The sequence below is a fragment of the Carassius carassius genome, chromosome 28 (genome assembly GCF_963082965.1).
Source record: "Carassius carassius chromosome 28, fCarCar2.1, whole genome shotgun sequence".
NCBI lineage: Eukaryota > Metazoa > Chordata > Actinopteri > Cypriniformes > Cyprinidae > Carassius > Carassius carassius.
This window is the reverse complement of record NC_081782.1, coordinates 8,624,976-8,697,064: the sequence shown is the minus strand read 5'-3', so window position 1 is coordinate 8,697,064 and position 72,089 is coordinate 8,624,976. Positions and strand designations below refer to the sequence as shown.

Sequence of the window (72,089 nt, the reverse complement as noted above, 5' to 3'; positions counted from 1 at the left end):
CCAAAGGCAACTTCCTGGATGCCTATGTTGCGGCACGGTGGGGTATTCCTACCATTCCAATTCCTTCTCCTATTTCTGTCCGCTCCCTAAATGGTCTCCTCATCTCTTCCATTAACCATTCCACTACTTCTGTAAGTTTAACTGTATCTGGCAATCACCATGAGGTAATTGAGCTGTACCTAAGTGCTGTATGGTATACCTGAAAGTCCAATGAAGAAAAAGTATTCAGGATAAACAATGGAGTTATTCTCAGAAAAACTTTGACTTACAGAACTCATGCCAGCTTTGCGTTTGGTGTTTTGTTCAAGCTGAATATAGAAATGACGACAAAAACATAAGCAACACATTTGTATAAATGCAAGGAATACACAACATTGTCTATTACCTATGGCATAAATTCGTAACAGCAAATAAACCTACAAAGTCAGAGTAAAAAGTGACTGTGACTTCATTGTCTGTGACCTACTTTGAATTAAACTGTAAATACAAAGACCTATTATGCTGTCCTACTGCACATTTACTCTATACACTGGATATTCGTGTCATTGAATTCAAATATATATATATATATATATATTTTTTTTTTTTCAAAAATCTCCTGAGATTTTTCTGACTGACAGTTGTAACACTGACACTGATGTAACACTTGCAAGCTGTAATCCATTTTCTGGAATACAAATTAGTTTGGAGGGCCAATTGAAACTGTGTCTTCCTTTGGACATCCACTATATATATATTTTTTTACTAAATTTGACTGTTAAAAATGTTAGAATCCACTTTAGCAACAAGAAACAAATAAAAATAAATAAAAAACATTCAGGGACCACCATAATACATGTTTTGTCAGGTTAACATCATTTTTGATTTGAGTGGTACAATCTAAAGTCTTGCTCAAGTCCAAAATATTATTGGATATGACCGAATCATGGATATTTTAAGAAATGTTGATTAAACTTAGTTATTTTTTCATTTTTCCAAGTGAAAAAGACACAATTTTCATGGAATGACTCAAAGTCCAAATTATTATTTAATATGACTGAATAATATTAAGCACATCAGCAACACCAGGCTTAGATGGTTTGTACATAGAAGGTCCACTAGTCCAAGTCCCCTTTCAGTCGGTCACTATCAACGTCACGTCGATGACCAACGGAAATCGCTTCGATAGACCAATCTACTTTGAGTTTAAACTAAATGAGCCAATACACATTGGCAGTATAATATAAAAAGTATAATGAGGCAGCAGGTGCAATGCATACCAGCTTTTCGCTTTTCGCTAGAGTTGTTAGCAGTGTGCCTTGCCTTGAACTGTCTCAAAGGTCACTTACCAGGCAAGCATGTGCTGGTCCGAACGGACAACACAGCGACTGTGGCATACATAAACCAACAAGGAGGTATGCACTCCCGTAGCATGTCGCAACTCGCACACCACTCTTCCTTTGGAGTCAGAAGGTTCTGAGGTCACTTTGTGCTGTTCACATTCAGGGCCCGATTCCTCTGAGGAAGGATCTACTGACTCTGAGACGGTCTGTTAAAACATGTATAAATGACATATTCTTGACAAAAGGCAAAAGAGCTGTGTGTGTGTGCACATTTGAATAATGTCGGGCTGTAAACAGGTTTGGGCTATCAAAAAACTGTCAATCAAAATGTACTTGTCGGGCTCGGGTCCTGTCGGGCCTACCTTTATTGGCCCGATTACAGCTCTACTCTCTTGGGACCTGACTCTAGTGCTTAAATCACTAAGTTTTGGGCCCATTTGAGCCTTTGCATTCAGTTGAGCTAAAGTTTCTTTCATTGAAAACTCTGCTCCTGCTTGCACTGGCCTCCATCAAGAGGGTAGGGGGACCTGCATGCATTTGCGGTTGACGATTCATGCCTAGAGTTTGGGCCAGCTGACTCCCAGGTATTCCTGAGGCCCCGGCCTGGCTACGTGCCCAAGGTTCCCATTACACCCTTCAAAGACCAAGTGTTGAATTTGCGAGCGCTGCCCCTGGAGGAGGCAGACCCAGCCCTGGCTTTGCTCTGTCCCATCCGAACATAGAGATGCTACATAGACTGGACACAAAGCTTCAGGACCTCAGACCAGCTCTTTGTCTGTTACGGAGACCGGCAGAAGGGGAATGCCGTCTCTTAGCAGAGGATGGCCCACTTTATTGTAGATACCATAACCCTGGCTTACCAGGCACAGGGTGAGCCCTGCCCATTCAGGTTGGGAGCTCACTCAACTAGAAGTGTTGTATCCTCCTGGGCGTTGGCTCGTAGTGCCTAGCTGACAGATATTTGTTGAGCTGCGAGCTGGGTGACCCCTAACAAGTTGGGTAGGTTCTGTAGCCTTCGTGTAGAGCCGGTATCTTCCTGTGTTCTCACCTCAAACTGGTAGTGGCATTGAGAGGCACTGGTTAGTGTCAGCTTGCTTAAACTGCTCCAGAGTGTACGTACTGTAGACCCTGTTGAGATCCTCCATCACCCTAAGCAGCTGGACGCAGCTAAATGTCCCATATAGCCTTAGAGCCTGTGTTTCCCCGGCAAACTTCTGCCTTTCTAAGAGGGTTTTAATCACCTCAAATTAAACAGATGCTATATGTGTATTTGCTCCCGAAAACTCCTTCGGGAAGGATGGGGCTTCCGCAGCGTCCCTGTTACAAGCGGAACGGGTACGTTTTCCCAGTGTTATCCAATCTTACCTAGTGGGGTAGTTCTTTGACAATGGTGAGTGGAACTATTTGTTCCGAGCTCCAGCCAACACCTTATAGGGGCGCAGGTGGTACGCACAGGGCACTCGAAGGGGCAGCACCAATGGCGCTTTGGTAGGGATCCCAATTTCGTCGGTCATTGACGTGATGTCGAGAGTGACCGACTGAAAGGGAACATCTCGGTTACGTATGGTAGCCCTCGTTCCCTGAAAGAGGGAACAGAGACATCATGTCCCGTCGCCACGGTTGCTCTACCACCGCTGAGCCTCCGGGTCACTGGCTCGGCTCCTCAGTGAAAACCTGATATGCATTGCACCTGTTGCCTTATTATACTCACTCTGTGATCAGTGGCAGCTGGATGCAATACTTGCATTACTCACAAATTGAATTCTCAGCCTTTTAGGAGGCACTTAAAAACAATTAATATTCATTACAATACTGTTGTAATATTTCTCAGGACACTGTTACAATCCAGAGGGAATTAATTGGATGAATTAGTGCTGCTATTCACACAAACACAACCAAATACACATAGTTAAGTGATTAAAAAAGTGTCAGTTGCACTTTTCACAGGTTTGACACGAAGAAAAAAAAAATAGTCAATATGTAGTAGAATTAAAGACTCATCTCATGTATCAGCTGATATCATTTCCCCTTCCTAATTATTTGTCAGCCATTGTGAAAAGTAAGAAGGTTATAAAACTAATTTGGCTTACAAAATTTGAATATTGGAAAATAGTAATAAGAATAAATTAAGTGTATCCAAAATTTTTACTAGTACTGTAAATTATTTATTCATGGTTAATAACCCGTATAGGGATTAGAGATGGTCATTCATAAGAGTTTCCAAGAAATTTTTTCTGTGTCACCCTCTTCTGGTTATATTTGTGATGTACTGTACAACACAGTAACAAATGATCTGTAGCTAGGTTTACATCCAAAGATTTCTTTTAAGAAAAAATATTTAGCGCTTCAAAATGTTTACCGGCATAGCTGATGGAAATGCCATTTATTGTTACATTTTATCATGTGTTGACATTATCTTTTTGCATTTAACTTCAGCGCATACATTCTATATCGATACTTCAAATGTTGCAAAAAAAATTTGGTAGAGAAAAGGGGTTTTAACGCAAATAAATGTGGTCACGTGGCAGAATTCATGGTGTTGCTCACGTTAAATCACCCTTTCCCTGTAGTTCAAAATCACATAAAATCATGTTTATATTATTAAATCAAAAAATTATTTTATATTTGGTAAGAAAAAGATTAGTTACCTCTCAAACATACTCATCTTAATTTGATGTTCCTTTAGTAGCCTACATTAATGTTATTTTTTACTGTGCACTGCCCAGTTTAATTAGCCTTAAGTCCGTGGCGTTCAGCTTGACCTCCGTACCCCTGTGATATTACTATGCAAACTGCCAAGCACATTTTGTTTTACATGGATATTGGAACATGAAATACAAGATTTTAATTAATTTGTTTTAACTTGTTAGTAGCTTCTTATATTTTTTTGTTCTTGTTTTGTTCTGAGTTCTGTTCTACTATTACATTTAATGTATTTGTTGTGGAGTGAGGGGGGCTAAAATAGTATGATTTTCAATGTTTGGCTGATTGTACTTTATTATGACAATGAATAGACTCCATTGTCGAGTTAGTCACTCTTAACTGCGCGAGAAAGGTGCTGGCATGATCACTTGTGTTTTTTCTTTTTTTTTATATATATAAAGTGGGAACAACTTATACAATGTCTACACCGGACTCAAGCGGCACAGCAACGGACTAGTTTACAGGACTATAGGAGTTTATAGGACTAGTTTACGCAATAGGTGAAATTATATATGGAAACAGCTCAAAGGCAATTTACCAAAACTATGTGACGATTTGATTTCTAAGGATGACATCACATACACCATTTTATCAGTAAAAGGCCAGACGGATGGAAACAGGCTGTAGATAGTAATCTTTTCAAAGTGTTTTTTTTTTTTTTACACATATTCTCTTTGTCGATAATACAACAGCACAAAAACTGGAAGGAAACTTGGATTGTGTTACTAAGAAGCCTTATGTCACGTTCGGTGATACAGGAAACGAGGAGAGATCCAAATGCAGGTATGACATTTTATTAAAGGGCAAATCCAAAGGGGTAAACAGTCCAGACAGGGTCAAAACCAGAAAATCCAATAAACATGAACACAAAACAAGAACACACGGCAAGAGCAGACTATGAACTGTATCACACATAAGACAAGGACTCCATGACACAGAATCAGACAGACCGGGTATAAATACACAGAAGGATGATGAGGGAACAGGAACAATCAATTAACTCAAACAAGGAGGAAAGTGACCAAATAAGGGAACAGGAAGTGATAAGGTGACAGACACCGTGGAAAAGGAGGACACCTAGTGGCAACCCAGGGAACACAACCCAGACACTGTGACAGTACCCCCCCTCTACGGACTTTTGACTATATTATTAAACCTCTTACTCATATTCTCTCACTGTCTTTGAAAACTGGAATTGTCCCTCGGGATTTGAAAGTTGCTAGGGTTATACCAATTTTCAAGACCGGTGACTCCAAGGAATTTGGTAATTATAGGCCAATATCAATTCTCCCGTGTATATCGAAAATCTTGGAAAGACTTGTCTTTTCTAGATTATTTAATCACCTGGATGCCAATAATATTCTATATAAAAATCAATATGGTTTTCGGAAGTGACACTCTACTGAGCATGCCCTCATTCAAGTTGTGAACTATATTTATTCAGCTCTTGACAATAAAAAATTTGCTCTTGGAGTCTTCCTGGACCTGAGTAAGGCATTCGATACGATCAGTCACAATATTTTGATTGCTAATCTTAGTAGATACGGAGTGGAGGATGTTGCCTTGAAATGGTTTAGAAACTACTTAGCTAATAGAGAGCAATATGTATACCTGGAAGGCTATACCTCCATGAAGTTACAAATTATGATTGGGGTCCCTCAAGGATCAATTTTGGGGCCTCTTCTATTTTTAATTTATATTAATGATATGGCCAAGATTTGTACCAAACTCCTCCCAATATTGTTTGCAGATGATACAAATCTTGTAGCTTCTCATCAAGACTTTAATATTTTAATCAAAACGGTCAATGAGGAACTATCTTCCATTGTGAAATGGTTTCAATGGAATAAACTTACTCTCAATATAAAAAAATGCAACTTTATGATTTTTTGTAATACTAACAAACATTACCCTATAGAATTATCTAAAATCTTTATTAATAACACTCAAATCGAATTGGTTCAGCATACCAAATTTTTGGGAGTCATTATAGATAGTGGTCTTAAATGGTCTAACCATATCAACTTCGTATCTAAGAGGTCAGCTAAAATGTTGGGTATATTGAGGAGGGTTTGTCCTTTAGTTCATTCTTCAGCTTTTTTAACCTTATATTATAGCTTTTTGTTTCCATTCATTAATTATTGCAATATTGTCTGGGCAGCTACCTATCCTACCTATCTGAAGAAATTAATAATCATACAGAAGAAATATCTTAGATTTATTTCTCATTATGCAACCTCGGCACCCCTTTACAATAAACTCAAAGTTCTCCCTATTGATAAGGTAAATATTTATCAAACATGTTTATTTATGCATAAGTTTATATATAGGAAACAAGATCTACCAGACTCCTTTCAGAGTTTGTTTATCCCTATCTCACATGTACACTCATTTCAAACTAGACATTACTTACCTTACACACGAACTACAAGACATCAATTTAATATTTCTTTTAGAGGTCATAAGCTCTGGAGTGATTTAAGCCCATCGTTGCGATCAATGTCCTCTTATTCTGCTTTCAAAAAGCATTTGAAGAGACTACTACTGCTAGCCTGACGCCTTTATGTAGTCCTTTGTAGGTATTGCTTGCTCTTTTTGCATTTTCATCTAGATTGATCATCTTTTATGTTATTGAATTGTTGTTTTGTATTGTTTTTTGTTGTTGTTGTTTTTTCTGCTTATGCTCTTGTTTTGTTTCATTTGTCTTTTGTTTTTTTATTTTGTTTTTTTGAGTGTTTAGTCTGCATGTCTCATGAGTTAATATGAGCAGGAGTGGAACTCTGTACAAGCCTAGAGTGGCTTCGTTCCCTCCTTGCATAGTTTTGTACTTGTACTAAACATGCTAAACAAATAAACTAAACTAAACTACGGAGCGGCTCCCAGACGCTCCAAGACAGACACAAAACAGAGACCAGGAGGGAGGCGGACAGGTGGAGGCTCAGGGGGAGGGACGGAGGGCCAGAAAAGAAAGACATGGGGAACAGGCACCAGAGAGTAAACACAAAACAGGAAGACCAGGAGGGAGGAGGACCGGAGGAGGTTCAGGGGGAGGGACGGAGGGCCAGAATAACAGAGAGGAACAGGGACAGGAGTAAATACAAAAACAACAAACAAAAAACAACATGAAGCCCCCCAGGGCGGGGCAGAAGACCATCACGTCCTCGTGGTCGATGCCAGAGTCCTCCAGGGCGGGGCAGAAGACCACCACAACCGTGTAGGCAGGGCGAGACTATATTATTAAACCTCTCACTCATATTCTCTCACTGTCTTTGAAAACTGGAATTGTCCCTCGGGATTTGAAAGTTGCTAGGGTTATACCAATTTTCAAGACCGGTGACTCGGGCCAATATCAATTCTCCCGTGTATATCGAAATCTTGGAAAGACTTGTCTTTTCTAGATTATTTAATCACCTGGATGCCAATAATATTCTACAACCCGAATTCCGGAAAAGTTGGGACGTTTTTTAAATTTTAATTAAATGAAAACTAAAGGAATTTCAAATCACATGAGCCAATATTTTATTCACAATAGAACATAGATAACGTAGCAAATGTTTAAACTGAGAAATTTTACACTTTTATCCACTTAATTACCGCATTTAAAATTTAATGCCTGCTACAGGTCTCAAAAAAGTTGGCACGGGGGCAACAAATGGCTAAAAAAGCAAGCAGTTTTGAAAAGATTCAGCTGGGAGAACATCTAGTGATTAATTAAGTTAATTGATATCAGGTCTGTAACATGATTAGCTATAAAAGCTTTGTCTTAGAGAAGCAGAGTCTCTCAAAAGTAAAGATGGGCAGAGGCTCTCCAATCTGTGAAAGACTGCGTAAAAAAATTGTGGAAAACTTTAAAAACAATGTTCCTCAATGTCAAATTGCAAAGGCTTTGCAAATCTCATCATCTACAGTGCATAACATCATCAAAAGATTCAGAGAAACTGGAGAAATCTCTGTGCGTAAGGGACAAGGCCGGAGACCTTTATTGGATGCCCGTGGTCTTCGGGCTCTCAGACGACACTGCATCACTCATCGGCATGATTGTGTCAATGACATTACTAAATGGGCCCAGGAATACTTTCAGAAACCACTGTCGGTAAACACAATCCGCCGTGCCATCAGCAGATGCCAACTAAAGCTCTATCATGCAAAAAGGAAGCCATATGTGAACATGGTCCAGAAGCGCCGTCTTGTCCTGTGGGCCAAGGCTCATTTAAAATGGACTATTTCAAAGTGGAATAGTGTTTTATGGTCAGACGAGTCCAAATTTGACATTCTTGTTGGAAATCACGGACGCCGTGTCCTCCGGGCTAAAGAGGAGGGAGACCTTCCAGCATGTTATCAGCGTTCAGTTCAAAAGCCAGCATCTCTGGTGGTATGGGGGTGCATGGGTGCATACGGTATGGGCAGCTTGCATGTTTTGGAAGGCTCTGTGAATGCTGAAAGGTATATAAAGGTTTTAGAGCAACATATGCTTCCCTCCAAACAACGTCTATTTCAGGGAAGGCCTTGTTTATTTCAGCAGGACAATGCAAAACCACATACTGCAGCTATAACAACAGCATGGCTTCGTCGTAGAAGAGTCCGGGTGCTAACCTGGCCTGCCTGCAGTCCAGATCTTTCACCTATAGAGAACATTTGGCGCATCATTAAACGAAAAATACGTCAAAGACGACCACGAACTCTTCAGCAGCTGGAAATCTATATAAGGCAAGAATGGGACCAAATTCCAACAGCAAAACTCCAGCAACTCATAGCCTCAATGCCCAGACGTCTTCAAACTCTTTTGAAAAGAAAAGGAGATGCTACACCATGGTAAACATGCCCCGTCCCAACTATTTTGAGACCTGTAGCAGAAATTAAAATTGAAATGAGCTCATTTTGTGCATAAAATTGTAAACTTTCTCAGTTTAAACATTTGCTATGTTATCTATGTTCTATTGTGAATAAAATATTGGCTCATGTGATTTGAAAGTCTTTTAGTTTTCATTTTATTAAAATTTAAAAAACGTCCCAACTTTTCCGGAATTCGGGTTGTATATAAACATCAATATGGTTTTCGGAAGCGACACTCTACTGAGCATGCCCTCATTCAACTTGTGAACTATATTTCTTCAGCTCTTCAGGGCGGAGCAGAAGACCACCCCAATCGTTTGATCAAGGTGGGAGCCCTCCAGGGCGGAGCGGAAGACCACCACAATCGTGTGGTCAGGGCGGGAGCCCTCCAGGGTGGAGCAGAAGACCACCACGTCCATGTGGTGGAGACCGGAGTCCCCCAGGCCGGAGCAGAAGACCACCATAACCGTGTGGTCGGGTCAACAGGAGGACGAGTCTGGTTGGGCAAGTCTAAAACAACGAATCTGAACAAGTTAAGAGTATCCTCCGTGGCCATGACAGGATTAGTCGGGCGCTCTGGGAGTACCGCAGAGGCGAGTAAAGACTCTGGTCGGTCAGCCGAGACGTGACGAGGCTTTGGAAGTTCCCCAGAGGCCTGAAGAGACTCTGGTAATCCAGCTGAGACGAGGAGAGGCTCCAGTAGTTCCATGGTGTTAGGACTGGACTCCAGAAGATCAATGCTGACTTGACTCTGCTCCTGAAGATCATTGGTGGCCTGACTCTGCTCCTTAAGATCATTGGTGACTTGCACTTGTTCATCAAGATCATTGGTGACTTGTATTTGCTCATGTAGATCAATGGTGACTTGCCTTTGTTCATGAAGATCAACGGTGACTTGCCTTTGTTCATGAAGATCACCGGTGACTTGACTCAGTCCTAGAAGATCACCGGTGACTTGACTCTGTCCTAGAAGATCACCCGTGACTTGACTCTGTCCTTGAAGATCACCTGTGACTTGACTCTGTCCTTGAAGATCACCCGTGACTTGACTCAGTCCTTGAAGATCACCGGTGACTTGACACAGCCCTTGAAGATCACCGATGACTTGTCTTGACTCTGAAAGGTCAACGGTGACCAGCTTTGTCTCTGGAAAGTCCATGGTACCTAGCCCTGGCTCTGGAAGATCACCAGTGACTTGACTCTGTCCTTGAAGATCACCCGTGACTTGACTCAGTCCTTGAAGATCACCGGTGACTTGACACAGCCCTTGAAGATCACAGGTGACTTGTCTTGACTCTGAAAGGTCAACGGTGACCAGCTTTGTCTCTGGAAAGTCCATGGTACCTAGCCCTGGCTCTGGAAGATCACCAGTGACTTGACTCTGTCCTTGAAGATCACCAGTGACTTGACTCTGTCCTTGAAGATAACCAGTGACTTGACTCTGTCCTTGAATATCACCAGTGACTTGACTCTGTCCTTGAAGGTCAACGGTGACTAGTCCTGATTCCGGAAGGTCAACCGTGACTAGCCCTGACTCTGGAGAATTCACTGGAACCTGACTCAACTCTGGAGAATTCACTGGAACCTGACTCGACTCCGGAGAGTTCACTGGAACCTGACTCGACTCTGGAGAGTTCACTGGAACCTGACTCGACTCTGGAGGGTCAACTGGAACCTGACTCGACTCTGGAGGGTCAACTGGAACCTGACTCGACTCTGGAGGGTCAACTGGAACCTGACTCGACTCTGGAAAGTCAATGGGCACCTGACTTGACTTGGAAGGTCAACCAGAATCTGACTTGACTCCGGAATGGCCTCGACTACCGCCTCGGCCTCCGGAACAGCATCGGGCACCGCCTCGGCCTCCAGAACAGCAACGGACACTGCCTCGGCATCGGGAACCGCCTCGGCCTCCAGAACAGCAACAGACACTGCCTCAGCATCGGGCACCACCTCAGCCTCCGGAACAGCATCGGGAGCGGCATCGGGCACCGCCTCGGCCGCCGGAACGGCCTCGGGCACTGCCTCGAGAATGTCCTCCTGGACGGCAGCGGCTCGCTCGGGAACGTCCTCCTGGACGGCAGCGGCCCGCTCAGGAACGTTCTCCGGGCTTTGAGGAACGGTAGACGCCTGTCTCCTCCTCCTCCGCCCTCTATGATTGCGAGTCGGTGGCACCTTGTCTGGTGACTCAGGCGTTCAGTCGGCCATCTTGTGCTGTGGCGCTGGGCTGGCGGCCATCTTGTGCTGTGGTGCTGGGCTGGGGGCCATCTTGTGCTGTGGCGCTGGGCTGGCGGCCATCTTGTGCTGAGGCGCTGGCTCAGCAGCCATGACGTGAACCATCTTGGGAATCTCTAGGATCTTAGATAACATCTCGAAGTAATCGAGAAAGGAGTCAGCGGCCATCTTGTGCTGTGGCGCTGGGCTGGTGGCCATTTTGTGCTGTGGCTCTAGCTCAGCAGCCATGACGTGAACCATCTTGGGAACATCTAGGATCCTTGATAGCATCTCGAAGTAATCGAGGCCATCCTGGGCATTGGTGCTGAGCTGGCAGCCATCTTGCACTGTGGGGTGAGGCTGGCTTCCATCTTGCCTCGTAGTGCGAGGTTGGTGGTCATGCACCGCAGCAGCGCTGGGTTGGCGGCCATCTTGTGCTGTGGTGCTGGACCTGCGGCCATCATGGGCAGTGTCGCTGGCTTCTTTCTTCTGCCCTGGTGAAAAGGCGGCTCTGGTCCCTCCCACGTGAGCCCCGAGTCAAAGGGGGGCCATGGTGGAGAGCGATGCTGAGCTTCCTCCCGCCCACCTCCTCCTCGGTGACCTCCCCTGGTCCCGCGAAACACGACCAGGCGGGTTCCCTCAAACCGATTGCTTCTCTCCCGCTCGGTGGCTGGGGAAGAAGCGTTAATCGACATACCGCTGGATCTCAAGGGCACGGAGTCCTTCTGTCACGTTCGGTGATACAGGAAAAAAGGAGAGATCCAAATGCAGGTATGAGATTTTATTAAAGGGCAAATCCAAAGGGGTAAACAGTCCAGGCAGGGTCAAAACCAGAAAATCCAATAAACATGAACACAAAACAAGAACACACGGCAAGAGCAGACTATGAACTGTATCACACATAAGACAAGGACTCCGTGACACAGACTCAGACAGACGGGTATAAATACACAGAAGGATGATGAGGGAACAGGAGACAGGTGGGGAACAATAAATTAAATCAAACAAGGAGGAAAGTGACCAAATAAGGGAACAGGAAGTGATAAGGTGACAGACACCTTGGAAAAGGAGGACACCTAGTGGCAACCCAGGGAACACAACCCAGACACTCTGACACCTTAATGTCCAAATTAGTGGTGGGAATTTTTAGTTCCAGAAATTTGGAATGAATTATGAGAATTTATAATTTAAAATATAACCTGAAAACAATTTACATTGTTTTACAAAGATTTACATTTTACATTACAAAATAAATCTACACTACAAAAGTGTAAATCTGCTTAAAGAAACAAACAAATAAATAAAAATGCTGTTGTCATCAGAGCACAATGAATCTTATGATGGTAGGGGCCGGAAAGGACACATTTATTGTATTCTTTGTGGCCTGGTAAACAAAGGCCGCATTTCAAGACCTCATTTGAAGGAGCCGTTTACTCTTACAGCTAGATCAAAAATGTAAAAAACTTTGACAACTTTACTGAGCAATTCAATATACTGTAAGACTAATTATGCCTGACAGTATAGTACTGTTTAATACAATGATCACACAGATTTAGTCTCAAATCTGGACTCTCTCTGCTGTAGTCATTAAACACTTCAGAGTTAATTTCTTAATTTTAGAATATTACTAATAAATCTGATCATCTAATCGTTTCTGCTATAACACAACACACCATAAGAGTTCTTAATTATTCCCTCTATATTGTAATAATATTATCCTAAGAAATGTAATACAATAAAACATTCATTGTGTTTAATTCATTGAGCCAAGGTAAAAACTTTTTTAGTAAAAAATATGTATAAATGCATATTTATGTCAACTCTAATTGAGGATTAAAGAAAATGACTGTATAATTATGCTGACTTTTAAAACCCCTTAACTGTCACTCACATTTTTGAACATAGACTTTATAGTGCACGATTCAAACTAAAATTTTTATAATTTATGAATGAAAACATTTTGTAACATGATTTTGATGTACCATTTACATGGCAATGCAATGTCTGATTTTAAAATGGGTTTTAAGGATGAATCTTGAGATTTTAAGTTTTCAGATGATATATAATTTCTGATGATTTATAAAATGTGATAGAAAAAAAGGCAATGAAGAAGTCTTTTTTTTTAAACAAAGGTAAAAACTGCTGTTATAATGTAAATTTTTGAGGGTGCACTCTTGTCATAAATTAACCTATTACTTTTCCTACATAATTTTATAACAAAAAACATTGGTAAAATATATATTTGGGAGTCTTAGACCTTTTCCATGATATATAGTTTGTCAAGATTAGATTAGATTTAATTGTAATATAGTGAAGAAAATGTAGGCATCCCGTATACGGGACAGGGTGACAGTTTTAAATATGATTCAGTCATTAATGACTGATATATACTACAACAGTAAGACAGTTCTGTGTAACATTCAGAAAGAGTTGCAATACATCATCTACATCTCAGAATTTCTGTTTGTCAAACTTCAGTTGTTAATTAGCAGAACTCATAATGGATGACAAATTATGTGTTGATGCACAGGGGACCATGTACAAACCGCTCTGACACCTGGGAGAATCCAGTCTCCAGTCACCTTGAGTACTGTAGATCAAAACATCATTAAAAAGTTCTTTAGAAGGGCAATGGCTTTGTGACCTTACAAAACTACTTTTTCAAAACATAATATTTTCCGCTTATGTCTTTTGCTATAATGTATTGCAAAATAAAACTAGAGGAGCTCAACACCAATGCGTACAAACATGGGAGGTTACCCTGAAATGATTTTTTTATATATACAGTAAATCATCAAAATGTCACTTTTGTAATCTACTTTACTACTAATAAATATAACTCACGATTACTTTGTTTTCTTTAGATACAATTTTTATGTATGGAGTGAATGGTATGGTTTCAATCATTGTTTAGTCTTCTCAAAATACCCACACTTGCGGTCTTGGCTACTTGACAGAGAGTGAACACAACAGGAAGAGAGAGGAGGGTCAGAGTGTCCCCTGTTTATGTTCTTTATGTCTTGTTGATTTTTGCTCATAAAATGTAAGCCATGTTTTGGAGTCAATAAATCTTTTATATTGATTGCGAGCAGCATCTCCTGCCTTTTGATCTGGTCATGTCCCTACATGCACATTTTTTTGGTGCAAAGATCATTATGTGTATTTTGTACAACATTTGCAAACTGCTTTTTGTTACTTAATTAGAAGCACCACAATTACTAAATTGTGTCGTCTGTTATAGTGAACAGACATTTAGAAGTTTATTTTAAAATAAAAAGAACTGAAATTAAAAAAGCTCTTTAATAACATTGTAAATGTGCTCCATTAGGTAATCAAAGGTTCTACACACACTTGTAGTCATCACATCCACTGGAACACATGGGCCAAATATAGGAAATTCATTATCTGAGTAGTGGTCATATGCAAAGGCCACAAGTGTGGGTATTTGGACAGGTCCTTCGAATTTCTTTCTCTGGAACTGATCACTCACAGCAGCTGATTTGCTGCAGATCTATCAATCAATATGCATGCTCATAATTCTGTTTTCCGAAGACGAACCTCTGTAAACTTCTGCATTCTCTCTCTGTACCAAATCCAAATTAACAATGACTCACTGTAATAAATAAAACTTTCCTAATCATCGGGAAGAAGGAGGCGGGAACCGGCAGACAATCAAATGAAACTTTAATAATCAAAATAAACACAAAACAGCACACTGACGCGCACAAATAAAAATCAAAACACAAACTAAAATCCAGGCCTGGTCCTCTCTCGTCCGCACTGTCGTCGCTCCGGTTTTATATCCCGCCATCTCCTCCGTGGGACTCGAGACCGGCGAGTGTCGCAGGTGTCACTCATCTCCAATCACTCCACCGGCCTCACTCCTTTTCCACATCCCTTGGCCCCGCCCCACTCATCACACTCACATATACTCTTTTTAAAAAGGATTTATTGAACGAGTAATTAGCCTTTTTTCACACTTCTGTGTTTCTGGCTTCTGGATTGGAGCTTGCAGGGTTAAAGTTTTCCATAGACAACAGTAGTCATACTTAAAAGGGTCATATGACGTTGATAACAATAACAATATGTTGTGTACTTGGTTTAATGCAATGTGTTTATGCGGTTTTCCACATAATGTACATTATTATTGCTCTTCTATCCCCCGCCTTTCTGAAACGCAATGATTTTTACAAAGCTCATCATTCTGAAAAGCGAGGTGTACGCTGATTGACCAGCTATCCAATGCGTTGTGATTGGCCAAATAACCTCCAGCATGTTATAGAAATGGTACAGCCCTTACCATACTGTCATGCTGTCGGCGCAATCAGACAAAAACAATAAAACCCATTACAAACAATCCATTTGTTGCATCCAGTGGGGATATAATTGCTAATTATAATGACTTATATTTTCTTTTTAAAGTTGTGTTGCATATCACACTGTGTACACATAAAACCATCTCTGCATTTGTGATCAGAGAAATTACAAACAACAAGCGCTACTCTACACTGCTCAAAACTCGCCTTTGAAACATCAGTGGCAAATTCTTTAAATATAAAAAAATTAATTACAGGCTGTGAGTCAGAAGTGCCTGTTCTTGCAAAGTTGGAACTGCCCCACTTTATAGCAACAGCCTTTGTGTGAAGACACATTGTAGGATACTCTGCAGCAAGGCTGCCAACTCACACGCATTCAGCGTGAGACTCACACATTTGACCCAATTCTCACACCACACCCCCATATTCTCATGCAGACTCGTGCAGCAGTGAAAAAAAAATTGTGCCGCATGATCTTGCAAAGCAACTCGCAGAGAGACCAGACAGACAGTTTAGTTACTTTATCATAAAAAACAGTATCTGGACATGCCTAGTAACGTTATGGCTGTCAAGGAGGCTACTTTAAGGCCCTGCCCGGGTATACTTCACATTCCAAACTTTCCAAAGGCGGATGAGCTCGACACGCAGTACCACTTCTGTCTCATCATTCACCTTGTGTACGTCTCATAAATTGCCTGCACGCGGGCTGGGGTGTGCAGCTGTCTGCGAGCCCTCTTGATGATGAAAATGACATATTGCAGACGGTGCGTGGATGTGGACGGCCCAAGTGTATTTTGGCCCTTATCAGTGCAGCTCGAGATGCGATGACAATGTAAGTTTCATTGCATTCTAATTGTCTTGTTAGCCTTTCCAGTTAAAGCCACTAGATGCAGTGCTGCAGCGATGTTCTTTCATAATATTGCGGAAAAAAAGAACAACAATGTTGAGAAGACGTTGTTTACATCAGAACTTAAATCAAGCTGTTCACATAGAACGCATTTCGCACACTCGCGTCTCGCACAAGAGAGACGGATGTTTAGAAAGCCATTAAAATTAAAATTTATAAAAATAACTTTTTAAAAACTTATCTCGAGAATTTATGGTGGGTTTTTCCCATCCCACTGCATCTCATGTTTTTAAATGTAAAATGGACTCTGTGATTGGCTTTCCGCGCTCTGTATTAAACTATGCATGCATACATGATGCTGTTTTGTTTATAGTTGTTTAAGCAACTTAATTATAATTGGTTTATAATTTTTTTTAAAAATATTGTTCACTTAACAGTCATGTATTTAATGCATTTATTAAACGTGCATTAGTAATATTTTGCTCGATGCGCCCTTTTGCGGCTTCTCTTCACCCTAAAATTTGAATATAATTCGAATTTTGATAATATACAAGTAAAAAATTTTGTTTTTTCAGCCATTTTGACAGCCCTAATGCCTACAGTAGTAGTAAATGTTAATTATTGTTTTCTAAGAACAGAATGTCAAGTCAACGATATCAGAAAACAGTCCTCCATAAAATACGCTGCACCCATCTGAAAGGGTAAATTCACCCAAAAATGAAAATTATGTCATTAATGACTTGTGTCGTTCCAACAGGTCAATCTTTTGTTCGTTATCTGGCTCGGCTCGGTGTTCATCTTCAGTTCTCTCTTCACAGCAGTTCAGTCAGTGTACTGTTTGAGTATATGAATTACTCTGGGGTATTGGTTTGTTTTTAACTCAGAGGGAGTGTCAGCCACGTTATAAAAGTTAACAGCTTAAGTAATTTGTGGATTAATGCTTATTGGAGATGCAAACCGTTTCAAGCGATTCAGTAGAACTGGTTCAAGAAGATCCGGTTACATCGAGTGATTCATTCGTGAACCGGATATCACTACACTGCAGTGTTGTGAACGCGCTAACAACAGACCCGGAAGAAAAGACAATGCTAAATAAAGTTGTAGTTTTTGTTACTTTTGGACCAAAATGTATTTTCAATGATTCTACAAATTCTATCTGACCCTCTGATGTCACATTGACTACTTTGATGATGTTTTTATTACCGTTCATAGATTTTCAATGGAGGGACAGATAGCTCTTGGACTAAATCTAAAATATCTTAAACTGTGTTCTGAAGATGAACGGAGGTCTTACGGGTTTGGAACGACATGAGGGTGAGTCATTAATTACATAATTTTATTTTTTGGGTGAACTAACCCTTGAATATTTGGGTTGAACTGTTCTGGAACAGTGTTGTAAATACAACTTAACCACTGATTTATTGTTGTGTCCTCTTTTGGAAGGCCAAACAAAAAAGCTTGATATTAATAGTGAAAGTGATGTGACATACAGCCAAGTATGGTGACCCATACTCGGAATTCGTGCTCTGCGTTTACCCCATCCAAAGTGCACACACACAGCAGTGAACACAAACACACACACACACACATCCTTGTCTTTGTGGCATTCTGTGGCCACCTGACAGGATCATGCAATCTGGGAACCACCCTTTCTGAAGGTTTTACAGCAGCAAAAAAAATCAGGAAGCATACTGGAGTGGTCATAAACACAGATGTCACATCAAATGATGATTCAGACCAAGTAGAGTTCAGTGACTTGACTAGGAACCGCTTCCTGGGGACTTGTCAGGTATTTCGTTATTAATGGGGTCCACATATACACACTATCTGGTTTTTCAGTCTTCTGGGTACCACTTGACACACATTCAGGTTAAACTTACTTTGAGAGCCAATTACAACTGTCATGTGCCAAGATATTTGCTGGAGCATAATTTCTGGCAATATTGGTGTTATGTAATTGTACAACCTAATTATATTATATACTGGTAAGGTTGAAAAGGTTGGCCGGTAGAGTATTATTATTAGTCAACATGCTGTTATGTAGTTTCTAAGTGCAACCGAAGTAAACTGTTTCCATACTCCCTTTGTCAGAAAATAAGTCCCTTTCTTCAGCATGTCTGAGCTCGTTTGTGATTAGCAATAGTGCAATATGAAGCCTTGTAACACAAAGGTCACAATTAAGGTCAGCATTTTACAGGACACAAATCCAAACAAATAGTAACAACGAATAGTAACAACAATAGACTGACTGCAAAATTTTAATTTCAACTGCTGGAATATTGAGTCATCTTAACTCCATTAAACACACAGGCTCTTTTGCAAGCAACATCTTAAAGGGTTAGTTCACCCAAAAATGGAAATCCTGTCAGTAATTACTCTCCCTCATGTTGTTCCAACCCTGTAAGACCTTCGTTCATCTTCAGAACACAAATGAAGATATTTTTGATTAAATCTGAGAGCTGGATCACTCCTCCGTAGGCTTCTAAGGGATTGAAACTTGCCAGCCCATAAAAGTTATTAAAGACATTGTTAATATAGTCCAAGTGACTACAGTGGCCCAATCTTAAGTTTATCAAGCGACAAGAATACTTTTTGTGCACAAAAAACCCCAGACTTTATTCCACTATTCATTTCCTTCTCTCTGGGGCTCGAGTGAGTTCATGTAGTGTAACATCGTAGCGCTTCTGTGTTATACATCACACGTAGGCTCACTATTGGCCGACGCTGGTCATGTGTGTGATGTATAACACAGAAGCGCTACGATGTTACACTACATGAACTCACTCGAGCCCCAGAGAGAAGGAAATGAATAGTGGAATAAAGTCTGGGGTTTTTTGTGCACAAAAAGTATTCTTGTCGCTTGATAAACTTAAGATTGGGCCACTGTAGTCACTTGGACTATATTAACAATGTCTTTAATAACTTTTATGGGCTGGCAAGTTTCAATCCCTTAGAAGCCTACGGAGGATTGATCCAGCTCTCAGATTTAATCAAAAATATCTTCATTTGTGTTCTGAAGATGAACGAAGGTCTTACAGGGTTGGAACAACATGAGGGAGAGTAATTACTGACAGGATTTCCATTTTTGGGTGAACTAACCCTTTAACGTTTCTTAGTGCTGGGTACCACTTATCTAATTCCAACATTCAACAACGTCTTAAATGAACAACACGTTTCAATTTAAACGTGACATAAGCATAAGTGCCAACAGAAACATTTTAAACTTTGTTCTTGAGAGCTGTGATTCGATTCTTAATGTAGAACTTAATGGCCAGCCAATTTCTGTTTTTAAGTGCTAATTTCTCCAGTTCAAGGCACTTATCACAGTCACTTTTTCCCGGAACACGGCATGAAGTGATGAAGGACATCATGTGCTTCTCAACAGCAAGGATCTCCTCTTTCTCCCACATCTTTCTCTTGAAAGGCTGACGACCTGTACAGGTTGGTTATAACAAAGAATGTGGCACATAAACATTACAGTTTTCAGCAGTCTCTTTAAAATACAGTAACAAAGTTTGATATGAAACAGACATAGGGCATATTGATCAAAATGTAAATAATTGAGATATCTAAAAAGTTAACCTTTATCCCTCTTTTGGGACTTGCTCTCACTGACATCTGGCACTGCTGTGTCATTCTCTTCCCTCCGAGTAGTTGTAACCTGACTCTCTGAAAACCAGAAAAACACAAAATGCAGAAAATAACAATTAAGACGTATTAGTCATACAACAGTATATTAGAGATGGCCCATGCGGATCCTAAATATATAATCGGTATCAAAGCCAATCTGGGCATTTTTTAATGGAGATTTCAAACTCTGACACTTTCATAACTGTACTGTGTTTGTTGACTGAACTCTGTTTTGCCCACTACAGTCTGCTTGTGATGCAAAACTATTCTTTCTTTACAACAGCCACCACTGTACAGTAAAACATTTGTCTGCATATGAAAGTGAAAAATTCACATTCACAATATGGGCGCACCAGTGAGTGACACTCTGTGAGGAAGCTCCACTCTAAGACAACTGTACCATCTGAGTGTTTCTGTAGTTCCAACAAGGTGTGAGGTGTCTTCATTGTAGCTGAACAGGTATATTTCAGTAATGACATTCTCCAAGTTAATCATTCATATTACATCAGTAATTACAGTTTATCAAATTAAACATTTTGAACAAGGACCTTAAGTATTTGGATCAAGTAGCTAGAACAAAATAAGGTGTGACAGAGTCAATATCTACAGCTGTCAATCTTTAAAGACAATACAGTGACAAAGTTTGATATGAAACAGACATAGGGCATATTGATCAAAATGTAAATAATTGAGATCTAAAAAGTTAACCTTTATCCCTCTTTTGGGACTTGCTCTCACTGACATCTGGCACTGCTGTGTCATTCTCTTCCCTCCGAGTAGTTGTAACCTGACTCTCTGAAAACCAGAAAAACACAAAATGCAGAAAATAACAATTAAGACGTATTAGTCATACAACAGTATATTAGAGATGGCCCATGCGGATCCTAAATATATAATCGGTATCAAAGCCAATCTGGGCATTTTTTAATGGAGATTTCAAACTCTGACACTTTCATAACTGTACTGTGTTTGTTGACTGAACTCTGTTTTGTCCACTACAGTCTGCTTGTGATGCAAAAGTGAACAAATGTATGTGAAAAATTCACATTCACAATTTGGGCAAATGACATTCTCCAAGTTAATCATTCATATTACTTCAGTAATTACAGTTTATCAAATTAAGATTTTTGAACAAGGACCTTAAGTATAGGATCAAGTAGCTAGAAAAAAAAAGGTGTGTCAGAGTCAATATCTATAGCTGTTATTTACCATTGTTTCAGATACATATTTAATCAATATTTAGGTAAAAGTATCAGATTGGACTAGACATTAGCAGATAATATTTAAGAGAAAAAAAGCCTTTTTTGGGACATCCATATAGTAAATCAACATTTGTGGTTATCCATTAACACATAAACATGGTCAGAATTAGGATCATATGTAAAATACATACCTGACTCTGACTCGCGTTCGCTGTCCAAGAGGACATTTTCTGTGAAGGGAAAAGAATGACCGTTAGTGAAAGCCCAATGTAATTCATTCGATCCAGACACGCTCCCAATTACACCAAAAGAAAAACATGTATGAGACATGAAGTGTTCATGTTGAAATCTGTGAAGAAAAATTAAATAAGTAGGGCTTTCAAAGTTAACGTGATAACGAATTAACCCAAATTTCTTTTAAAGGCACAATTTTTTTGTATACATGTACATTTATTGTTCTCCGCCTGGTTGGGTGGTGAGTTTGTGTTGCTGTCAAGCAAAAGTATTTCTTATACGATTACTCGACAAATCGATGTAGTAATCTATAGAATACTCGATTACTAAAATTATTTTAGCTGCAGCCCCACACATGATTAATGCATGTGCGTTCAGTAATTATGACCGTCGAAGAGGTGCAGCAGTACCGCTGTGTATGGCGAGCAGAAACAAAACTCCTTAAGCAGAAATGGGCCAGTTCACACCAAAGATTCGTGACTTGCAACTCCCGTCAACGTACCAGTCTGCAACTTTCTAAAACCTACACTGCTGCAACAGTACCAGACAGCGTATCGTTTCCATAGCAACGACTCTGACCGTGGCCTTTTGTATAGAATCAGAAACAACTAGCAACTTGACAAGCAGAAACATAAAAACATGTCATGCTGAAAAAAATCCCTTTAAGGTACATTTAGAACAGATAAAAAAAATGCACTATTAATCTGCGAATAATCGTGAGTGAACTATGGACAATAAATATTTTAAGTAATTGACAGTCCTAATAATAAGTACCTTCGGGATCAATGTTAATGTCATCCAGTGTCTTGCCCTTGAATTCTGCCAGGCGTCCCTGATCCAGAGCCATGAGGACTTTGCTAATTTTTGCAAGTTGGAGGGTGCCTTCAGGAAGTCTGTAGAACTGCCGGTGCACTCTAACGTCATGCCCAAGAAAATCAGCTAACTGATCCAGCTCTGTATTACTGAGGTTGAGAACTTGAGACAGTGTTCCTGTTTGTTTGCGTAGTTTTGTAGAAGTGAGACTTTCAGGACTTTTTGCACCACAGACCTTGGCAAAGTGTCGAAGGCAATCAGACCCACGGTAACAGGTCAAAGCCGATGGTCTTGCAAATAGGTATACATTCTCTCGAGGAACCTCACATTCCTGCCGTGTGCCGACAAGCAGATCCAGTCCTTGCTTCATCACTGGGGTCAAAAGCACAGGAACTTTTCTTCCCCTTTTTCCTCTTATCTCAATCCTGCTGAAATGCTGACAGAGTTTCTTCTCTAGATCTGAGAGGGCTTCATTCACATCTTCATGTGGGTCGGATGGATTTTGACATACATATGCAGAAAGGGTCATTTTTGACACCTCCCCAGCTCTTCGTCGATTAAACAAAATGACTTGTGCCAAAATGACCTTTGCCAGTTTTGCCCACGTCTGGGGGGATACCTCTGTAGACAGTTTACTGTGAAGATCTTGTTGTTGCACATCCAAATACGAATGGAGAGTCTGGACATCTTTTGTGAATGGAAGCAACAGAGGAGTATTCCACTTAGATTCCTGAAGAGTTCTCAGTGATGCGGCTGATATCAGTTCATTCCATCTGGTTTCATACACTCTGCGGAATGTACGAGCATCTTTTGCAGCACTGTAGTCGTTCTGTAGATTTGCATGGCTTTCAAGAAGCATTGAAATCTTTGTCAAGTTGTGTCCAATTTTGAGAGCTAGACTTGGGCACCTGTATGCATGGGTTTTACTGTCATAGCCTGCTAAGAGTTTTACTGATTCCACAACTTGCATAAAATTGGCAGGTTTGATGTGATCTTTAATGGTCTTCAAGGAAGTGTTTTTTCTTGAGCATATCAGAAGCCTTCCTAGCTCTCTCAGTTTCTGACGGATGTATTCATGTTTGCCAACATCATATCCAAGCCTGTTATACAAATGCTCACCATACTCCATGATACAGAAATCCGATTTCAGTACAGAATAAACTTCATCTTGAACCATGTTGTTTAGCAGCTTCCAAAATTCCACCTTGACACCAGGTGGTGGAGGTACAGCAAATGCGCAGAGGGCCTGGACACGAGTTTTGCCAGGTTTTTGTGGAACACTCGGCTTGAACTTGCAGGTCATCATGTGCCGCCAAAGAACGTTCTTTGTGAAGAAACCATGACAATGTATACAATGCAGGAAATTCTGTGCTTGACAATCCTTCCTTGGTTGCTTGCGAGGAACAAGATTTCCAACACCAGCATTTAATACATCCACATTGTGTGCAAAGTTGCCCCTGTTTCTCAAATATTCCATATGCATTCGTCTTTCTTTGGAGCCTTTTGGAAAGGACAGAGCCTGTGCAACCTCTGGTTTATCTTTATGAGCACGCTCCAAATGCCTTGCCATTTTTATGAATCCCTCCCTACAGTACAAACAGTATTGTTTTTTGTTGTACATTCTTGACCCATTCTCCTTTTTACAGACAGCAGATATGGAAAGTGAACCATCAGCTACATCTTCTGTATGGAGGGAAGAGGCACTTTCAGGAAGATCTTTCTCCAGATCAGCTGTTGTATTCTGTAATACAGATTCAGGGTCTCCACTCCGTTTTGTTGAGTGACCACTACTTGCTTGTGTTGTAGGGTAGGATGCACGTCTTGAACTGCTTGAACATTGCCTTTTACGTCTCACACCAGAGTTGCCCCCTCTTCTTGAAGGTGAGCGTCCTCTGTTAAGGATTTGCTTTGACGACACATCGTTCAGTTCTCGGACGTCAGCATACTTCCCTAGGATTGGAAATCTAAGCATGCTCTCTTTCTGATTGACTGGTTGAATGACTTCGCTTGTGTCTGTACCTTCAGATGAATCCTCACTACTGTGAGGAATATATTCCTCTCCACTGCTGCCCGAGGTGAGGTCAAAAAGCTCATCTGAAGCAAACTCAACCTTTCTGTTCATCTTCAGAAAAGAAAAAGTGAAGTCAATGTCAGGACACTGATTAAACATTACTTTTCGGTTACGTACAAGATTCTAAGTATGTACATCCATCTTCTAGATATTGAGTTGCTTACCTGTACGCTTTTGGTCCTCCTCAGCCTTGGAACATAATCTCTGTCCTGGTGGGTGAGGCTTAATTCGAACTCAGAAGTCGGACACCATGTCTAGAGTGTTGAAAAATATGTAATTAACATTTAAACACAAGGACAAGGGAAAAATAGGTACTGAAAGCAGAACCAATAATGTTTGAGCTTTCTGATACTATATTTCGGTAACCATTCCTGTACAAATACATGCAAATGCTAAAAAAAAACAATACCTGGCAGCTTGAATTAAACTGGTCATGATTTGTGCTTGGACTCTGAGATTCATCAGAATCTGTGTAGTCCACCAGGGAAGGATTCATTCCAACTTTGTTCATTGAAGGTAAGGGTTCTGGATCGTGTGGGCACTATAGAACATCAAAGAAAGACATAAGATATGAATGACCACACAGATACATAAATGTATACCTATGTACATCAAATGGTATTTCAAAAACACTGGAAACCCACACTTAATCTTCATATTTTTCAATAAAACAGACATGTGGCATAAGAATGGTTTAAATATATAGCAAGTACAATACTGCAATTTTAGAAGTGGAAATGACTAGGGCCGAACCTGAATATTTCATTGTTAGGTAAACATTTGATTTTCAAAGTGAGATTCAAATATTGGAGGTTTTTTTTTTTCCACGCGCCTGACCTCCGCTCACAGCAGTGAACGTAACGCTCCAGTTCACATCAAAGGGAAAACAAAATGAAGTCCTCAGCTGTGTTAAATGCTTAATTTCATTACAGAACAAAACAGTCATATAGCCTACATTTTAACATTAATCAATAGGCTAAACTAGGGCTGGGCGATATATCGAATATTAGCGATAATATCGGAATAATTTTGACGACGATGTACAATTTGAATATATCGGGAATATCGAATATTTCAAATTCAAGCATACTTTCCCAAAAGAACGCGCCGAATGTCCAAAAAAGGAACCTGTAACTGCTAACTGCTCTACGCATCTCTACTACGAGAGCTGTAATGATAGCGGTTGCCAGATAACAAGAGTTTAAATCTCCGAATCAGAGCTCTACTGTTACAAGGATACATTTTCTGCCCCGTGTTTGCTTATTTAAAGCAATCTGGCAACCATGCGCACGTGCTCACTCCTCATTGCGGAAGAGCCGCCGACGATAATCTGAAAACACTAACAAGCTGGAATTGAGCGATCTAATGAAAGCGTCGTTCAGCCGGTCTGTGTTCTGTCGTGAGATCTCAACTGTATTGTTTGCATTTGTGATCGCAAAATAAATGCACTTACTCGAACGCTGATGTTCGAATAGAGAAACATAGGCTATGGCCATTTGGAATTACTATTGGGGAATTTCACTGATATGTTTACCAGTTTCCATAATATAGACAGAGAGAATGCAAAAGTCTTTGGTATTCATTTATATATATATTTATATATAAGAAATAGCTATGTGCTCTAGCAACTAGCTCCCCATCTAAGAGGGTTTTTAGTGTCAGTAGGACCATAGTTTCATGCCACAGAGCTTCTCTGAAAACCACAGACAGTTGACAGACTTGTGTTCTTAGCTTAAAAACTTGTTAAAAAAATTAAAATAAAATACTTATCCCAGTTGCATAGTTTAAATTGTGAATTGCATGCACTAAAAAGTTGACAGAATGCACTTTCTGTAACTGTTACTTAATTTGCACTGCTTCAGTTACATATAGGCCTACGTGTATTCATTAATAAAAAGCAGTAAGTGATCTCTTGGTCTAGATTTTTTTAACTGCTTAAATTAGCCGTTTAATCTAAATAGTTTTATTGTTTTTGTTTTAAATGGGCAAAAGAAAATCATGTTTTATTTTTTATTATTTAAATGCAAATGCAAACATATCGAGATATATATCGAATATTGTAAACATTTTGACAATATCGAGATATTTTTTTTTTATATATCGCCCAGCCCTAGGCTAAACTGTAGGCTTCAACAATATAAATGAACACATTTAAATAATTATATTAGGCCGAATGTAGAGGAAGAGCATTTACTTGCTATAATAAAAGTTAAAAGAGCATTATGCATAATAACGCATTGTTTAGTTAAGTGTTAAGGATCCCGTCTGCTCTCCGCCTGGACCCCCGCCCAGCTAAACTATTCCCAGATTCTGCTCTGGATCTACTGGATCAGACTCGCTCACTCTGGACTCTCAGCTACTGTTACCCCTGCTCTGAACAGCAGCCACCAACCCGGTTCGGCATGCATCTATTTTCACTCTGCCTCGCTCTTCACCTGCACAATATTAGATCCTTTGAACCCTGCAATAAATATTCCTCTTTTGTAACTAATCCCATTCTTAGTCCTGCACTTGGGTCTGCTAGCCTTGCCATAAAGTTTTGGTAATAATCACTTAGTTTGCCTTGCTATGAGAATAAATAAAACGAGTGCTCTCTCTTTTTCTCGTTCACACACACAGAATTACGCACCCATGCCTGCAGTAATCTCTCTCTCATCCAATTCTTCTTCACTCATGTCACTGGCAGAACTTCCTGGGCATTTATCATTCTTCTGCTGTTATATCTATTAAACACGTAGCTGTAGCTGACGAAATGACAGCCTGCTTTTAACAGACGTTTAAACGGGACCACTGACAAAAGCACAGATGTTCAAAAAAGACAAAAATATAACTGCAGGACAGCTACCTGTGAAAAGTAGGCGCATGATGGGATTTCATATCATTTGACCAGTGCATTCAAAAGCTTCCTGAAGCCTTCTCTTTCTACTGTGTAAATGGGCATATCTTTGGCCAAATAGAATGTAATCGCATAAGTGATTTCATTATGTCCCTTTGAGCTTGCGTCTACAACTACAGTCGTGGCCAAAAGTTGAGAATTACATAAATATTAGTTTTCAAAAAGTTTGCTGCTAAACTGCTTTTAGATCTTTGTTTCAGTTGCTTCTGTGATGTACTGAAATATAATTACAAGCACTTCATATGTTTCAAAGGCTTTTATGGACAATTACATGACATTTATGCAAAGAGTCAGTATTTGCAGTGTTGGCCCTTCTTTTTCAGGACCTCTGCAATCAACTACTGGGCCAAATCCTGACTGATAGCAACCCATTCTTTCATAATCACTTCTTGGAGTTTGTCAGAATTAGTGGGTTTTTGTTTGTCCACCCGCCTCTTGAGGATTGACCACAAGTTCTCAATGGGATTAAGATCTGGGGAGTTTCCAGGCCATGGACCCAAAATTTTAACATTCTGGTCCCCGAGCCACTTAGTTATCACTTTTGCCTTATGGCACGGTGCTCCATTGTGCTGGAAAATGCATTGTTCTTCACCAAACTGTTGTTGGATTGTTGGAAGAAGTTGCTGTTGGGGGGTGTTTTGGTACCATTCTTTATTCATGGCTGTGTTTTTGGGCAGAATTGTGAGTGAGCCCACTCCCTTGGATGAGAAGCAACCCCACACATGAATGGTGTCAGGATGCTTTACTGTTGGCATGACACAGGACTGATGGTAGCGCTCACCTTTTCTTCTCCGGACAAGCCTTTTTCCAGATGCCCCAAACAATCGGAAAGGGGCTTCATTGGAGAATATGACTTTGCCCCAGTCCTCAACAGTCCATTCACTATATTTTCTGCAGAAGATCAATCTGTCCCTGATGGTTTTTCTTGGAGAGAAGTGGCTTCTTTGCTGCCCTTCTTGACACCAGGCCATCTTCCAGAAGTCTTCGCCTCACTGTGGGTGCAGATGCGCTCACACCTGCCTGCTGCCATTCCTGAGCAAGCTCTGCACTGGTGGCACTCCGATCCCGCAGCTCAATCCTCTTTAGGAGACCATCCTGGCGCTTGCTGGACTTTCTTGAACGCCCTGAAGCCTTCTTTACAAGAATTGAACCTCTTTCCTTGAAGTTCTTGATGATCCTATAAATTGTTGATTTAGGTGCAATCTTAGTAGCCACAATATCCTTGCCTGTGAAGCCATTTTTATGCAACGCAATGATGGCTGCACGCGTTTCTTTTCAGGTCACCATGGTTAACAATGGAAGAACAATGATTTCAAGCATCACCCTCCTTTTAACATGTCAAGTCTGCCATTCTAACCCAATCAGCCTGACATAATGATCTCCAGCCTTGTGCTCGTCAACATTCTCACCTGAGTTAACAAGACGATTACTGAAATGATCTCAGCAGGTCCTTTAATGACAGCAATGAAATGCAGTGGAAAGGTTTTTTTGGGATTAAGTAAATTGTCATGGCAAAGAAGGACTATGCAATTCATCTGATCACTCTTAATAACATTCTGGAGTATATGCAAATTGCTATTATAAAACTTAAGCAGCAACTTTTCCAATTTCCAATATTTATGTAATTCTTAAAACTTTTGGCCACGACTTTAGTCAAGTCAAGTCACCTTTATTTATATAGCGCTTTAAACAAAATACATTGCGTCAAAGCAACTAAACAACATTCATTAGGAAAACAGTGTGTCAATAATGCAAAATGATAGTTAAAGGCAGTTCATCATTGAATTCAGTGATGTCATCTCTGTTCAGTTAAATAGTGTCTGTGCATTTATTTGCAATCAAGTCAACGATATCGCTGTAGATGAAGTGTCCCCAACTAAGCAAGCCAGAGGCGACAGCGGCAAGGAACCTACACTCAATCAGAAAAATAACTTGATATTGGTGTTTATTTGAATACCTCTGGGATAGTTTTTGTATATCTGGGAAGTTTTTGTTGGAATGGTATTACTAAAGTCTGAACCAGTGAAAGACCATAAAAGAGAGAAACTAGTACCTGTGTCTTGACGTTGGATGACCTCTGAGGAGTCTGTTCGGTTGTTCTGAAGATGTCAGGCTCAAAAGACTCAGTGGCATCCGATTGTTTGTCCTCCTGAAGAGTGAGTTAAACATTATTATGGAGTAGATGGTTAGCAGTAGCATTACATCAGTGCAAACACAACAAACACATGTGAGAGACAGGAGACATGCATGTGGTGGCAATGTTTACATGTGTCCTGTATCTGAGGCTAAATCCAAGTTACTTTTGATGGGTTCAAGTTGGCTGTGATTTGTGTCATATGTATGTTGCCTGCTATAAGACAGCTGTAACCATTACAGTTGAGGAAGCAGTAACAGTGAAGTGTGGCAGGACTGAATTCACCTCTAGCCAACAGCTTGTACCACTTGGACAAAGCAAACTGATCTCAAGTTCAATGACACATGTTGTAGACTGTATATGTTTAGACTTATAGACAGAAAAGAGTCATTAATGTGGTCCAGTGTCTACAATAATTTTTAGTTCGCGTGGACCCCACAATGACAAGAGACCTGACAGGTGTGTGTATCACAGGGAGAGGTCACCACTAAACACTGGTCCTATTGACTGGTCCCCATGAAATCACAAAAACCAGAATGTGCTTAGAAGCTTATATCAGACTTAGGATTTACATTGACGTATACGTATCTAAAATTGACTTCCATGAAAAAAATGAACAATTAGGATGAGGACACCTCAAAACTAAACAGTAGAAGGTTACAACCTAAAGTCTGAACCAGTGAAAGACCATAAAAGAGAGAAACTAGTACCTGTGTCTTGACGTTGGATGACCTCTGAGGAGTCTGTTCGGTTGTTCTGAAGATGTCAGGCTCAAAAGACTCAGTGGCATCCGATTGTTTGTCCTCCTGAAGAGTGAGTTAAACATTATTATGGAGTAGATGGTTAGCAGTAGCATTACATCAGTGCAAACACAACAAACACATGTGAGAGACAGGAGACATGCATGTGGTGGCAATGTTTACATGTGTCCTGTATCTGAGGCTAAATCCAAGTTACTTTTGATGGGTTCAAGTTGGACAAAGCAAACTGATCTCAAGTTCAATGACACATGTTGTAGACTGTATATGTTTAGACTTATAGACAGAAGAGAGTCATTAATGTGGTCCAGTGTCTACAATAATTTTTAGTTCGCGTGGACCCCACAATGACAAGAGACCTGACAGGTGTGTGTATCACAGGGAGAGGTCACCACTAAACACTGGTCCTATTGACTGGTCCCCATGAAATCACAAAAACCAGAATGTGCTTAGAAGCTTATATCAGACTTAGGATTTACATTGACGTATACGTATCTAAAATTGACTTCCATGAAAAAAATGAACAATTAGGATGAGGACACCTCAAAACTAAACAGTAGAAGGTTACAACCTAAAGTCTGAACCAGTGAAAGACCATAAAAGAGAGAAACTAGTACCTGTGTCTTGACGTTGGATGACCTCTGAGGAGTCTGTTCGGTTGTTCTGAAGATGTCAGGCTCAAAAGACTCAGTGGCATCCGATTGTTTGTCCTCCTGAAGAGTGAGTTAAACATTATTATGGAGTAGATGGTTAGCAGTAGCATTACATCAGTGCAAACACAACAAACACATGTGAGAGACAGGAGACATGCATGTGGTGGCAATGTTTACATGTGTCTTGTATCTGAGGCTAAATCCAAGTTACTTTTGATGGGTTCAAGTTGGCTGTGATTTGTGTCATATGTATGTTGCCTGCTATAAGACAGCTGTAACCATTACAGTTGAGGAAGCAGTAACAGTGAAGTGTGGCAGGACTGAATTCACCTCTAGCCAACAGCTTGTACCACTTGGACAAAGCAAACTGATCTCAAGTTCAATGACACATGTTGTAGACTGTATATGTTTAGACTTATAGACAGAAAAGAGTCATTAATGTGGTCCAGTGTCTACAATAATTTTTAGTTCGCGTGGACCCCACAATGACAAGAGACCTGACAGGTGTGTGTATCACAGGGAGAGGTCACCACTAAACACTGGTCCTATTGACTGGTCCCCATGAAATCACAAAAACCAGAATGTGCTTAGAAACTTATATCAGACTTAGGATTTACATTGACGTATACGTATCTAAAATTGACTTCCATGAAAAAAATGAACAATTAGGATGAGGACACCTCAAAACTAAACAGTAGAAGGTTACAACCTAAAGTCTGAACCAGTGAAAGACCATAAAAGAGAGAAACTAGTACCTGTGTCTTGACGTTGGATGACCTCTGAGGAGTCTGTTCGGTTGTTCTGAAGATGTCAGGCTCAAAAGACTCAGTGGCATCCGATTGTTTGTCCTCCTGAAGAGTGAGTTAAACATTATTATGGAGTAGATGGTTAGCAGTAGCATTACATCAGTGCAAACACAACAAACACATGTGAGAGACAGGAGACATGCATGTGGTGGCAATGTTTACATGTGTCCTGTATCTGAGGCTAAATCCAAGTTACTTTTGATGGGTTCAAGTTGGACAAAGCAAACTGATCTCAAGTTCAATGACACATGTTGTAGACTGTATATGTTTAGACTTATAGACAGAAAAGAGTCATTAATGTGGTCCAGTGTCTACAATAATTTTTAGTTCGCGTGGACCCCACAATGACAAGAGACCTGACAGGTGTGTGTATCACAGGGAGAGGTCACCACTAAACACTGGTCCTATTGACTGGTCCCCATGAAATCACAAAAACCAGAATGTGCTTAGAAGCTTATATCAGACTTAGGATTTACATTGACGTATACGTATCTAAAATTGACTTCCATGAAAAAAATGAACAATTAGGATGAGGACACCTCAAAACTAAACAGTAGAAGGTTACAACCTAAAGTCTGAACCAGTGAAAGACCATAAAAGAGAGAAACTAGTACCTGTGTCTTGACGTTGGATGACCTCTGAGGAGTCTGTTCGGTTGTTCTGAAGATGTCAGGCTCAAAAGACTCAGTGGCATCCGATTGTTTGTCCTCCTGAAGAGTGAGTTAAACATTATTATGGAGTAGATGGTTAGCAGTAGCATTACATCAGTGCAAACACATGTGAGAGACAGGAGACATGCATGTGGTGGCAATGTTTACATGTGTCCTGTATCTGAGGCTAAATCCAAGTTACTTTTGATGGGTTCAAGTTGGCTGTGATTTGTGTCATATGTATGTTGCCTGCTATAAGACAGCTGTAACCATTACAGTTGAGGAAGCAGTAACAGTGAAGTGTGGCAGGACTGAATTCACCTCTAGCCAACAGCTTGTACCACTTGGACAAAGCAAACTGATCTCAAGTTCAATGACACATGTTGTAGACTGTATATGTTTAGACTTATAGACAGAAAAGAGTCATTAATGTGGTCCAGTGTCTACAATAATTTTTAGTTCGCGTGGACCCCACAATGACAAGAGACCTGACAGGTGTGTGTATCACAGGGAGAGGTCACCACTAAACACTGGTCCTATTGACTGGTCCCCATGAAATCACAAAAACCAGAATGTGCTTAGAAGCTTATATCAGACTTAGGATTTACATTGACGTATACGTATCTAAAATTGACTTCCATGAAAAAAATGAACAATTAGGATGAGGACACCTCAAAACTAAACAGTAGAAGGTTACAACCTAAAGTCTGAACCAGTGAAAGACCATAAAAGAGAGAAACTAGTACCTGTGTCTTGACGTTGGATGACCTCTGAGGAGTCTGTTCGGTTGTTCTGAAGATGTCAGGCTCAAAAGACTCAGTGGCATCCGATTGTTTGTCCTCCTGAAGAGTGAGTTAAACATTATTATGGAGTAGATGGTTAGCAGTAGCATTACATCAGTGCAAACACAACAAACACATGTGAGAGACAGGAGACATGCATGTGGTGGCAATGTTTACATGTGTCTTGTATCTGAGGCTAAATCCAAGTTACTTTTGATGGGTTCAAGTTGGCTGTGATTTGTGTCATATGTATGTTGCCTGCTATAAGACAGCTGTAACCATTACAGTTGAGGAAGCAGTAACAGTGAAGTGTGGCAGGACTGAATTCACCTCTAGCCAACAGCTTGTACCACTTGGACAAAGCAAACTGATCTCAAGTTCAATGACACATGTTGTAGACTGTATATGTTTAGACTTATAGACAGAAAAGAGTCATTAATGTGGTCCAGTGTCTACAATAATTTTTAGTTCGCGTGGACCCCACAATGACAAGAGACCTGACAGGTGTGTGTATCACAGGGAGAGGTCACCACTAAACACTGGTCCTATTGACTGGTCCCCATGAAATCACAAAAACCAGAATGTGCTTAGAAGCTTATATCAGACTTAGGATTTACATTGACGTATACGTATCTAAAATTGACTTCCATGAAAAAAATGAACAATTAGGATGAGGACACCTCAAAACTAAACAGTAGAAGGTTACAACCTAAAGTCTGAACCAGTGAAAGACCATAAAAGAGAGAAACTAGTACCTGTGTCTTGACGTTGGATGACCTCTGAGGAGTCTGTTCGGTTGTTCTGAAGATGTCAGGCTCAAAAGACTCAGTGGCATCCGATTGTTTGTCCTCCTGAAGAGTGAGTTAAACATTATTATGGAGTAGATGGTTAGCAGTAGCATTACATCAGTGCAAACACATGTGAGAGACAGGAGACATGCATGTGGTGGCAATGTTTACATGTGTCCTGTATCTGAGGCTAAATCCAAGTTACTTTTGATGGGTTCAAGTTGGCTGTGATTTGTGTCATATGTATGTTGCCTGCTATAAGACAGCTGTAACCATTACAGTTGAGGAAGCAGTAACAGTGAAGTGTGGCAGGACTGAATTCACCTCTAGCCAACAGCTTGTACCACTTGGACAAAGCAAACTGATCTCAAGTTCAATGACACATGTTGTAGACTGTATATGTTTAGACTTATAGACAGAAAAGAGTCATTAATGTGGTCCAGTGTCTACAATAATTTTTAGTTCGCGTGGACCCCACAATGACAAGAGACCTGACAGGTGTGTGTATCACAGGGAGAGGTCACCACTAAACACTGGTCCTATTGACTGGTCCCCATGAAATCACAAAAACCAGAATGTGCTTAGAAACTTATATCAGACTTAGGATTTACATTGACGTATACGTATCTAAAATTGACTTCCATGAAAAAAATGAACAATTAGGATGAGGACACCTCAAAACTAAACAGTAGAAGGTTACAACCTAAAGTCTGAACCAGTGAAAGACCATAAAAGAGAGAAACTAGTACCTGTGTCTTGACGTTGGATGACCTCTGAGGAGTCTGTTCGGTTGTTCTGAAGATGTCAGGCTCAAAAGACTCAGTGGCATCCGATTGTTTGTCCTCCTGAAGAGTGAGTTAAACATTATTATGGAGTAGATGGTTAGCAGTAGCATTACATCAGTGCAAACACAACAAACACATGTGAGAGACAGGAGACATGCATGTGGTGGCAATGTTTACATGTGTCCTGTATCTGAGGCTAAATCCAAGTTACTTTTGATGGGTTCAAGTTGGCTGTGATTTGTGTCATATGTATGTTGCCTGCTATAAGACAGCTGTAACCATTACAGTTGAGGAAGCAGTAACAGTGAAGTGTGGCAGGACTGAATTCACCTCTAGCCAACAGCTTGTACCACTTGGACAAAGCAAACTGATCTCAAGTTCAATGACACATGTTGTAGACTGTATATGTTTAGACTTATAGACAGAAAAGAGTCATTAATGTGGTCCAGTGTCTACAATAATTTTTAGTTCGCGTGGACCCCACAATGACAAGAGACCTGACAGGTGTGTGTATCACAGGGAGAGGTCACCACTAAACACTGGTCCTATTGACTGGTCCCCATGAAATCACAAAAACCAGAATGTGCTTAGAAGCTTATATCAGACTTAGGATTTACATTGACGTATACGTATCTAAAATTGACTTCCATGAAAAAAATGAACAATTAGGATGAGGACACCTCAAAACTAAACAGTAGAAGGTTACAACCTAAAGTCTGAACCAGTGAAAGACCATAAAAGAGAGAAACTAGTACCTGTGTCTTGACGTTGGATGACCTCTGAGGAGTCTGTTCGGTTGTTCTGAAGATGTCAGGCTCAAAAGACTCAGTGGCATCCGATTGTTTGTCCTCCTGAAGAGTGAGTTAAACATTATTATGGAGTAGATGGTTAGCAGTAGCATTACATCAGTGCAAACACAACAAACACATGTGAGAGACAGGAGACATGCATGTGGTGGCAATGTTTACATGTGTCCTGTATCTGAGGCTAAATCCAAGTTACTTTTGATGGGTTCAAGTTGGCTGTGATTTGTGTCATATGTATGTTGCCTGCTATAAGACAGCTGTAACCATTACAGTTGAGGAAGCAGTAACAGTGAAGTGTGGCAGGACTGAATTCACCTCTAGCCAACAGCTTGTACCACTTGGACAAAGCAAACTGATCTCAAGTTCAATGACACATGTTGTAGACTGTATATGTTTAGACTTTAGAAGTTTCAATAATAGGTACAAAGGAACTGTGGTTGTGTTAGGACACTTGAGGCCATCCTTAAAAATATTCTTGTTTGTCGTAACCCGACCGACCCTGTCAATTTAGCACCGACTCAATTTTTTATTTTTTTTTTGCTTTTAGTCCGACCGACTTGCCGATTGTAAATTTGCGTTAAGACCGACCAATTATGTTTTTACTCTTCAAACAACTAATACAAATGCAATTAAAATACTATTAATTATATTTAAGTAAGTATTATGAATATATAAATTGCCTAAGGCCTACATACAAATGAAGGCTATCTTCTTTAATAAAAAAAAAAACCCTTGACGTCATCTGTGTTTACGGATGTCACACTGTGTCCTGTGCGTTCGCTTTGTCTCATACTCACTTTCAGAGTCAACGGCTCGCGCTTGGTAATGATGGCTGCGGCTGCAGTAAACTAAATGTTCGCGGTCACTGTTCAAAGTCATACGGGTTCGGGCACCATAATACATCTAAAACATTCATTAAAACAGCTCGACACCGCTTTAACTTGGCACAAAGTTCTGGAAAAACTGTGCCCAGATCTTTTCCCATCTCTTCTCCTCTCTAGTCTTAAACCGTGACCGTGTCGACTGTCACTTTATGTTCGAAAATCTATTGCACGAATCAACCAACACAAGTTTCGAAAACGAAAATAAGAATGATTTTAACGACCTTCTCTCAGAGCGCATCCAGGTTTTTTTTTTTTTTTTTTGAACAGGCGTCACACAGCAACTGCAGCTTCGGACAAACACGCATAACAGCAAATAACACTTCTGCACAATGTTTCTCTTTTTACAACAGAAATGTGAATTCAGCCGGTATTCAGTCTCATACAGTTTCGGACTTGAATCGCCTAGGGCTGTCAAAATAGCTGAAAATAGCTGAATTTTTTACTTAAATATGATCAAAATTCGAGTTGTATCCGAATTTTAAATGCATAATTTCAGTTAGGGTGAAGAAAAGCTTTTTGCTTCTCCTCTGAGGCTCAAGATAGCGCATCGACCAAAATATTACTGCATGTTTATTCAAAGCATTAGAATACATGACTGTGAAAAAAACATATTTAAAATAATGTTTATGATCCAATTATTATTAATTAAGTTGCTTAAAGAACTATAAACAAAACAGCATCATGTGTGCATGCATTGTTAAATAAATAAAAAGGGCGGAAAACCAGTCACACAGGATACATTTTTGTATTTTTGTACCTTTTTTTTTTTTTTTTTTAATTACTGTTACTGCAAACCAAAATATTTTTAAGGATGGCCTGAGGTAAGTGTAATATACACAATGTATATCTATAAAATTTAAATTGATTTGGTCTTTTAGATGATGATTTGATGATTCAATCTTTTAAACATTGTTTACAAGTTATCCTGAACTAGGCAAAACTAATCTGAGGCAGAAATACCAGTATTGGTTTAAATCTGGGTAAAATAAATATACCATTCTGACTTTTTTTACAACAAAGCCAATATTCATAATCATTTTTTACCGGAACAGCGACACATTTTTGACAAACCTGTTTCCTCCAAGGCCAATCAGTTCCACCATAGTCATATGTTATTTCTTCTCCTTCATAAATGTCCTTCAAAGCAAATAGGCAGAGGTGTGGTTTGCCCTCCGTTATGACCCTCTTCATTTTGCAGTTTGGATGCTTGTGGTCATCATTAACCAGTCGCCCGAGGCTGCCATCTTCTCTAGCTGCATCAACACTTTGAAAAGATGACAAACAAAAAAAATACAGATTAGGCTTAATAAAATTACATTATGATTGCAATTTTTTATCAGTCCTCAAAAAGAAAACTTCAGATACACAACACAAGCTGCTAAATGATGGCTAAAGTTGCAAAAAACAAGAATTTCTTTTTTTTTTATCACACATTTGTTTGCAACATGAACTCAATTGATAGGAAAAATTCCATCTAAGCCTTACCACCATGTTTTTTCTTGCCAGTAGAAGTCAAACATGAAAACACCACATCTATTGTGATATGTCCTCCTCCTCCTCTGAGATTCTTTAGAATCGATTAATTCTCCTCTGTACTCCACCACAAAGTCTCCTTTTCTGAAACGGGCCTTGGCAAACACCCCTCGACCTAGTGCACACACACAGATACAATTACACTGTTTTAGCCTTTACACTTACAGTATACAGACCTGCCTACCTTGAAATAACCTTTTGAGTAGTCTACCGGGGGGTGGGGGTCATATATTTGCCTATCTTCATAATTATAGTTTTGAATTCGACCCAAATCCAAAATTTCACTTGCACTGCAATATACAGTGAAAGTTCAAAGTTTTAATACTGCTCAATACCATTTTTATTCATGATTAATATTGCATTGCATATGTGTGCTGGTCAATAGTCTAAAAACAGTAAAATATTAGCTTTATGCCTATAAGCTGCATATACAGGAGCTATTTTTTTCTCATCACATCAGTACTTATATGAAATTACATCATTGATAAAAGGTTATAATAACTACATTACAAAGGTGAGTAATCATTTTTTAGCTTTGGTTTGTACAGCTGAATCCAGTTACACCCACCAGACCAGAAGTAATGTCATGCCGCTTCCTTTATCACTCCAATTCAAAGATAATTATCAATAGTCGTGAGGATGGGAGAACGAAATACACTGCCATTTCTATAATTTCCATTTATTTTCCAAACTAAACCCCAGGGTATAGGCAAGGGGTTCTGCAAGAACAGCAATTTATTAAAAACAATTCATAACAAAGGCACATACCTTTAAAAGAGTTAATGTATTGCACTTCTAACTCTGCTGTCTTGTCATGGGCCTTCACAGCATGTTCTATGGCATCCTGTGTTGGTGGTTTCCTTCTTCGTGTGGCCATTGGAAATCCTACATTAAAAAAACAGTGCAGTTTTAGACCAATAGCCCATAAATCTTACACTTAAAATTATTCATATTATCTTAACATTAGACAACCAAATCTTGATCACTGGAGTGTAATTTTAAGATGTAAAAAGTACTAGGTGAGCTATAATCTGTCAAATATAACTCTTCTGAATGATATCAAGAATTATAGTTTTTACTAGTTGAAATTAGATTGTTGATATCAAAAACTAACATTTTAAATAGTGAAAATTGAATTGTGGATATCAAGAATTGTTACTAGTGGAAATGTAATTTCTGATATCAAAAATTGCCATTATTATAGTAGAAATCTAATTCCTGATATCAATAACTAAATATCATAACTAATATCAAAAAATATAATTTTAACAAGTAAAAATTTAATTGCTGATATCAAGAATTAGTATCCTGGAAATGAATAAAAGTTAGTAACGTTATGGCTTGCCATAGGTCCGTGCATGCTCGTGAACTGCCAGGTGTCTCTAGTTTCAGTCAATTTGTATATGAATAGAGAACAATTCTGAAACATGGCTAAAACGGCTGGTTACTGGATAAATTTAGTAAAAAGGTTTAACGTCAATCTACTCAAAATAAGATTAAAAACAACTTTTAACCAGACAGGTGCCTGCTGCTGCTAAAAAGAGTTAACGTTAATTAGTCAATTGGCTTAATGTTAATTAGGGAAGAGAAAACATGCAGTATGCTAGGTTAACTCTGTTGCTTTTTAACATTTTTAAAACACAACTACTGATGTTATTTGTAAGAAACGTGACGTTTATTTTGATGAGCACTAAGGTAACGTTCCCTAAACTTTAGCACTGACTCAAGTTCAAATGTGAGCTTTTACCTGGTAAAAAAAAAAAGTTTCATGCTTTTAATCGTTTTCATGTTGTACTTAAATCATTTCAAATTGGCTCCGTGCACTGGAATAAATCATTAAGTCACATAGGCATAACTTACCTTTTTAATTGAAACCAGTCTTGCCTGCTGACACCGAAAAGGCCTTCGAGTTCGAGTGCTGATAATCCTTTCTCTCCTCGTGTCGTGTGGAGCAGGGATGGGGGATGGGCGTATCGATACTGACGTCGATACTCAAATAAAACTAGATCTATCGATACTACAGTGATTTTTAACCTGTGATTTTGTTTATTTTAAAATAAATTTAATGCGTACAATATACAATCCTGCTCATCTGACACTGATCTGAACACACGCAAATGCTGCAAGTCAGAACCAATCAATTACAGAGAGCCTTCAAACACTGCCGACAATGCGTTCAAACAGGGCTGTTTCCCAAAAGTCTCATATGAAACGCAGCCCAGAACAATGCTTAACATAAGACTAAATTATTATTTATTACTAATTAGCTATATAAATAATAATTATTATATTATTAATAACTAAATTATTATTATTATAATTATTATTATATGATTATTATGGAAAATCTACATTTTAAAATACATCTTTCAATGAAAAATGAAAATATATATATAATGTTATCATTATTCAGCACTTAATAAAAAAAAGCCTGTGTTATCAATGCATTGGTTAAGTTTCCCTAAAATGAGCTTAGCTTTAGCAATTAATTAAGTCATAATTAGCCTACATGAAAGATGGCTGATTGCACATGCGCATTTAGTCCAGTGTGTTTGAAATTGAAAAGTGTGTGTTGAGGCTATACCATCCTGTGGCACTAGGGGCCAGTACTGAGTTACCCCGTCCTAAGCACACCTAAGCACAAACCGTTGGTTTTTGTGCATTGTGAGGTTACCCCTGAAAACTGTACAGGGCATGTCATTGACCTTCTTTTCACTGAAAATGAGGTTATTTTTGTGGGGACCAGGTTTTTGGTCCCCACAAAAATTTTGGTCCCCACGCTGTGACTGGGCTTACAGGTTGAGGACCCCACCATGTGATAAAGACAAACACACACACACACACACACACACACACACACACACACACACACACACACACTCAGAGCAGTGCGCAGCCATTAATGCTGCAGCGCCCAAGGAGCAATTGGGGGTTCAGTGCCTTGCTCAAGGACACCTCAGTCATAGTATTGAAGGTGGAGAGAGCACTGTACATTCACTCCCCCCACTCAAACTCACAACCCTTGGATTGCAAGTCCAACACTCTAACCGTTAGGCAACGACTTCCCCGACACATAAGGTGTGAGGCTTTATTAACATGTACACCTACCCCGGCCCTAAACTTACCCTTACAGTAGGATAAATACAGTTTTGATAGGTACCATTTTTTGTCAGAACACCGGCATATTCGACGAAGGAGCAGCCCGTGGGCTAAATTCCTCTTTTACCACGTTGAAAGTGGAGAAGTGGTTGTAGTCCTGTAAAGCTTTTAGCATTGGAAGGATCAAAGGATGCAAATACTGAATTGGGACACAAGTATTGTGTTACTGAGACATAACGCAGAATGTCTTCAACCTCTAGATAGGGAGGGAATAATGATCATGTGATATGAGTGAAGTATATGAAGCCAATCATTGAATGTGAAATAACAGGGAGATTTCACAGAGGGAGCTCTGAAAACCACTAATGGCCATCAGATGACATAATTTAGTGGAAAATAAATACCAATAATGATTCTGACTTCTAAATATGATGTAATTATGTAAACATACCTTGACATTCACAAAGAGGCGTACATGTGGAGTCGAAATTTTGGGGAGAAAGACACAATTAGGCCTACCAGTTTTGTGGGGTGTAATGGAAAAGTAATATTGTACTGATCACTCCCTGATAGTAGTAATTTTTTTTAAGTAATTATAATTTTTAAAAGAGTAGTGAGTATTAAATAATATTTTTGACTAATGAGGCCAACACTGGTTATTACATAGGGGTATGCATATTTGAATTGTCCCCTCAGTGGATCTCAGCCATTTCCACCCCTTAATAGTGAAAAAAAAATTATATCAAAACTAAAGCAGTGGCCAGATCATTAACTTCAGCATAGTATTACATCAGTGTTGTCTGAAATCTCTCAAGAGATGAATCAGAAGATATATTTGGATTCAATGACGCAAATGTCCAATGATCTTTGTAACAAGAAAACAAGGACGAGCATTTACAGCTGAGTAATATTCAAAGCAGCTCACAGGTGTTTAGACCTTCACAGTCATTGTGTTCTCTTGCTCTAAAACTTAATGTATACAGGTTTGTGATTGAAATATTATGCAGAAACTTTATAAAAAGGTATACTTGCAGCATTTGAAAATAGTTGATAGAAAAGTAAGATGACAATTTTGTGAATTCCCTAGATTTTGTTTGTCTTGATGGTAATTTCTATTTTCAGCTTGTTCAAATCATCAAGCACAAAGCTGCCATGAGTTTTTTAAATGCAAGTTTTGTCCAGAATATGACTGTTGTTTATCCAGAATACTTTTTCATTACTGGACTTGAAGGTATACCATACAGGAGTTATTACTATATATTTTTGTGTGTCAATTATTTTATTGCTGTAATTGGGAACTCTGCTGTCCTCCTTATTATTGCTCTGGAACGAAGTTTGCACAGTCCCAAATACATTGGTGTGTTTAACTTGGCCTTGGTTGACCTTGGTGAAACTAATGCATGGATTCCTAACATGATGAAGATTTTTTTTTCTGACTCACAGTACATGTCCTACAATGCTTGCTTGGCTAACATGTTTTTTGTGAACCTCTTTGTTACTCTGCAAAGTGCCACTCTTGTTGTTCTGGCATTTGATCGCTACATTGCAATTTGTTTGCCATTAAGGTATCATGCCATAGTGAATAATACTTTCATGTCTTTAGTGTTTGTAATAATATGGGCATTTAACACTTCTCTGGTGGCCCTGGCAGCGTCTTTGATGACACAACTTTCATTCTGTAAATCTAATGTGGTAGAGAGTTATTATTGTGATTATGGAGCATTGTTGGGGATGGCATGCAATGACAACAGCATTAATATGTTCTTAACAAACCTCATCGTATTTTTGTTCCTTGTAGCACCATTGTTCATTATAGTCCTGTCATATATGGGCATTGTTTTTGCCTTAAGTAAAATTACAACTTGGGAAGCACGTTTAAAAGCACTAAAGACGTGCCTATCTCACCTTTTGCTGGTTGTCTCTTTCTTTCTTCCTGTCATATGCATTTTTTTTGCTTCATTAGTTACTACTCCCACCCCCAATGCCAGAGTCATCAGTGGATCTCTTTCATTGTCTCTTCCACCAATGTTAAATCCCATTATTTATGTTTTAAACACAGCTGAAATCAGAGTCTTAATTCAAAAACTGCTTAAAAAAAGAATTTTGCCAATTAGAAAGAACTTTTCAAAACAACGTTAATGATTGTTTGTGTTCTTCCATCATTCGGAATTAAATTACCTATTTGAAAAATGAAATATATTTTTTCATAAATGTTTCTAGAATCATTTGGTGGAAATTAAATGTGTAGAAATAGTTAAATTCACTCTGCTACATTCTGAACCAGTGGGCGTTTGAGACGTGATGTGTGTTGGGGAACAGCAGCAATATGCATTTTGTACTGTGTTCTTAATTACGGACCCCAAGACAAAACAACAAAATAGACTGTAAATTGTACAAGCTATTTTAATTTTTTTTTCTGAGCGATGTGTATTACACTGAAATATTTAATGTAACCCTAAGGTTTCATCCACCCAAATGCTGTTAAATGTCATTTTTGTTCATATCATTCATATAATGCAAACCAAGGATCCATTTTCACATGAGTATGTCTGAGATCTGCTGATAAGGTTCTTTTTATTGTCTCTCTGTTGCTATGTCTCAACTTTTTGTTATTTCTGTATTTACTGTACAATAAAGAATAAAAGCTAAACATGAATTAAGATATCAATTTATTGATGCAATCTTGAGGTAATCCTGATTATTGATAAACAATACATAATATAAATACGTATACACATATAAAATCTTAATTTCTTAATTTTTGTTATTATCTCATTTATTTAGGGGCAACCTCTCTAAAATTAGCACTGCAAAGTATCAGGCCCCCTTTAAGCCTCTGGGCCCTATGCACTTTTTCCCTGGTCTCTGGTCTCAACCCCTACTGATTAGAAATCTAACAATCCAATCATCCAATCAATACATGCACGTGGCATCACTATAGCAGAAAGCCAGCTTAGAAGCTGGAAAATAAAAGATGGAAAAGTCAAAGGAAACTGTGGCATTGTTCTTTTCAGGCATAGAAAAACTTGCGTGCACATACAGTATAGCTGCATGGATGTAGAGTGAACTAACTCCAGGGTAATGCTAAAAGTAACCTAATATAAGTGTGATCTATTACTACACTTCATAAACTCTTCAATATCTGTTTCTAGAAAAAAATATTACACGTTGCAAAAAAATTCTAAATAAATTGTTGAGAATAAAGTCATTATGTTTCAAGAAAAAAAAAGTCAAACTAAAATGTTGAGAATAAACACACTTGTGTCATGCTCAATTTATCTCACTGGAAAATGATAGTTAGAATCAACAGTGGCTTAGGTCAGAGAGTAATGCTTGTATGATGTGATCAACGAGGATTCGAGTGCACTTTTGGCTGATCTTGCTCTTCTAACCTTTCTCATCACATATTAAATCGTAAAAAAGTGGAAATCAATTGCCTAACAAGTGTTTAATAATAATGTTTTAAATATGTAGGTTTAGATGAAGGTAGGCTGTTGTCAAAGTCATGGACTTGTAGATGTGTTTTTGTTCCCACGTGTTCTATGATCTAGTTTCCTGTCTGTATGTGATTATACACTTTTCTTCTAAACCTTCTATGCCTTCATTGAGTGGGTGCTGGTGTGCTGTGAATTGCCGCTGACAGTGCACATCACGGATGACAACACCAGCCCAACTTCTAAACCACAACCCAGCCAAACCCCAATGTGTGGAGCTACAGCCAGAACCCAGCACAGACGGAGAGCCAGCAACTGCTGTGACTGACGAGTCATCGCTGAAAGGAGTGACAGAGCTGTTGATCAAGTGACGTATGATCAGGTGCATGAGCCGGCAATGAAGTCTGCTGCTCAAAGTATCACAGTGGAGCCTGAATGCGTGAAGGGAAGCACTATAGTACCAATGAGGGTGAGCTGAGGCTGGACTTGGAAAAGGACTTGGTTCTGTCTTCCGTCATCATCTGCCTGTCCTGTTACGGCCATAAAAAACAATTATTGAACTCCCTGTCTGTCCTTAACTGTCAGCCTGTCTTGAATTACCAGTCTGTCCTGTTATGACAATGGAGGTCCGTCGACCCAGTGGCACCACCATGACTTCTAGCTCCCTTATCTCCACCGTGGCCCGTCAGTCCACCAGCTCCACTGGGCTCCCTCATCTCTCCTGCTCCACAGCGGCCCTCCGGATCCCAGTCTCCACCTCGGTCACCAGAGCTGTCTGCTCCTCCTTGGCTCGACGGCTCTCTGTCTCCACCTCGGGCTCCACCACTACTTGCTCCGCTGCCTGCCGGATGCCCCCCTGGAGTTGTCAGTCCTTCCTCAACCACTGCTCCTACTGTACCTCCGTCGGCTCCACCATGGGTCGCCTTCATGGCTGCAGCCTGGAGCCCGCCTGGCTCCTTTTTGCACCAAGTCCCCATGAAAGTCGACAGGGACAACAATGCAGAAGCATAATTGAAAACCAACACAAAGCAAGGATCCAGTCTATGTTAAATTCTGATCTGTAAGTCTTTGTCAGGCATAGACATCAAAGGAGGCTTGAGTACCTGCCCTTTTTTCTTCCACGAGAGAAAGTGCCCTTTTGTTTATTTTTTTGTTTTGTTTTATAAATGATTATACGTATGTATATGTGCGTGTGTGTTTCTGTTTGCACACAGATTTTGTTGTCAAACTAAACTAAAAATCAAAACATCAGGTCAAGTCGGGAATTGTTGAGACTGTCTAGTTCCGATGCGTTTCTCCCTTCTGCGCAGGCACAGCACAGTACAGCAGTGTAGCACACATTGATCGGCACATGCACATCAAAGACAGGCATAGAGCCGCAGAAGTAAAGCACTCCCTCCCTTTCCAGTTGTGTTTGTCTTGGTGTGGAGTGGTGATGAACAACAGACTAAGCTACCTGTGCCTCAAACTTTCCGCTAATTAACCAAAAGATAAAAGGCAATTATAGTTCATTTGTCTTGCTAACATCCATGACTCATGAGAGCCAATAGTAGAAATGTGTATATTTATATAATTTCATATAGTTAATCAGTCTCACGCGAAGACTGAAGTTTTTTCCAACAAAAAAACTGCTTGATTACAAATGTAATATTCATTTAACACAGCAGTTAAATAAACAAGAATTTAATTGTTTTAGACACTAAATTTACAGTTTTTGCTCCATTTCACCAACCAAATATAATTCCAATTTGCATCTGAGAAACATGAGGTTGTTTTGTCATCATCATCATCATCATCTGAAAACAGGATAATGAAAGAAACTAATTTACCTTGTTCATACTTTATGTAGAATATGTGGTCAAGTAAACCTGTACATTTACTTCAAGACAATCTGTACTTTTCGAGGGATTGGTGTAAAGAAAACATACATTTGTATAATTAAAATCAAATGTGTTGCCAAGCTCATAAACAAAAACAAACAATATATATATACTTTTTAGTTATACAGAAATTGTGCAGAAATGTTATACTTCACAATTAATATTTTGGTCATTAAAATAACATTCAGTTTCAATGTATTAAAAGCAGTACAAAATGGGTGAGTTAGTTCATCCCTTTAGTTAGTAGCCTATAAGAAATGCAAGAGAAAAAGATCAAATCCTGTTATGATTCTGTGATCCAAATGTTGTAAAATTAATGTAATATTGTAAAATCTTTTTCATTTAGCCATCAGATCATCATGTCATCAGGAAACATCAGCTTTGTTAAGGACTTTTTTATTGTTGGTTTTCCTGGGCTTCCGCCAGAATACTATGGTGCAGTGGCTGCTCTGCTGCTTTTTGCCTACACTGTTAGCAATTGATGTAATTTTACAATACATTAAAAGGTCCAGTGTCCATATTAGTATAATGTTATTTTAAGGTTAGTAAAATGTTCCTGCAACATTCTCTCAGTCATTCAAACACCTGCTGTGAACAAGCAAGAAAGAAAGAGAAATAAGAACAAACTACAACTTTCTTCAGGCACAGTCTTGAACTGAAGATACAAGACTTTAAATCTCTCAACAACTCCACAAACAGCATTACCAGCTTCACTTATAGTAATACTAACCAGAATGATTTTATTTCTGTCATGCATCTACAGAAGTTCTTATTGAGAATTCACAGAGGTTAAGATGTTGATGTCTTATTGAAAATGTTTTTTTGAGATCACCATCATAGAGATCAGGGTTTGCTTCAGTTGTGCTCTTGACCCTCAACTTTTGCTGCAATACTTTATTATGCAGCAGTTACAATTGTTTTCAGAATACATTTCTGCAAATATAAAGCAGATCAACAAGTCTGTTTTAATAGCAACCAACTGACTGCACTAAAATGGTTTAAGTGACCCAATTGATATAAAAATAAATAATTTGAAACACTGTTGTGGTTCGTACACTGATGTTTAACAGTGTATAAATATTGTCTTTGCTAACTTTTTTGTTTAAAACATGTTTTAGGTTATTTATACACTCACAGACATCAACATTTGGCATATGAAACACAACAATGGTGACATGTTTTATGCCAGCATACAAAACATGTTCATGGCTCCCAGCATGCATTGCTGCAATTTTGTTTTTCGGGATTGTCACCACTGTTGAGGATTGTACGACAACAATACAAAATACAACATTTTATTGTATTAATGCTACTGTAATCACAGCAACACTGCTGTATAAACACAGAATTTTATTGTATTAAATCAACAGTATATTTCTTGTATATTACTTGCTGTAAATCCACGGCAATTAGTTGCCAGGAGTTTCCTGTAAAAATACAATACATTTTTAACAGTGTATGTGTGTATCTTAGTGGGGAACGGAATATTTATAGCACTTTTTACTCTAGAAAAAAACTATATCATATTAAACCTGGTTGTAAGTGACTTATTATTCAGCACCACTACCTTACCAAAGATTATTGCTAGATACTGGTTCCAAGATGGTAGTATTTCATTCACTGGTTGCTTCATTCAGATGTATTTTGTGCACTATTTTGGTTCAGTCAGTTCTGTTATCCTGGCAATAATGGCCTTTGATAGGTACATAGCCATATGTAATCCCCTAAGGTATCCTAATATAGTCATAAAGTTGAACATTTTCTGTCTTTGTCTGGCTGCATGGGTGCTAACAAAAACACGTGCCCTTTAATGATGGCAATAAGGGCTTACCCTCTGCCTTACTGTTCAGGAAACACAATTATACACTGTTACTGTGACCACATTTCTATCACATCACTTGCATGCACTTACAGGGCACTGTACAAAGTTCCAACCTTTGCATTTGCTATGGTTGTGTTGCTCGGTCCCCTGGCCTTCATAGTTTTCTCTTACTGTGCCATCATTGTGGCAGTTTTGCAGATATCGAGCAGTCAAGGAAGGCTGAAGTCTTTCTCTACCTGCAGTCCATATGACATATGGATATCATCACAAATTAAAAGTACCAAAAAACAGACTCAAGAATTATATGTTTTCGAAGCCTTTTAATTCAAATTCAATACACTGCGGCAATCTATAGAATGTCCTTTGATATAGTGACCTTTTTTATGTGTGCTTTGTTCACAATTATTTTTTATTTACAAACATCAGATGTTTAGATGTGTCCAAGCCTGTGTTAATTCAGCATCTTGTTAGAATGATCAGTGATGACTTTGGCCATTTCTGAGAGGTTATTGAATTGCAGTAACAATGAGGCAGCATAGTTATGTCATATTAATACAATAAAACATGTTAACTGTATATGGTCAAAGACTATAGTGACTTTGATGTGGTCGTGTGAATTTTGATTACTTTGGAGCATAGGCGGAAATCACGGGGGGTCGGGGAGGTCCGGACCCCCACATCTGAGGGTTGTCCCCCCCTAAAATATAATTTAAATATGTGTATTGTAAATAATATAATGATATATAGTTAAACTAATTGTGTAAGTAGTAAAACAATACAAATGCTAACGGAGAAACAGCAAAAAAAGTTTTAAACATCTCGAGTTCCCCCTGCTTTGCCTCACATTGCTTTGGTCCACTGCCTGCTCCCATTTTTATCTCACCTCCCCACCGACACACACACAGTCTTGTACGTTAGATTAGATTAGCGCGGGTGCGCATTTAGATTTTCCCGCGTTCACTATGATTTAGTCGGTTTCAGTGGCGGCTCGTCCATAGACAGTAAAAGAAATGGACACAGCAACCCCATTGGAACTCAATTGAGACAAGTGAAGCCCATTTTTAGCTATTTTTAGCACTTCCGTTTCTGACGCGCAGACTCAAACTAAGCTTGATGACGTCAGCAACCTGTCTGACAGATGTAAATCTTCTAGTATACATTGTCGTGTATCTTTAGAAATAAATAATGGACAAATGGAGTATTTAAACGCCTCAGATGTAAAGTTATTCGCTGTCAAAGTGACGCCAAAATGAATGGGAGTCAATGGGATGCTAACGCAAGTGAAGTTCTGGTACAAGATGGCGGCACGCGGCCGACTTCAACTTCCGGTCGACTTCCTTACCGCCTGGGCTTGTCGGGTGTGGCAGGGGAGGCAAAGTTTTCCCCAAATTTTGAGGTGAAAATGAGGAAGATTTAATGTTAATAAAATTCACTATTCATTTCAGTTCATGTCTCAGAATGTATATAATTTTGTTTGTAATTTCACAGTTGTAATACCATTACATGAAACCTCCGCTTTTCTATCGCGAATGTGGCGAATCTGCTGATGTAATTACAACCGCTAAGTGAAAGAGACGGGGAAGGGGAGGGGGAGGCCAGGGGAACCAATCAGCATCGAGTGTTCACTTTCAGTGCTGAGGAGTGCTGAGAAAAGTAACTTTATAGAGGATGCTAGTCTCCCTTCTGGAATATCAACCCACCATCATAGAGACATAAATTACGTGCTATTAGTTTGAACGTCTCCCGGAGCGGCTGGGCTGATAATTTACCAAGTGTTTATAATGAGTATTGATATAGAATATATTTTCTTTACGGTTTCTGACTAAAAGCCACCAAAAAGGCATTTTAAAGTGGATAAGCAAATATATGATAATAACAATCGGCAGGGATCCCCAGACCAATGCAATTAGTTTGCCTCCTCTATTTTAAAATCCACGAGCCGCCACTTATCGGTTTACTTCATTTAATATAGTCAATCTAATATAACATCATACTAAGAGTGCAGTTGTTCTCCAGCTATTAGCATAACAAATGTGATTTAGATTTTTATAAAAATTGAATAAACAAGAAGTTAATATTAAGTGCATTTTAGGCACCATATTTCCTGTTTTAGCTCTATTTCACCAATGAAAAAAGTTGAAAACTAATCTACAGCAGTAACAGCACTAATTTTGAGAAACACACTTTTTGAACAAATCAGTCATTGACGTAATAAATTATTATTTTTTGTTTTTCCCCTCTCTTTCACGTCTATACTGATCTCACTATAGTTGTGTGAGGGTGTATGTCTAAGAGTGTGTATGCTTTCATTTTGCTAGGCATGGCAAATGTTTTTATATATGCAGGTTTTAATTATAACTGTGAAGCAACAACATTGCTATTAAATGTGCTATACAAATAAATAAAAGTTGAAGTTAAGTTCAAATTCCATTGTATTTTGGTGGCTTGATTTTGTAAACAACCTCAAAAACTTTTTTACAAAAACAATTTAGTCAGCTTTTTCATTGAACCAGAAAGAAACTTTGAGAAGAAGGATAATGGAACGGTCTCCATGCAATAGTAAGGCTTTCCTCTCTGTACACATATCCTTAAATACAATTTTGCCTGTTTTATTGGTGTCCCCTTCAAAACTTGCTTGTGAGAAATGTTATGTTTATTGTCCCCCCCAACATTTAGATGAGATTTTCGCCCCTGCTTTGGAGCTCCCTAAATTTAAGTAAGTGTAAAGGTGCGTTCCATTCGACCGTAAGTGTACTGCGAAGTGGACTTCACAGGGTATTCCGCCATCTTAAGTGAGATTCCAATCCGAAGGGAGTGAACATGTTCAGTTTGAAGGGCACTGCGCACGGCACAGGGAATAAGGGAACATCGATACATCACTTCACAGGAAGTGGAGAGCGATTATCCCCCAACTGTCATTGCATGCAGCACGTCATCACCAGTCAGAACGGCCATCTTCGCTGACTTCGTTCATATTCATTACGAATTGTAAAAAGGTATGATAATGTAAAAGCGACTAGAAGCAGATGAGGCTCTGCCATTTTTCTTTATTTTACTTTATTTACCTCAGTGTTTACTATATGGCTGTGCGCGGGAAGAAGGCCCACGAGACCGCTATGCAATTATATGACCATTTATTAAAAACACACACATATATACACAGTTAACCAAATAAAAGTTTATTCTATTCATATTTGCATGACAGTTACAGCAGGGCTTCTATTCTGTTAATATTCAAGTAATAGCAGCAATAGTCAATTAAAGTGTATAATAAACATATGTTTTTCAATATATACTGTAGTACTCAATGTTTTTTCTTTTTTATTGTATAGTGTACATATTTTAAATGTGATTCTAAATAAAAATTTAAATATTAATGTAGTCCTATATATTTATGTTATATCATAATCTGCGGGACCCCATCGTTGACTTTCTTTGATGACGTTTGCAGGGCGTTCCAAATGAGCGGTTATTGTCAGTGAAGTCCACTTCAACTGATATACCGTGCTCAGGGAGTAGGGAGCAGTGAACACTGTGTAGGGACCCTGTCGAATGGAACGCACCTTAAGTGTAATTCACTGTTTTAAAAATATCTTAATGTCATAATGTCTTACTGTTTACCATAAATAAATCAACACAAATAGAGTAGCCTACAGTGACTCTGGGTTATTTAAAAAAAGAAAAGAATAAAGGATGTTTACATTAAAAATGCTAAACAAGTTTACAAGGGACACATAATACAATACAATACAATTTATATGGCTAAAATCCCCATTAGGTTGCAAAAGGAAGTTATTACAAATACCTGGTGTAACATTTTGAAACAGTAACAGTATTATGAAACAGTATTAATCTCATAAACTGTCGTTTAGCTTATTGACATTTTGAAAAGGCGTGCATGAATAATTTGCCTTGCAGGAACCAGGATCCAGTGCCAACAGTGAAAGGGCATTTCTAATTATTGTTGTTTATATGGCCTGTTTGTGTGTATCTGTGTGTTTAACTGATTTGTCATGCTCCTGTTCTACTGCAGGAATATAATAGAACAAAGGGTCCATATGTGCCTGATATACGTGTGGTTTTTGCACTTGACCACTTCTTACATGTTTTATAGAGCTTTATGTATAAATCTTGATTTTCGGTACTTTTAAAATAAACGTTTTATTGTTGGTTCACTACTTATATAAGAAATGACCCAATTTTATTAATTTAAATAAGTGATAAGCAGTTTAAGCAATACACATACTTATTTCTGCACCAATAAAATACAATACTTCACGCTTTACCACCACATTAAGCATAATATCTAATTAAAATTACACTTAAGTTTTCCTGAACATAATGAAGGGCACTGATCTTTCACTCATGTCTATTGTTGACAGGATATGACCACTAAATGCCACAGTAGCCAATCAGAATCAGTTATTCCAGACTGCTGTGTAACAGTCTGAATACAGAAACAGAAACTATGGACTCTCTCTTTTCTAGCACTTTAAATAAAGTTGCTCCTTTACGCTTAAGGAAGGTTAAGGAAAACAGTTTGACACCATGGTATAATGAGCATACTCGCACCCTAAAGAGAGCAGCCCGAAAAATGGAGCGCAGCTGGAGGAAAACAAAACTAGAGCTATTTCGTATTGCTTGGCGGGAAAGTAACATATCCTACAGAAAAGCATTAAAAACTGCTAGATCCGATTACTTTTCTTCTCTTTTAAAAGAAAACAAACATAACCCCAGGTATTTATTCAACACAGTGGCTAAATTAACGAAAAATAAAGCCTCAACAAGTGTTGACATTTCCCAACACCACAGCAGTAATGAGTTTATGAACTACTTTACTTCTAAAATCGATACTATTAGAGATAAAATTGCAACCATTCAGCCGTCAGCTACAGTATCACATCAGACAGTGCACTATAGACCCCCTGAGGAACAGTTCCACTCATTCTCTACCATAGGAGAGGAAGAATTGTATAAACTTGTTAAATCATCTAAACCAACAACATGTATGTTAGACCCTATACCATCTAAGCTCCTGAAAGAGGTGCTTCCAGAAGTCATAGATCCTCTTCTGACTATTATTAATTCCTCATTGTCATTAGGACATGTCCCCAAAACCTTCAAACTGGCTGTTATTAAGCCTCTCATCAAAAAACCACAACTTGACCCCAAAGAACTAGTTAATTATAGACCAATCTCGAATCTCCCTTTTCTGTCCAAGATACTAGAAAAGGTGGTATCCACACAATTATATTCCTTCTTAGAGAAAAATGGTATATGTGAGGATTTCCAGTCAGGATTTAGACCGTATCATAGTACTGAGACTGCTCTTCTTAGAGTTACAAATGATCTGCTCTTATCATCTGATCGTGGGTGTATCTCTCTATTAGTTTTATTGGATCTTAGTGCTGCGTTTGACACAATTGACCACAACATTCTTTTGCATAGACTTGAATACTTTGTTGGCATCAGTGGAAGTGCATTAGCATGGTTTAAATCGTACTTATATGACCGCCATCAGTTCGTAGCAGTGAATGAAGATGTATCCTATCGATCACAAGTGCAGTATGGAGTACCTCAAGGCTCAGTACTAGGGCCGCTACTCTTCACGCTTTATATGTTACCCTTGGGAGATATCATCAGGAAACATGGTGTTAGCTTTCACTGTTATGCTGATGATACTCAGCTCTATATTTCTTCGCAGCCCGGTGAAACACACCAATTTGAAAAACTAATGGATTGCATAGTCGATATAAAAAACTGGATGACGAGTAATTTCTTACTGCTAAATTCTGAAAAAACAGAGGTGTTAATTATAGGACCTAAAAACTCTGCTTGTAATAACCTAGAACACTGTCTAAGACTTGATGGTTGCTCTGTCAATTCTTCGTCATCAGTTAGGAACCTAGGTGTGCTACTTGATCGCAATCTTTCCTTAGAAAAAAATGCAGCAGCAAGAGTTCTTACTAGAACCAGGAAGTATGACCATATTAGCCCGTTCCTGTCAACACTGCTCTGGCTCCCTATCAAGCATCGCATAGATTTTAAAATATTGCTTATTACTTATAAAGCCCTGAATGGTTTAGCACCTCAGTATTTGAATGAGCTCCTTTTACATTATAATCCTCTACGTCCGCTACGTTCTCAAAACTCAGGCAATTTGATAATACCTAGAATATCAAAATCAACTGCGGGCGGCAGATCCTTTTCCTATTTGGCGCCCAAACTCTGGAATAACCTACCTAACATTGTTCGGGAGGCAGACACACTCTTGCAGTTTAAATCTAGATTAAAGACCCATCTCTTTAACCTGGCATACACATAACATACTAATATGCTTTTATTATCAAAATCCGTTAAAGGATTTTTAGGCTGCATTAATTAGGTAAACCGGAACCGGAAACACTTCCCATAACAACCTATGTACTTGCTACATCATTAGAAGAATGGCATCTACGCTAATATTTGTCTGTTTCTCTCTTGTTCCGAGGTCACCGTGGCCACCAGATCCAGTCTGTGTCCAGATCAGAGGGTCACTGCAGTCACCCGGATCCAGTACGTATCCAGACCAGATGCTGGATCAGCACCTAGAAAGGACCTCTACATCCCTGAAAGACAGCGGAGACCAGGACAACTAGAGCCCCAGATACAGATCCCCTGTAAAGACCTTGTCTCAGAGGAGCACCAGGACAAGACCACAGGAAACAGATGATTCTTCTGCACAATCTGACTTTGCTGCAGCCTGGAATTAAACTACTGGTTTCGTCTGGTCAGAGGAGAACTGGCCCCCAACTGAGCCTGGTTTCTCCCAAGGTTTTTTTCTCCATTCTGTCACCGATGGAGTTTCGGTTCCTTGCCGCTGTCGCCTCTGGCTTGCTTAGTTGGGGACACTTCATCTACAGCGATATCGTTGACTTGATTGCAAATAAATGCACAGACACTATTTAACTGAACAGAGATGACATAACTGAATCCAATGATGAACTGCCTTTAACTATCATTTTTGCATTATTGACACTGTTTTCCTAATGAATGTTGTTCAGTTGCTTTGACGCAATGTATTTTGTTTAAAGCGCTATATAAATAAAGGTGACATTGACATTGACATTGACATTATAATTTATCAGTATGTTGCATGGTTTTAGTAGCACTTTATAATAATTGATATCTTGAGAAATGTAATTTAAAATGCATTATTTTAAGTCTGAAAGGCTGAGAATTAAATTTATGGTGCAAATATTGCGACAACAATACCGATTTATCTGTTTAGCATGAGTGAATGAAAATCAAACACATATCAGTCAATATTTTCTATTAATGACTAATAATGTAGGTTTGATCAATGTAGAAAATTTTGGGTGAGCGTTTTCAAACTTTGCATCATCTTTGACTGAAAGCATTTTTGCTCCAGGGTAACTTCTTTGTTTGTCACACCTCACCTGATAATGAGCCACTTAGAGACACAGAGACATGTAGAAACAAAATAATGTTTGATAAAAAAAAATGTCACTCAGCGATCATGAAAGAGGCCTTCCTCTTCAGGGACCAAGAACAATAAGTAGCAAATTAGGACTCTGGGGAAAATACACTTTTTATGGCAACTGTTTCTATGTTATTTACTGTTCATCAGCAACAAATAATTGCTTTTATGATGTTAACAATTAATTTCATTGAATGTCACCTAGAAGTTAAACAGTAAAGGTCCAGAGAGACACCATATACATCTCAATAATAATCAACAAAGAGAAGTGGAAAACAAAAACTGATACAAAGACTGAGGCCTGTAATGCTGTTAAAGCAAGATGTCATTAATGGCCTGCTTTGACAGGTAATCCATGACCCATGACCACCTGATGCAACCATGCAAGAAATACCTAAGCAGCCATGCAAGCAGCCATGATGCAACCATGCAAGAAATCACCTAAGCAGAAATTAATTATAATAGGCTATTAATTCATATACCCTAAAGAGATGCTAAATTATTAACATTTAAATCAATTTGTGGTTTAATTGGCCTAGAGACTTCCAAATAATCCCAGTGGAGAGATTATTTAGATAAGTGTTAACACTGTGTATCATTGTATTGTGTCCTGCTGTCTGTGAAGTATATGGAATTACGCATTTACCAATTTTCTTCCGATCCTTCTATCAACACATCTTTACTTTATCACATATTCTATATAAAGTGCATACACATCTTTTTCCTTCATCAAGTTTTCAAGTTGTATCATCTCACTCTAAGTATGACTAATGTACTGTACTACAAACACATGCAGCAAAGCCAGAAAAAAATCTACTGTAAGTTTAAGTGACAGAGTCAGGATTTGTAGGATCGCCTCAGTCTGCTGGGCAAAGTTCTCAGCTGAGTAGCCAAAGAGTAAGAAACCCTTGACTGGACTGCTATTTTCCTCCTGGTCGGCAGGTGGCGCCTTTCACCAGACTCCTCCTGAACACTATCACTCATTATGCCTGATGCATCACACCTGTATCTTGTCCTATTTAAGTGTGTTTGTGCCATGCCTTATTGTTCAGTATTGCGCGTATGTTACCTGTTGCAAGCTAAGTCTGTTTAAGTTTAAGTCTTTGGACCCTTGTGTCTATTTTTCTTGGAAGCCCGGCTTCTCTTTTTTTGTTGTACTTTTCCTAGTAAAGATTGTCTTTTGTTGAAGATCCACGACTCTTTGCCGTTTGGGCCACCCCGAGAAACCAATCTTCGTTGGTAAGGGAGCTCAGGACACTGTGGAGGCTCTCCACACGAGTCCTACCCCTTCAGCATCCTAGGAAAGCATTTCCATCATTTCTGGATCTGATTCAGGCAATGCTACCATCCCAGAGTGCAGCAGAGCAGCCAAATCTTCCTCTTCAGAAAGATCTAGCTCTGGTTGTGGAGTGCAAGTGGAGCGATGGTCCCCCGAGGGTTGGTTCCCTAGAGGGTTTGTCATCAATGTCACCCTCAGAAAGCCCATGCTACTGCCTGAAGATGCCCTCACTTGATTGCTGCCAGAATAAGAACTAGATTGAGGCAGAGGCAACAGAACTCCAGCCCTTTCGGGTAACAGAGCCTGGTCCGCAACTCTGAGATGGTCATCTCCTTGCAATGAGAGCATGGCTCATCCACGAACGGCACCAGGTAACAACAGCTTCCAGAAATGCATTGGTGGAACAGCATCTATACCAAGATGTAATGTCTTCTTTAAAAAGACAAACCACCCGTGAATGCTCTTTTACGGAACAAAGCTATTTCTTGTGTGCTGAAGTGCACAGAGGAGATGGCCACCTGTAACACAAACAGGGGATAGTTCAGCCTAATATGTGCAACCCACTCACCCATTGCACTTCCTGCCTATTTACACTTGTGCTGTGACCAGCGGCAGCGGGATCCAACCATCACATGCTAATATGCATTTATGTGTCGTTTAGTTACAATCAAAGTAAATGGGTCTCTCTATGATCCTCTATTTCTTCGGTCATTGACGTGACATTGAGAGTGACTTACCAAAAGGGAACACAATTATACAATGTAACAGGGCACCATAATGTATTCCAGTCTTCCAGTCACTGTAATACAAACAGTGAAAGTGGATAATTATAGTTAATTATAATAATAATAATAATGAATAATTATCACCAGCAAAAGTAGTGTTACTGGTAGAATATAGAGTTGTAGAACTATGATGTCACGTTGTAGGCAAAAACCCAAAAGCGAGTTAGCATTTTATCACTTCCTGTTCCATTGTCCCAGAATCAATGGGTTTTTTGAATGGAAGTTTGGTTAAATCCCATAAAATAAGGTCAGTGCTTCACATAAGCTCAAGATACTTTCACGTTTTATTCTACAACATAAAACACACCAGTTAGACCCCAGTCGTGACTTTTTAACATTTCGCACACTGTGGATAACGAAAGCTTTCCAATATGCACGCCACTGAGTGAGTGACGTCTATACTTCCCGGTCAGAGAGCACCTGTCCATCAAAAGCTCACTATCCAATCAGATTAGACCACTGTTAAGCCCACTCCCATGAGAGGTTTGTTCAAAACATCAAACGAAAAACTGCGGAGCATAAGTGAAATCTGTGGCAATGCATTCAGAATCCACGATTAGCGAAAACTAATCTTTTAAAAACATTAACAAAGAATGACACATATTTGAAGAACCTGTTAAATTTGTGCGACTGAATTAATTTTTTACCCTAAACCCTTGCAGTCTTCCTCTGAGTCTGCACTTTCGTGATGTAATGCCGCTTTGACTGTTGGGTAGAAGTCTGCTGCGGAGCTTGCCCCAGTGCGGGCAATATATCCATGTGGCGTGATTCAAATGAGTCACGCTGTTTCATTCCGCTTTTGGCACATAAACATTATATCCAACATTTATCAAACTCATGTAATTTTATCGATTATCATTATCGAATTATCAGCCAGCCCTATCAGCAAGTACTGGTGTCAAGATGGAATCATTTCATTCTTGGGTTGTTTTGTTCAGATGTTCTTTGTGCATTATTAAGGCAGTGTTTGTTAAAATTTTCTGCTCCACAATTTGTTATCCACTTCAATATCACAGTATCATGACAAACAGAAATGTATTCATTTTGATCCTCGGCTTTTGGATTTTGAATTTGGAAGGACACTTAATGATAGTCATTTGAGCTTATTCTCTCCCTTACTGTACAGAAAACGTCATACACCTGTGATCATGTCTCCATTACAACACTGACATGCACAAACAGATCACTGTATAGTATTCCAGCACTTGTAATACTAGTAGGTTCCTTTGCTGTTATTATATTTTCTTACTGGGGAAGTCGTGGCCTTGTGGTTAGAGAGTTTGACTCCTAACCCTAGGGTTGTGGGTTCGAGTCTCGGGCCGGCAATACCACGACTTAGGTGACCTTGAGCAAGGCACTGAACCCCCAACTGTTCCCTGGGCACCGCAGCATAAATGGCTGCCCACTGCTCAGGGTGTGTGTTCACTGCTGTGTGTGTGTGCACTTTGGATGGGTTAAATGCAGAGCAAGAATTCTGAGTATGGGTCACCATACTTGGCTGTATGTCATGCCACTTTCACTGATCCATCATTGTGGCAGTTATGCAAATTTCAAACACTTAAGGAAGGATTAAGACTTTCTCCACCTGCAGTCCTCAGCTCATCATAATTGCATGCTATTTTCTACCCAGGTGTCTTGTTTATTTGTTTGGTAACATTGTGGTAAAGTACAGTACACATTTTGATTGCCCATTGTTATGATGTTTAACATTAAAGCAGTTTATTTTAAAACAGTTTTAATATTTTGCACAGCATCAATAAACAGGGTGAAATTTATGAAGTGTTTTGGGAGGTTCTGACCCATAGATATGTTTACATAGATGCCTTATTGGATATTGTTTCTATGGAATATTATATGTTAGTCATCCGCCATACTGGAACAGTCAAAGCCATAGTGTGAGCTCTTGACAGCAAGTTGATTGTTAGAAATGGTGTGACGTTTGAAATAACAAATAACTTAAATGTACTTGTTAAAACTTTGACTATAGTCAAAAGTAAAATAAACTGTAACTTAGGCCTGATGTTCACATTGCAGTTTAACCTGTGGTAGGCCTACTGAAAATGGTACTGAATATTGATATATTTCAATGCATTGTATTAAGGTTACAAAATCAAGTTTAGAGACAATAGTAATGGCAAGGACTCAAGCATATTAGTGTCAAAAAAACCAAACTGTTCATAAGATAATCATGAATAAATGAGACAGCAGAAACTCCAAACAACACGTCAATTTGTGGGAGGTCCCTCTAGTCTTATTTGTCTTCATAAACGGTGACTATGTATACCATTGTTAGATGGACATACAAGGAGAAAAAAAAATTTGTTTGTGGATTAATGCAAATAGTGATTGTGAATCTCTCCATCAAACTTAAAATAATGCAGGTTTAATATATTATGCTTATTGCAGAATAATTTCCATGGAGGTAATGTATGTGAATGTGATTATCAATATAATCTGTGAAGAATTTTATAAGAGCAGCAATTGTGCCAGAAATGAAAAGTTTTATATGTTCTTTATTTTGCATTGACAGTCAAATGCTTGTGTAATTGTCATTGCGTTTTAAAATAATTTTTATATTTCAGTGAACTTGCATCAGGTAACTCCAAAGTCGTTCTAGAGTCATGACTCCCACAAATGTCACTGTCTTTACTGAATTCTACCTGCTGGGATTTCCAGGACTGCATCCACACTATTATGGAGCCGTGGGAACCCTTTTGTTCTTTGTCTACTTGACACTAGCAGGAGGAAATATCTTTATCATTTCATTTATTGCTCATGAAAGAAGCCTTCAGAAACCCACCTATTTAATCTTCTGTAATCTTGCAGTGTCTGATCTTGCTTTTGGAACGGTCACGCTGCCTAAAGCCATTGCAAAGTACTTTTTCAATAGCAGTGAGATACCTTTTTATAGCTGCTTTGTGCAGATGTTTTTTGTTCACTACTTAGGGTCTATTAACTCTTTCCTAATGCTATTAATGTCCATAGATCGGTTTGTTGCAGTGTGTAACCCACTGAGATACTGTGTCCTTATTACAAATAAGACTATTTTATTGGCTTGTGGATTGATTTGGATCATCTGTATTTCATGGCTGGCAGTCATTGTTTATCATGCCTTTGATGAGCCCTATTGTGATTCTAATGTAATAACCCAAAATTACTGTGACCAGAATTCGATAATTAAACTGTCCTGTGGAGATGTAAGGCACAAAAAGTTTTTTTCATTTTCATGTGCCATGTTTGTTCTTTTGGGCCCTTTGATTTTTATTATATTTTCATTTATCGCTATTATCACGTCTGTTTTCAAAATCACAGATGTTCAGGCCCGTTATAAAACGTTCTCAACTTGCACTCCTCAACTTCTCATCATTTGTCTGTACTATGTGCCCAGATGTGTTGTTTATGTGCATGATGTGACAATAGCGATATCACCTGGCATTCGTGTTATGTTAATCATGTGGTACAGTCTTCTCCCACCTGTTGTCAATCCAATGATTTACTGCTTCAGAACCAAAGACATCAAAGATGCATTGAAGAAAAAAATTAGAGATAGGAAAGTGAACATGCAGATATGATGCACTAAAAATATTGAAATTGCTTTAATACAATGGAGTCCATTGTTTACACTTTGCCCTGTTTATGTATTTATATAAATTGTAATTCTGGCTTTTCTTACACATAATCACAGAATCAATGACATATTTGTGAAATAGTGAATATTTTCCCTGGTGTACAAACATTTTTAGTAAGTATATTTTATTGCCCACTTTTTATATTATTTATTTATTTATTTATTGCATATAAGTTGTAGATAGAACACAGAGAACTCACTCAATTGTATAGTTTAGTTATGATCTTCATTTAATTCGAAGGTATCTTTCATTCATGAAATGTTCTAACACATTTTATCATTTACTCAACATTTAATAGTCAAGTCATTATCCAGTGTTATATTGTACAATAATAGTAAAAGAGAGCTGAAGGTAAATGTGGAAGTTGGACTGACATGTAAATTAATAGCTAATGCAATTTCTGTTTCTGCCTTGGAATATGTCTAAAATTAAAGTGTACTGCTTCTGTAAATATATTCTTCTATCATGGGACATTTATATAAATACATGCAACACATTAAGTGTATGTATAGTGTAGGCACAGGTTTTTATTAAAACAGTAAAACTCTGATGCTGAACATGACTGACACAGCCCTACATATAGGACTAACAAACGAGACACACCTGCGACTGATCTGATCGCTCATCAGCGCAGCTGGTGCTGATAGGCAATCAGATCAGCGCAGTACACACAGAATGAGCAAGCAAACCCACAAACCATGACATTACCCCACCCCCTAGGAGCGTCACCTGATGCTCTTAGAGGGTCCTACCTGGCGATTGTAAGCATCGATAAGGGAATGATCCTATATGTCCCAGGCAGGAACCCAACTCCTCTTGGTTAGCCCTCTCTGTCTGACGATTGCTCTGGGGATGAAACCCAGAATAAAGACTGACATTCACCCCCAGCAACCGACAAAACTCTCTTTTCAAAATTTGGATATAAACTGGGGACCCCTGTCAGAGACCACGTCTGTCGGGAGGCCATGGATACGAAACATGTGGTCTATGACAGCAAACACTGTCTCTCTGGCTAATGGTTATTTGGGCAGAAGAATGAAATGCGTAGCCTTCAAGAACCTGTCCATCACGGTTAAAACCACCATGTTACCCTGTGAGGCAGGGAGACCTGTAACGAAATCTAGCACAATATGTGACCAGGGTCTCAAAGGAACTGACTACGGTTGAAGAAGCCCAGCAGGAAGGCGAGTGGAAGACTTACAACTGGCGCAGACCCAGCAGGCCAATACAAAACGACTAGTGTCACGAGCCATAGTTTGCCACCAGAACCGTTGCTTAATGAGAAAAAATGGTACGATTGAATCCTGGATGACTAGCCACCTTGGAACAATGACCCCACTGCGTGATGTTGGACCGCAATTTCTCTGGCACAAATAAACAACCTGGTGGACATCCGGGTGGAGGCACTACCCCATCTAAGGACATGCAGACCTTCGACTCGATCTCCCAGGTCAACATTGAAACCACACAATTATGTGGAACAATGGACTCGGGAGAAACCGGGCGTTCAGATTGGTCAAAAATGCAGGACAATGTGTCAGGTTTGATGTTCTTGGAACCTGGATGAGAGGAAATGGAAAAATTGAACCGACCATAATAAAAGAGCTTTCCTGACCTGTATTCAAGGTTCTTATGGTTGGTCCAAACAATGAAAGGTACCCCCCAAGCCCTCCAACCAATGATGCAACTCCTCCAAGGCTAACTTGACTGCCAACAAACTCTCTATTACCATCATAATTACGTTCAGCGGAAGACAAACAATGAGAATAATAAGCGCACAGATTAACCTTGCCATCCACGGAGGAGCATTGGGAGAGAACCGCACCTACCCCCACCTTTGACACATTATCCAGATGGTAGGGTAATGACAAAAGCCACTTTAGATTCCTCAGTGGGAAATGATGGGTGCCGTAGAGCAAAAAAACAAAGAGCATTTTGTCAAAAATGACCGAAATAGATGTGGCTCACCAGTATAGGCAGCAGGAGGAGGCAGACTGGGCTCCGGATCGTAGGCGGGACAGTCCGTGGGAGGAACAGCAGTTCCTCTGTCTTGCACTAACAACCAAGACAGACCTGCAACTGATGTGATTGCTCGTCAGCGCAGCTGACACTGATAGGCAATCAGATCAGTGCAGTACACACAGAATGAGCAAGCAAACCCGTGAACCGTGACAGAGAGAAGGAAAGTCACAAATCCTCCATAACCAACTTAGTCACACATATTAATACTTTAATATGCATATAGTATACTACTGTAATTGGCATTAAGAAGCTAATGACTTTTAGTATTTTATCTGTATAAACTGTGAGAATTGTTCAATTTGGCTTAGCAGTGGTTAAGTTGGCTCGCCAATGTATCTGATTTCTTTAATACATAAAATAAGTAAGCTTGACCTGAGTTCTTCTGGGGAGAAGAATTTATTGAAAATAGCAGTGTAGTCTTCAACAGCGATGTTAGCTTGTCGTCTTCAAAATATCTTAACCCTTGTAAGAGTCATAGCTTCTCCCTAGATTCTCCTGAATATTACAGACTTGACAGTCTTGTTTTTCATCTTATGGCTTCTTCTTGCAACTGGGAACATTTTCATTATTGTCTTTGCAATGTATGAGAAAGCATTCAGAAACCAACATACCTAATCTTCTGTAACCTCGCAATGGCAGATCTCACACTTGGAACGACAACCTACCCAAGAGTCATTGCAATGTTCGGGATGGCTGACAAAATCATATTGTCCAATGTCTGCATCACGCAGATGTATCACGCAGATGAATATAGTGTGGAATACTGTGGGTCAAATGTCATTTCTCATTGCTACTGTGATCATGTCGCTTTAAAGGGGTCATATGATGCGATTTCAAGTTTTCCTTTCTCCTTGGAGTGTTATAAGCTGTTTGTGAATAGATAAGATCTCTAAAGTTGCAAAGACTAAAGTCTTAAACCCAAAGAGATATTCTGTATAAAAGTTTAGACTCATCCACACCCTCCTAAAACAGCTCATTCTACCATGCCCCCACATGACTAAGTTACGATGTGGGAAGATTTTCATAATGCTGCATAAATGTTTACACAAAGAAAGAAGACATAACTTTGATTCTCACTGTTGCCGCCGGCGCCATGTTGTGAAGATGCTGTTTTATCATGAAAGCAAAAATACTTTGGCCTCTCAAAAGAGGACACAACTAGAAATCAGTGGTTAAGTTGTTTATACAACTCAAATATTCAGATGTGTTCTGCACATTACATGGAGGACTGTTTCCTGATCCTTGGAGAGAAGAGTACAATGCTGGCTGTTCTAAGTCACATTCTGTACGTTTGTTCACATACTGTATGTAAAGGATTTGGCACTAATGATTCTAATGCGAGTTTTTAACAGTGTAGAGTAGCACTTGTTGTTTGTCATTTCTCCAATCACGCATGCAGACATGTTTTTATATTAACGTGGCGCGATGCAACGCAACATGTAAAAAAGATAGTATAAGTCATTATAATCCATAAGTATGTCCCCACTGGATGCTGCAAATGGCTCTTTCGTAAAAAAAATTTTTTTGTTTGTTTTTTTGTCTTGTCGCACCGGTGTTCTGACCGGGACATTTATCACAGTATAGTAAGGGGCATAAAATTTTGGTCACACAATTGAGGCATTCAGGCAATAACAATGCACTTGACAGCTGGCCAATCAGAGCACACTTCACTTTTCAGACCAATGAGCTTTGTAAAAATGACATTTCAGAAATGCGGGGCATAGAGGAGAAACAGTAATGTACAGTGTGTGGGAAATAATGTTTTTTTTTTACCTTAAACCACATAAACACATTTCATTACACCAAAGACACAAAATAAAGTGTTTTATTAGCAACATCTTATGACCCTTTTAAGCAAACCAATGTGGAGATGTAACTACCATGAAAGTCACAACTGCAGCCATTGCCATGTTCGTTATATTCTTCGAAAATATATTCCGGAGTTCCTCTTTGGGAGTGGTGAGTTGTGCAGGTGTCATGCATTAAATTTAACTCCACTGGCCTTGCTCCATTCCCACAGCTCTCGGCTCCACCTCTTTCATCACATACACCCCTCGCAGGCCGGGGGGTACCCAAGAGACTGTGGTCTATTGTTCCGGTTCCCAGACACACTGCCGCTTGGTCCTCAACCAGCTAAGAGGCTCTCGCAGTGCCATGCGGTGTTACTGGACATCTTTGGTGGACAGCCCAATGCTTCTCCACCTCCTGGCGGACAGTGATAGCTCCCCCACTGTCGAGGGTGCCGACTCCTGTGCTCCCTCTTGGACAGTAGCCAAGGACCCAGGAGCACGGAACCGAGCCCTCCGTCCCACCTCATCTTCCATCATTCCAGCACCACCGCCTTGGGCAGTCACCAGCGGTATCTCTGCTCCTTCCTGCTGCCCGATCTCCACAGCTCTGACAGTGTGTCCCTCCTTCCTTCCGGGTTTCTGGGCACAAATGTAGCAAACTTTTATTTTCACAGCAAGAAGGAGGCGGGACCTGGTGAACATTCAAACATTTTAATTGTAAAATAAACACAAAAAATAGTGTGACAGCCCTGATGATTGCCACGCACAAAACAGGACGCAAAACAAAAAATAAAGTCCAGACCTGGTCCTATCTCGTCTTTCACTGTTGTTGATCCTTCCGTGGCACAGGTGTCATGCATTAACATTAACTCTACCAGTCTCGCTCCATTCTCACGGATCTCGACCCTGTCCCTATCGTCAAAAAGTATTTGTTGTATAAATGTATATAAATATTTTACTGTGTAATTACGTGACTGTTGTAAAGAATTCAGTTCAAAACAGGTGAAAGACACTGTAATCACACAATGGGTTTGGGACTGGGAGATTTTGTGGAATTTAGATTTTGAGCAGTGGGATGACACTGCGTTGCCACCAGGTGGTTCAGAATGAGAATCAGAATGAGCTTTATTGCTAGGTATGTTCACACATACGAGGAATTTGTTTTCATGACAGAAGCTCCATAGTGCAACAGAATGACAGCGACAGAACAAAAAACACAATAAAAGAATAAAAAATACTAAAAGTACAAAAAATAAAGTAGGTAGGTAAAAATAAGTAGGTAAGGAGACAATATACAAATGGACAGTTGTATGGCAGGTATATTGCAATGAGCAGTTATGTATGTACAGGTATATATGTGCAAAAAAAATTAAGTGTACACTAAGTATGTGTGTTAGATAAATAAGTGTATATGTATGTAAATATAAATAGTGTAGGGGTTTCCACAGTTATTATCAAGTGTTCATAAGATGGATTGCGTAAGGGAAGAACATTTTTCTGTGTCTGGTCGTTCTGGTGCTCAGTGCTCTGCAGTGTTGACCAGATGGCAACAGTTCAAAGAGGAAGTGTGCTGGATGTGAGGGATCCAGAGTGATTTTGCCAGCCCTTTTGATCACTCTGGATAAGTACAGTTCTTGAATAGAAGAGAGGGTTGTACCGATGATTCTCTCAATTTCCCCTGAAGTCCACGATCATCTCCACTGTTTTGAGCGTGTTAAGCTACAGTTTGTTGAGAGTGCACCAGACAGCCAGCTCTTTAACCTCCTGTCTGTAAGCAGACTTGTCATCGTCCTGAATGAGGCCGATGAGTTTGGTTTCATCTGCAAACTTTAGGAGCTTGACAGAGGGGTCCTTAGATGTGCAATCGTTGGTGTACAGGGAGAAGAGCAGTGGGTAGAGAACGCAGTCCTGGGGAGCTCTGGTGCTGATTGTACGGGTGCTGGATGTGTATTGTTCCCAGCCTCACTAGCTGCTGCCTGTCTGTCAGGAACCTGTTGATCCACTGACAGACGGAGGTGGGCACGGAGAGCTGAGTTAGTTTGGGCAGGAGGAGGTTTGGGATGATCGTGTTAAAGGCTGAGCTGAAGTCCACAAACAGGATCCTCACATAAGTCCGCGGTCTGTCTAGGTGTTGCAGAACATAATGCAATCCAATGTTTACTGCATCATCCACAGATCTGTTTGCTCTGTAGGCAAAGTGAAGAGTATCCAGCAAGGGTCCAGTGATGTCCTTCAAGTGGGCCAGCACCAGTTTTTCAAATGACTTTATGGCCACAGATGTTAGAGCAACAGGCCTGTAGTCATTTAGTCCTGTAATTTTGGATTTCTTTGGGATGGGGATGATGGTGGAGCGTTTGAAGCATGAAGGGACTTCACACAGCTCCAGTGATCTGTTGAAGATCTTTGTGAAGATGGGGGCCAGCTGGTCAGCATAGGATTGCAGACAAGCTGGTGTAACACAATCTGGCCCTGGTCCTTTTTTCCTTTTCTGCTTTTGGAAGCCCTGGCGCACCGCATCCTCGCTTATCTGTATTGCAGGTGTGGGGGAGAGGGAGGATGCAGGATGTGTGAATGGTGAGGGCAGTTGTTTGGAGAGGTGATGAGGGAGTGTTGCAGGAGTTGTTAATGGTGTGAGCTGTTGTGTGGAGAGGTGTTCAGGGCGGGTTGCAGGAGTGGATGGTGTGAACGGTTGTTTGGAGAGGTGTTCAGGATGGGTTGCAGGAGTTGTGAATGGTCTGAACGGTTGTGTGGGGAGGCATTCAGGGCAGGTGATGGGTGTTCTTCTTTCAAACCTGCAGTAAAACTCATTCAGATCATCTGTCAGTCATTGATTCTCCACAGTGCTGGGGGATGGTGTCTTGTAATTGGTGATCTCCTTCAGACTTTTCCACACTGATGCCGAGTCGTTGGAAGTGAACTGAGTCCTTATTTTTCCAGAATAATTCCTCTTTGCCACTTTGATCCCCTCTTCCAGTGTGTATTCAGCAGGACACTGTCCCCCTTCATGTAAGCATCCTCTTTGGCCTGATGGAGCTGTCTGAGTTTTGCAGTGAACCATGGTTTGTCATTGTTGTAATTTAGTTTAGTCCTGGTAGGAATACACATATCCTCACAGAAACTGATATAAGATGTTACAGTCTCTGTGAATTCATCCAGATCGGTGGCAGCAGCTTCAAAAACATTCCAATAAGTGAGGTCAAAAGAAGATTGTAAATCCTGCTCTGCTTTATTAGTCCATCTTTTAACAGTCCTTAATACAGGTTACAGCTCATGTTATTATTATTATTACTACCATGTAAATGATCAATTTCTCTATTGTCTGGGCTTATATGGAGGCATTTTGTGTGGCTGGATTAATACAGAGAAAGAGCCAGCCTGTTATTTCAAGATCCTAAATCCAGTCTCTCTATTAATATATACTGTAAGTTGCTTCCTGTCTCACTGCTGTGAATTTAGCTTTAATGGACGGTTTGCTTTCACGCTGAATCACACGCGGTATCATCAGCTCCTCGATTCTCGAATCGGACGCGTCCGAAAGAAATGGTTCTTGACCACTGATCTATAATATAAGTTATATATATGTAACCCCTATCCACCAACCATTTGCATAGGCTAGAGTTTTTGATAAGGACCCAAGTTCTTTTAATTTCCAAATGATCTTTTAACCCTGTCTTCTAATATAACTGAACCCCCAAGGAATTACTTTATACAAGCAGTCGATTTATTTCTAGCGTAGGAGTTGTTCATAAATTACTTTTAACTGCAATAACCCACACATTCACAAATAAACGTTTAAACCAATAAAGATTGTATTTAATATTAATGAAATTGAAACTTGGTATTTAAATTAAATGAAAGGTATCAAGAATTTGAATGACAATGTAAATGAAAACAAAACAAAAAAACAAATAAAATGTCAAAACAACCGTCTGTGATTGCCTTCCTTTTAACAGTAACTAAACACCTGTGTTTTTTTTAGTATCACACAAGTACTGTCAATTTTATGTCACCTTTCTGAATGTAATTAACTCACTAAAGTTAACCATAAAGGCATAAACCTTTTCTAAGGCCTGTTTAACTTTAATTTAAACTATCAAATTAAAGTTATATCTCTGTATAAATTGTGTAGGCTTGAATAAACCTTTTAAGCTTTTAACAATCAATACAATACACTCAAAATGGAAAGAGAAAAAACAGTCACAATATCATTAGTGCACTCAAATATTTAAACCACATCCCACCCCGTTGCAGGCCTGATACGGAGCTTGAGTGCGTAGTGGCCGGGAAAATGAAACTGGCCCCTTCACTCCATAGAGCCAACAAAAAGATGGTTTAAATGGTTACCTCAATTGAGTTGCTAGTATGCGTTGAAACACGTCCGCTTTAATCACATGACGACGATCGCCGACATTTTCATCCCGGGAAACAGAAGTCTGCGTTCTTTTTCCTGAAACTCTGCTCGGTTTGAGCAGAGGACAACAACAGTTTCAGTCTCAAAAGTATGCCAACATGCACAGCGTTCAACTCTGGCCGAGCCAAACATGCAGTCACTCAAACTTACATGAAACAATCCGTAGTCATAACGAGCCACCTGCTTAGTGCAGAAATACGAGCAGTACTTCTTATTACAGGCAAGATTCTCGTGTTAAACACTCAAAGACCTCGTTAAACTCACGTCTCTTCTCACTCTCCCTCTCTCTCGAACTTTTTCCTCTTCTCTCTCGAACTTTTTTTCCCCGTCTCCCGCTCATAAGAAAATCTGATTGGCTCACAAACTCCCCAACCAAACTCTAATAAAGGAAAGGAAAAAATTATACATAAACATTTCAAATAAATAAATAAAATAAAGCATTCTGTCATAATTGCACCCTCAGTAAATATAGAAAAGGACAAATATAACATCAGGGTTACACTCTCCCCCTTCAGATGGTCTTCATGCCCCATAAGACCAAACTTTAAATGTATGCTCATTTATATAGAGAGGAAACGGGTACACATTTACAACCTGTGTCAAATGAATTAACATCTCGGGTTTTGTAACTTATCCGAATGACAAGCCCACGATGTACTAAAGTAATCGGCCGGTTTGTAGGTACTCCTGGCTCATCATAACTGAGTCGTATGACTGGTTCTACCCTGCGTCTGAGTCTATAAGTAGGCCTACTTTCTTCAGCTTTACAAGAGTCATATGAAACGGAATTGTCTCCCCTTTCAGACTCTGACTCCACTGCTTCAGCTACGCCAGACTCAGCATCGTTCCTGACCATTTCATCATATACAACAGGTGGTTCTTCTACATCACTCTGCTCACTGACAGACAAAAGATCATCCTCCAACACTACCGGCTTGCTATCCCCATGTTCAGGCTCTTTTCTGAAGGAATCAAGTATCTCTTGGCAAATTGCTGACTTAACATAATACATTTCATCCTCAGAACTAGATAAACTGTCTAAACGGAGCAGCCTTGGTTCTTGATGCTTTTGTGGATTCTCTCCTTGCTCGTTCAACCCTTGTCACTGGTTTACGAGAGACTTTTTCTTTCTCAACCAAGTTACCAAACCGAACAAACTCTCCGATTGGGAGCAAATGATCTCTGTGCAACGTTCTCTCTTGCCCAAACCCATTTTCGGGTTTCACACGATATGCTGGCAAATTGGGCAATTTATCTCACCACTTATCTTGAAGTTTGTGTTTCCCTTTGAGTCCCAAGTTTCTTACCAACACTCTGTCCCCTTTAACTAAACCCTGGTACTGGACTCTACGATCATAGTAAGTCTTGTTTTTCTGGTGGTTTTTCAATGCTGCAGCGGAGGCAAGTTCGTAGGCCTCCTGCAGATCAGCCTTCAACTTTTGAACATACTGCGTGTGAGTAGTATTTTCCTTCCCATAGGGAAAATGTCCAAAACAAACATCAATGGGCAATCTAGCTTCTCGCCCAAATAACAAAAAATAGGGAGAGTAACCCGTTGCCTCATTGAAAGTGCAATTGTATGCATGTACCAGTGAGCTAACATACTGGCTCCACCTTTGTCTCTTTGCCGACTCCAGAGTGCCCAGCATTGACAAAAGCGTCCTGTTAAAGCGCTCCGGCTGTGGGTCACCCTGAGGATGGTAGGGCGTGGTCCTGGATTTTCGGATGCCTAGTATTCGGAGAAACTCTTGGATCAGTCTGCACTCAAAGTCTCGCCCCTGGTCAGAGTGTACCCGTGCAGGAAGACCATAATGGATGAAAAATTTCTCAAACAGGACCTTTGCCACAGTTGTCGCTTTTTGATCCCTAGTGGGATACGCCTGAGCATAACGAGTATAATGATTGGTAATTACCAACACATTTGCAAATCCCTTGCTGTCAGGCTCTAGGGATAAAAAGTCTATACAGACTAAATCAAAGGGGCTTCTACTGGTTATCTGATTCAACGGTGCAACCTTCTGTGGGATAGTCTTACGAGCAATGCATCTACCACAGTTTTTCACGTAGGATTCGATGTCACTATCCATTTTTGGCCAGTAAAACCTGTCCTTAATCAATTCCTTAGTCTTGTCAATACCTAAATGACCTGACTCATCATGAAGAGACCTTGGAACTCGTAGGCGATACACTTCAGGCAAGACTAACTGTGTACGTTCTTCGCCGTTATCTGTCTGTGTCATGCGATACAAAACATCTTTCAAAATACGTCATTTTTGTCTCTGTCGCTGCAGTAGGGTAACAGCTGGGTTATTTTTTATTTATTTAACCTTTATTTAACCAGGGGATCTCATTGAGATTTAAAACCTCTTTTCCAAGAGAGACCTGGCCAAGATGACAGTGCACAGTAACAAATATGAACAACCAACACACATACATAAAAATAAACAGTGTGCATTACACTAATTAAAAATTAGACAACATTAGACTACTTAAAAATACATATTAAAAGCAGTGACAACGATTTATAGCATCTATTTCCAAAGATTTCATGTAGTGTTTAAATTGACCAAAAGAAATCAGATTTTGCAACTTCAAATCAATCTGCAATGTGTTCCATGTGGAAGGGGCTGCATAACTAAAGGCCTTCTTACCAAGCATTGTACGGACCGTAGGTACAGACAACAAATACAAATTACCAGAGCGCAAATTGTAGGAACAGTTGCTGCGAGACATATAAGTGCAAAGATAAGAAGGGAGCATATCCAACATAAACTTATAAATAAACATAAGCCAATGAA

At 39.5% G+C, this 72,089-nt stretch overlaps 3 protein-coding genes and 1 pseudogene across 3 annotated transcripts; 3 read left to right on the top strand and 1 right to left on the bottom strand.

The window, feature by feature from the left end:
• Nucleotides 1–21,959: 21,959 nt before the first annotated feature.
• LOC132108389 (uncharacterized) lies at nucleotides 21,960–38,986 on the bottom strand. Its single transcript, XM_059515097.1, has 15 exons — nucleotides 38,429–38,986; nucleotides 37,613–37,775; nucleotides 37,199–37,391; nucleotides 35,193–35,288; nucleotides 34,402–34,497; nucleotides 33,620–33,715; nucleotides 32,829–32,924; nucleotides 32,047–32,142; nucleotides 31,382–31,477; nucleotides 30,591–30,686; nucleotides 29,926–30,021; nucleotides 29,135–29,230; nucleotides 24,595–24,726; nucleotides 24,350–24,439; nucleotides 21,960–24,236 (listed from the first exon to the last, which is right to left on the bottom strand). The coding sequence occupies exons 1-15, from the start codon at nucleotides 38,535–38,537 to the stop codon at nucleotides 22,062–22,064; spliced, it is 3,726 nt and encodes a 1,241-aa protein (XP_059371080.1). The 5' UTR covers nucleotides 38,538–38,986; the 3' UTR covers nucleotides 21,960–22,061.
• Nucleotides 38,987–41,908: 2,922 nt separating this feature from the next.
• On the top strand, nucleotides 41,909–42,898 carry LOC132107597 (olfactory receptor 52E4-like). The gene has a single exon (XM_059513702.1). The coding sequence runs from the start codon at nucleotides 41,912–41,914 to the stop codon at nucleotides 42,896–42,898; it is 987 nt and encodes a 328-aa protein (XP_059369685.1). The 5' UTR covers nucleotides 41,909–41,911.
• Nucleotides 42,899–46,432: 3,534 nt separating this feature from the next.
• On the top strand, nucleotides 46,433–60,056 carry LOC132107596 (olfactory receptor 2AT4-like; annotated as a pseudogene).
• On the top strand, nucleotides 60,017–61,543 carry LOC132108388 (olfactory receptor 1E16-like). The gene has a single exon (XM_059515095.1). It carries the CDS (start codon nucleotides 60,061–60,063, stop codon nucleotides 61,009–61,011), a length of 951 nt encoding a protein of 316 aa, XP_059371078.1. The 5' UTR covers nucleotides 60,017–60,060; the 3' UTR covers nucleotides 61,012–61,543.
• Nucleotides 61,544–72,089: the final 10,546 nt, after the last annotated feature.

Excerpts from the sequence above, each read along its gene's own strand:
- LOC132107597 (XM_059513702.1), top strand. The coding sequence starts at position 41,912 with ATGAGTTTTTTAAATGCAAGTTTTGTCCAGAATATGACTGTTGTTTAT.
- LOC132108388 (XM_059515095.1), top strand. The coding sequence starts at position 60,061 with ATGACTCCCACAAATGTCACTGTCTTTACTGAATTCTACCTGCTGGGA.
- LOC132108389 (XM_059515097.1), bottom strand. The coding sequence starts at position 38,537 with ATGGCCACACGAAGAAGGAAACCACCAACACAGGATGCCATAGAACAT. Across the intron at positions 37,392-37,612 it reads TGGCAAGAAAAAACATGGTG|TGTTGATGCAGCTAGAGAAG; the intron begins GTAAGGCTTAGA and ends ATCTTTTCAAAG. Across the intron at positions 29,231-29,925 it reads CATCCAACGTCAAGACACAG|GAGGACAAACAATCGGATGC; the intron begins GTACTAGTTTCT and ends CTCACTCTTCAG.